This window comes from Danio aesculapii, chromosome 20 (assembly GCF_903798145.1).
Source record: "Danio aesculapii chromosome 20, fDanAes4.1, whole genome shotgun sequence".
Lineage (NCBI taxonomy): Eukaryota > Metazoa > Chordata > Actinopteri > Cypriniformes > Danionidae > Danio > Danio aesculapii.
The window spans coordinates 25269498-25341586 of record NC_079454.1 but is presented as its reverse complement, the minus strand read 5'-3'; the positions used below and the strand labels follow the sequence as shown (position 1 = coordinate 25341586).

Below are 72089 nucleotides of genomic sequence, written 5' to 3'. Positions count from 1 at the left end.
ATTCAAAGATCACAAAATTGCAAATGGTTTTATATCAGCTAAAAGAAGCCTATGATGAGATATGAGACGTCTGTGGTAAAAGCCTTTCATATTATCTCGTGTGCGTCTTTAGACGGTGTTTAAGCATATATTGTTCACTGTGTCAGGAATCAGGACTTACACATCGTCTTCTTTTGTCAGCTTCAACACATCATCATGCAGAGGAATATTGATAGCAGGTTGAGCTGTAATCTGACAGACTGAATCATTTTATTCATGATGGTTTATGAGCCTACATGATACTTATGCAGGAAATAATTTGGCCCTTCGGTATGCAACAGAAATCTTCCAGACTGTCTGAAAGAAAGGGGATAAATTGAATGTGCTGATAGCACCATTTATGTTGTGGAATTTAAAAACATTTGACACAAGTACATTTTTTTCTGTAAATACTTAAACCTGGCACTAAAATCTCTACATGTATGATTTGCTGTCAAAAGATGAACTTGCAATAATAAGATATTTTAAGTTTATTTCATTTACTAAAATAAATAAAGACTACACAAAGCTGCCAGAATGAACCAGCAATGGGTGTTTTATAGTGATGTTATATAGAAAGCTCTTCAAATGACCATTTATTTCACAGTGTAAAGAAACTTTTGTGTAATAAAAAAATTTTGGATGTTAAATGTTTAATGCAAATATAAAGAACCTTTATTTTTAAGAATGTATATTTTAAACTGGTAAATGGTTTATGAGTAAAACAGTTTATCTTACTAAAATACTGAAAAAAACTACATTTGTATGGTTTGCTGTCAAAAAGATTAATTTCTTGTCATCAGGCTATTAGAGTTTCAAGAGTTCACACTTAGCTGATGATTAATTATAAGCTACTTTGGCATGCTGTCCCGGGAGAAAGCCCTGAGCTTATAAGATCCTCGAGCCCGGGTCTTCCTCCCATTGCAAGGCGAGAGGGGAGTTTGAGCTCAGGTAGATCTCGAGAATTCCCCTGCTGTAGTAACTAATGAACAGATAGTGATTGCTCTGAAGAGATAACTACTTACTAGAAGCATGTCTATGGTGCCGATTCGGATTAGTCAATTAACTTAAGTTGCATGTTTTTGGATGGTGGGAGGAAACCAGGGAACCCAGGGGAAACCCATGTGAGCATGGGGAGAAAGTGCAAACTCCACACAGAAACGTCTGCTGGTTTGGTAAAGCCTGGAACCAGAGACGTTTTTGCTGTGAGGTAACAGTGCTAAGCACTGGGCCACCGTGTCACCCATCTAGGAGAAGGAGGAGTAGGGGTGGAAGGGGGATTCTTCAAAAAGAAGATAGCGGTGGTATGTAACCCTGGGTATTTGTAGTGGCTTAGGAGTCATCTGATTGGTGCATTGAGAATTGGATAATGCGGATCCAGCTGTTAGCAATCATAATCACGTGATCCTCTCGAAATTAGTTTATAAATAGTCTTCACCTAGAAGGCAAGGCAAGATTATTTATAAAGCACATTTCATACACAATGGTAATTCAAAGTGCTTTACAAAACAGGAATAAAAGAGACAGATATAAGAAAATAAAAACAACAAAGAATAAAAAAAGATTAAAATCATATAAAAATGTGTTAAACAGGTTTTAAAGAAATGAAAAAGAAAAGAAAGACATAATAGTGTGATCTGTCAGACGTAGCCCAGTGCTCATTCGGGAAAGGCACAGCTAAACAGATGTGTTTTGTTTGAATATGCCTAGTCGTAGAGAGTAGTAGAGAGTTGAGTAGGCTTCATTCACTAAAATTAAACTAAACCCAGTTATAGCATTTGCAATGTGCAATTAAACTGTTTTGTTGGCAGTTTGTTAATAAAATCTCTTTTAAAAAAAAATACCTCAAAAGTTTCTAGAAGTGTTTTGCTGACTAAAACAGCAACCTCTGTTGCCATTGGAAATACATGCCTCAGACAAAAATATTGTGTGAAAACATAATGAACATACAAAAAGTAAACAATACAGGGCAGTATGCAAACAACTCTTTCTCATTTTCACACTAACGATTTTTGCTTTATTTATATTATTAATGAATAAAGGACTATTTTGGTGCAGTTTTTGCACAATACCAAATACCACAAAAGACTGATCCATAATTTGTAATCACGTTTGCATCATCTATCTATCTCCATGAACAGCATTTCTGCTGCGGTCAGTTTACTTGGTAGCTCTTGGTGTGCTTTTGAATGCTCGGGTTCGAGTCTGGTGAAGCACACTTCCAGAACAGAAATAAAAGGAACATAAAATCAAGATTAAACTACTTTTCTCTTATGTTTGCTCTTAAAAAAACAATATTGGTTGAGATTAGGGAAGGGTTTAGGTGCAGCCAATTCGAATGTTATCACTTGATTGAATGGGCATTATCAGTGGTTTATCAGCTGATAGATATGGGCCAGTAGGGGCCTTCTTCACCTACTGGTAGGCTATTATCATCCATCCACATGGTTAATCAGCTATAGATCACAAACAACTGCGGCCAGAAGTTAACAAGAATTATTTATATTATTTATTAAATTTCCCATTAATTGTATTTTATTAACGTCTACCCCTATCCCAACCATAAACACAACCATCACAGTAATGTAAAAACAGATCTGGATCTGGTGTCTTCACCATTAGTCTAACTGATTAACCATGTGGATAGACGACAACAGGGCAGCATGGTGGTGCATTGGGTAGCACAATCACCTCACAACAAGAAGATCGCTGGTTCGAGTCCCAGCTGGGTCGGTCAGCTGACATTTCTGTGTGGAGTTTGCATGTTCTCGGCGTGTTGGCATGGATTTCCTCCTGGTGCTCTGGTTTCCCCCACAAGTCCAAAAACATGTATAGGTTATAGGTGAATTGGGAAGGCTAAATTGTCTGTAGTGTATATGTGTGAATGAGTATGTATGGATGTTTCCTAGTGATGGGTTGCAGCTGGAAGGTCATCCGCTGCGTAAAACATATGCTGGATAAGTTGGCAGTTCATTCCGCTGTGGTGACCCCTGATAAATAAAGGGACTAAGCCGAAAAGAAAATGAATGAATGAATGAATTACTATCTAAGGCCCTACTGGCCCATATCTATCAGCTGATAACCACTTATAACGCCCATTTAATCAAGTGATAACAATCGAAGCGGGTGTTATTTCAGTGGTTTGTTGATCTACTGTAAGTGATCTTAACGACAAACCCCTGCCTCATGGATGTGTTCACAAAGAATGTGAAACCTGTAACAAAATGTACACTAAATAACATATTTCAGAGCTGAAAAAATGTATAGAGTGCCCTCTAGTGTATTTGTTATCTGAAATGTGCAACAAAATGTACCTAGGGTGATGTATTTTAGGTTTTACAAAAAAGATTTTAGGCATTTTAGGTTTCAGGGAAAAAAGTGTGTATTGAAGTGCATATTTTGAAAGAGACTGGGTTGCAATAAAGAAGAACTTAAAGTCCTTAGATGCTGGAGGTGACTCATTTAGGTTTTATGAAGAAAAAAATGCTTTGACCCTTCAGTATTAGAAAAAAATTTGGTTTAGAAAAAGTGTAGCAATTTACCAACAATGATTTGAACTTGCTAATAGTCCTGTTTGAACCCTTTATACTGGATTGCAGTATGCTTTTTAGTGCTAATAAAACTCAACAAATGGCACAACAGTCTCAATATTGGTCTTTTGATGCTGAAGAAAAGAAGACCTTACAGTCCTTAGATGCGGAGGTCCCCAATTGTAGCCTGTTTCACAACACATCCACTTCAGTTATTGTCTTTTATGTCTGTTGACCAGATTTTGCCTTGGATGTGGCTGCTCTTTAACTCCATTTATCTCTCTGACTCTCTTCTTCTCTCATCCAGTCATTCATCCACCGCCAATATAATGAGAAGTGCTGTGAAATCTGAAGTGAAGCAAACAAAAGTGGCTGTCTTGTTGGGTTTCTTTTCTTAATATTTCCACTAGCCAACAAGACAAAGGCATGGCTAGACTTTTCTCTCTTGCTCGCTGTGCTCAAACTTTGTTGTCTACGGATAGTAAAGTCAGCGTACTTAAATTTTAGGAAACATATTATGCAGTTAAAATTTCCCAGTCGGAAGCATGAATGAAAATGTTAGCATTTTAAATAAGCAATTTATATTTCTCATTTCCTGTGCTGTAACATGCAGAGGGAAATTAATGAGTGTTTTGAAATGCAGGAAAGAGGCAATCGCTGTTTTCTAGACCTCATCTTAGCAGTCTAGCGGCTAAAGGTGCAAACCACTGCACATTCATACTTGACTTTAATGTACAGTATTGCCTTGGGATATCAGTGGCAACCCCATAGGCTATTATCACCAGTATCAAGCCCATAGGCCATTATCACCTATCACTCTACCCATTCTGTGGGAATACATGTTTTTAACACTTATATAGAACAAAAATATGGTTGGAATGTCAAAATGTGTGATTTTTTTTTCTTTGGTGGTGAGCCAAAATACATTTGGGGACTATTTATGAGGACATGCCATTTATATATAAAGTGGTCAATGACCTAATGCTATTTTTACTTAATAATATATATTATTATAATGAAATCTGAGGTTGTAAAAACACTTAATGATATTTATGAAATATCTGTGTCATGATCTGCCAACACTTTCTGCAACACTATCAAATGGCAAACATGTTTCTATGACATTCTGTCTAATACAGATCAGCACAAAGTGTGTTTAAAAAGGTTTTAACAGTAAAATATTCAAATGTACAGTTTATTATTTCTAATTACGATTCATCTACTTGCATAATTTTTAATGTGAATTTGTATTTAAAGACCACCTATTATGCCCCTTTTACGAGATGTAAATCAAGGATCAAGACTTTGGTGTCCCCAGAATGTGTCTACTCAAAATAATGATCAGATCATTCATTAAATTCTGTTGAAAATGTCCATTTTGAGGCAATATAAGCTGTTTTGTGCCTGTGCCTGTATATTAGATAGGTTTACTTTAACAAATGTAATATATTACATAATTTAAAAGTGGCCTAAATAACTGCCTCAGTAGCTCTAATGTTGAAGGTACATATTAGTTCCTACAAAAATTTAAGAGGTGCACTTTTTTATTTTGTAGGTACTAATATGTATTGTACTTTTAAGGGACCAATGTGGACCCTTTAGTGACAAATGTGTACTTTTTGAAAAGGTGCACCCCAGGAATATGATATGGAAGACTATAAGTAGACAAATATACAACCAAATTAGTAGAACACAGATACCATCAAAACCTTTTTTTTATTGCATCTACGTGTTCAAATTGTCACAATCTGGTGTCTTCGTTGTGTTGTGCGTCATGTGTTTGTTGAGTTATGTGTTGTGTTCTATGTGCTTTCTGTTATTGTCATGTGATTCCTTTATGTGATTCATAATATACAATGTTTAAAAAAAAAAAAGAAAAAAAAAAAGAATACATAAAAATTGAGTGTGTGTATGCTTTGAAAACAGTTGTACTTAACCACTTTATATATATATATATATATATATATATATATATATATATATATATATATATATATATATATATATATATATATATATAAAAACCACTAAATATATAAATAACATCTCAATAATACTATGAAAGCATCAGCAATAGACAAAATAAATCAAGCACACTGAATAAAAAACGTACATAGCATATTATAACACGGTAAATAAGGATTCTTTCAAAATAACATTCAGTTTTGTTTCCACTCTGTCCTTTTCTTTAATAATAAGCCTCTGCATGTTTTGTTGTTGTTGTTGTCGTAGAGTGCAAGTGTCAAGTCAAGTCAGTTTTTTTTCTTCCCAATTTCACAGGCTTCATCAGCTTTAGCTCTGCTATACGGTGCTATAAGCACAAACATTCTTGCCTCCTTCACTTTTGGTTTGGAGTAGGTGAGGAGGTTTTTCGCGGGCAGACTGAAGCAGATGTGAGAGGGGGCGGCAGGATGGAAGTAAAGCACAGGGAACTGTTTGGAAAAAGTTACCTGCAAGGACACGACGCATTTTCAGTGAGTGGGCGCAATCCCTTAAAACTGCAGTGAATCAGCAATGGAGTTGCCTATACCGGCTATGTCATGATCTGCCAACACTTTCAACAACACTATCAAATGGCAATCAGGTTTCTATAATGACACACTGTCTTTACAGATCGGCACAAGGGGTGTTTAAAGATTTTTAACAATAAAAAAAATTTAAAGGTACAGTTTTTAATAAACGATTCATCCACGTACATCTTTCTTATGGGAATTTCTTTTTTTAAAGACCACCTATTATGCCCCTTTTTGCAAGATATAAATCATCTATTCCAAAATACTTATTAGATCATTTATGAAACCCTGCTGAAAATTTCAATTTTGAGGTCAGAGTTAATATAAGCTGTTTTGTGCCTGTATATTATATGGGTTTACTTTAACAAATGTAAAATATTACATATTTTAAAAGCGGCCAAAAAGACTGCCTAAGTAGTTCTGTTTTGTAGGTTAGTTTTGTAGGTACTAATATGTATTGTACCTTTAAGGTACCAACATGGACCCTTTTAAGAGTTCAGGCTTAGCTGATGATTGATCCCTTACTGTTTATAGCTAATGAAAAAATAGAAATTGCTATGAAGAGATAACTGCTGACGATAGGAGCACATCTATGGTGCAAAGTGGCGGATTGAAGCTGCGGTCACACTTGACTTTTCCTCCCATAGACTTCCATTCATACGCATGCGAATGCGTCAGACCGGAAACGCAGGGTCATGCGTTACATTTCGCCGTTCGCTGCAGTGCAAAGTTCAAGCTTGGTGAACTCTGACCTGCGAAATCGCATCACTTGACTGCGTGAGGCCAAACGAGGATCAAAACAGGACCTCTCTGGACAGAAATTTAAAACATGGAGCAATCACTCGCTTTTTTAATGTCTAATCATCTTGTTTAATCCCGCCCCTTTTCGCAGCGCAGTACGACAGAATTTCGCACACACAAAGCCCAGTGTGACTGTAGCTTTAGGCATGGGCAATGTGGGCGATCGCCAACGGCAGCTTCATGCAAGGAGCAGCATGAAGACAGTGAGTTAAGAATCATCTGATTAGTGAATCATGCGTTAGCTAATGCGGGACCAGCCGTGGTCAGTTATAATCACATGATCCTCTCAAAATTAGTTTATAAATAAACTTCACTTAAATGTGTACTTTTTGAAAAGGTGCACCCCAGGAATATTATATGGAAGACTACATAAGTAGACATAAATACAACCAAATTAGTACAACACAGATACCATCAAAAGCCTCTTCTTTTTTTTGCTCCTGCGTGTTCAAAATGTCACAATCCGGTGTCTTCGTTGTGTTGTGTGTCATGTGTTTGTTGTGTCATGTGTAATGTTCCATGTGCTTTCTGTTATTGTCATGTGATTCCTTACAGTTTTCCCACCGTTCATTAGTTCATTAGTTCCACCTGTGTCTCTCCCATGTTTGTTATCAGTTCAATCATGTCTTGTATTTATATCGCTGAGTGTGTTTATTTCATTGTCCAGTATTGTGTTGTCAATGCTCCCTGTGTTTGACGTTCTAATTCCTGTTGTTAATAAATGTGTGGTTTGATACTTCCTGAGACCGGGGTGTTTGTGAGTGAGTGAGTGAGTGAGTAAACCACTGTGAACAATTAAGTATTTGAGTACAAATGCAAATAAACCTAATATTAACCTAAACGGTTAATTAATGGACCTTTTTGCAGTTAAGCTGCGGTCACACTTGACTTTTCCTCCCATAGACTTCCATTCATACGCACACGAATATGTCAGACCGGAAACGCGGGGTCATGCGTTAAGTTTCGCAGGTTGCTGTGGTGCAAAGTTCAAGCTTGGTGAACTCTGACCTGCGAAATCGCATCACTTGGCTGCATTAGACCAATCGAGATTTTCGCGCACACAAAGCCCAGTGTGACCGTCGCTTTATTCGCATTGTTTTCTATTTAATGAGATATTAAATACTGAATTTTAGTGTCATTTAAGCACAATTTTTAGCTGGATTAGCTTGTCAGATAGTCATTATAACTACTCGTTTTGATGTACCAAAAATTTTTCCAAAATATTTAGAATAAATAAATATGAATAAATGCTTATTTTTTACCATAAAAATTTGTTACATATGGAGTTTATTACATGAGGAATCTGTTAAAGTTTTAAATTAAAAACTGTAGCCTATTGTCATTTATTAGGCAAATAACAAACTGGCCAGCACATCAGTCAGAATTTGGCCATTTGAATAATAAAAAATGTAAACATAATAATAATAATAATAATAATAATAATAATAATAATAATAATAATAATAATAATAATAATAATGGTAATGTAGATCTTCATGATAGCCAAATTAGTATTAAATTTTAGAATAAAAGTTAGTGATAGAATGTTTTCTCCATTTAAAAGCAATACAGTAGGGAAAGATGGCTTCACTTTGGTCAGATTGTATGTTTTCTTGAACAGCTGGATGTTAGACTCATAAAAAATAGCCATATGTTTCTCTGGCTACATAATTCGCGATCTCCAGAAATGGATATAGAGGTACATTTTAAGGATGAGCATGTGTTGCAAATAATTATTTGCATTAGCCAAAACTGATTAGCCAAAATCTCACAGAGGTGACAACCAACAGAGGATTTGCTTGGCCTTGAAGCCTTTTTCCATGGGTTATTTTCACAATTTATGATGGCATAGCAGTCAAAATAGGACAAATGAGCTCATGTATGTGACAAATTCTGGACCTTTGTCAGTGAGGGGTGGGTCTTTCGAACCACCCCAATCCCCCCCTGGCTACAGGCCTGCATTTGTAATGCAAGCAAAAATTTAATACAATAAATACAAAAATACGAGGATTAAAGTAGACAGTGAAGATGTTATAAAAACAGTTGACAGTAGCCACTGACTTCTATAGTAGGGAAAATTGTGATAAAAATTCAATGAATGTCATCAACTGTTTGTATAAAACATTCTTCCAAATATTTTCTTTTTTTTTTCAAAAAATGAAAGAATCTCAGACAGATTTGGAGAGTAAGGAAATGTTCTACTACAAAATAGTAGTATAATATTATTTTTCTTTTCTGATGGTGGTCCCAAATACCCTTTTATTTTGAGAGCTGCTAACTATAAAGCAGGATAAGTCCTCTATACAGCTGAGATGTGATTGACTGCTGTTGCATTGCCCTGATTGTGATGTTTCACACACGTCTGAATTCACAGTGAGTGACAAGCTTCCTGGAAAGGTCCCTACAGCAGAATATATTAAGGCACTGTCCAGGAATGTGGAAAATGAAATCATCAGCAAAGATGGCAGTCAGTCAATCCGCTTGTCATCATAACTGATGAAGAAGAGGAGAAGTTAGTTTTCTCAGCTGCCCTACAAAAACACTGCATGACATTGCCAGTATCTGTCAATCAGAGATGAAAGACATAAATAATTAAATAATGTAATTGGAATAATACAGGATTCCTATTCGCTTCATAAACATATGATTCAATTGCAGTCTAGAATAAACGTTTTATTCAGCAGGATCCTATTTGGTTATTTTATCTGTAAAATTACTCACTAATGATTATGAATATTTTAATAACTGTTAGTCTTCATTCACTAATTCATTCAAGAATATTAAATACTTATTATTTAGATAAAAATAAAACAAAATTCCTATGACATTCCTACAAAGCGTGCTAAGTACAAAAACATTAACAGCATCAAACACTACCAAACATCAGCCAAGTTGAGCCAACTGTCAAATAAAATAAACTGACTTCTGTCTCTGTAGGTTGGACTTCAAGCAGATGACAAAAACTGTCTGAAATTAGAGCGAGGTTTCAAACTGTGTGGCCTGAAGATGCATTCGAGACAGAGCACTTCGCAGATCCATCTGTGCTAATTGACATTTATTTTCCGTTAGCAGCAGGGTGAGATCTAATGCTGATGAAGCGGCCATATTGCCGCAATATCGCCTGTCTGTCAGGTTTGTGTGTCAACGCCAGCACATATGGGACCCCGGGGAGGTTCATGCAGCAACTCCTCTTGTTCTAAATGAGATTCATTGGCCTAATCTAATACAAAAACAGCTTTTTGACCAAATTACTCCGTCCTTAGTCTCCAGACAATCTTGGGGATCTTCTGGAGAATCAGCAGTGAGCGAACTGCACTCTCGAAATCAATTAGTTGCCTACCAGGTTCACTGATGTGATTGAACCTGTGTGTAATGGAAAATTCAAGCTAATTAAATTGGCAAAGAAGAAATGAGGGTAAAGAGAAGAAAGGGCGAGGGAGATTTAGAGACTTTAGCATTTTAGTGAGATTGTGCCTCGCGGCGGCTTGTGCTGCGTATTGGCATTTTAAAACTGAGAATTATGCCAGCCATTTGAAACGAGTAAATTAGAGAAAGCCAATCGCAAAACAGTGCCGCCCGGCAGCGAGACCTTTGGCGCACGCGGCGAAACAATAAAACTTCAGACCTATGAAGCGTGCGACTTCAGAACAGGGTGGATCTCTGCTAAATACCTGTCAGAGGTTTTTCAGAAAGCAAATAGAGCACAGTAGCTCAATCGATTTGCTCTTTGCTCAGTTATCACAGTCGTGTTTCTCCTTGTTTGAAAGAGAGACGTAATGTATTGACTTTGTTGCAGACTCCACGTGCTGCCGATCTGACAGCTTCTTTTCAAACCGTTGATTTATGGCTTGTGCAAATAGAGGGGAAAATTCACATTACAGCCGGCATCACAGGGAATGATGCATCCGGGTGAAGAACAGAAATGAGTGGTTCGGGGACGCCCGCACATCGGCTTTCCCTTTCTTTGACCTCTGTTTGGCAGTTTTGCTGATGTGTAAGCTGGCGCTGGCAGGTATAAATGAATCTCAATTTCCTTTATTAATTTTGCATGTCACTACAAACTTGTTTCTGAGGAGACCTCTCTGGGCGTTTATGCTTGGCGGAGTGCAAAGTTCTACTTGAGTAGTTTTTTAACGTTCATGATTGTGCGTAGCAGCTATTGACTGTATTTCAAGTTTTGACCAAGGCCTTTTTTGTCTCTTAGTGAATTTATTCACTGTAACCCACAATGCTTGAATCATCAGTCTAGTAAATTCTTGTTTTGGATTATTCCAAAGTCAGCAAAATGTGATTTTAATACTTGACGTTTGCACATCTGTGTGTTCAGGAGTGACTTGAAACACACAGCATTGTTCAATGTGTTGACATAATTCCAGCTTAAACAGCAAGGGTTAGCTTCTCCTCTTTTAGCATTTTGTCAATATAAAAACTCAATTGACAACTTATGACATCCACAATGTTACGTCCCTTTTTGTTTTAATCCTGTGTTTTCTTTGTTTGGCAAGTGTTATGTAAGCTGATTGGTTTCTGCAGTCCAATTGGTGCCACACCCTTCCTGGTCAGCTGACTCTTGGCTGCCTATAAAAAGTCTTGAAGTTAACTGCATTCTGCTAGTGAGACTGAGAAGGTGTGTCCCAAATGACATACTTATGCACTATTCTACGCCATTGTGTAGTATAAATAGTGTAAGTAGTGCATTCACACTGAAAACTCTAAAAAGAATAAGTGCACTTAAAATACCCGAATGGTGCACTAATTCAACCATTCAAATGAAGTGTGGAATGTTGGACACTCCACGTACTTAACGGCCGCTCCTTTGCTCACATAGCGGAAGGGCCAGAGTTTTCGGGCTCTGATGTTGGACTACTTTATTGTGGACTGCGAAAGCAAAATTCCCCTACGAGAGTAATTATACTGCCTCCCGATGGTGAATGCAATTATATTCATGGCAGGTATTATTTGGTAGTTTGGTCATTTATTTCACTAATTTGGAACCGTCAAACGTCACCAGGGAAACTTTTCTGAAAATTCAGCTTAGTAAAAAACATTAGTGTTTCATTTGGGACGACACTACATATATATACTATACTGTTGAGTGTGTAAGTGCATAGTGTACAGTGTGCCACATTGGGACGCAGGTAGAAAGTTGACTAGTTTGTGTTAGCCATCCTAGCTAACTGTTTTGAAATACTTATTATTTTTCTCCAACTTTTATTTTCTAATATTCTGTGTTGGATTTGTTTGCGCATAATTTTAAATTGCTGTACATATGATTATTTAGCAACATAATGAGTTTGATGCCATTTCTATTTTTTCTCTCTCTCTTTTTAAAAAACTTTAAAATCTTTTATTGTTTTTGAACAGGCAGTTTGGGAAGAAATTTTATTTTTATATCATTATTTTAAGAATTAGGGAAAAATAGACTGAATTTAGCTGATATTGTTTATAATTTTGCCCTTGTTGGCTTAATCGAGTTAAAGGCGCAGTATGTAATTTTCGCCATTAGAGAGTGCTTATTTACAACAAACAAAAGTGTAGTTTGATGAGCACTGACTGAGTGTGCAATCATGGGAATTGTTGTCTTCATCACATCCTATGGGACTCCTGCAGAAATCATAATCATAGATAAATTAAAGTATTCAAGACATGTTATAGTAGTATGGAGCAGAGTAAATCTGAAATCTGTAGAAAAAATAGACCACTGAAGAAATTGCAGATGAGAGATGAGCTCGGCAGTGGGGCTTTTATTATGCCACAGTTGACCGCTTCAGGTTCTTGATCACATGGGGAAGACACGCTGCTGTTTTATCATAATAAATACATTTTAGGGTTCTATTATAATGGTGCTTGGTGCTGTCTTATAAAATTTGGTGTTGCCACACAGTCAGGAATTAAGTACAAAAGCTGTCACTGGGGCAGTACCTTCTTAAAAGGTGCACGTTTGTTCAAAAACTCCATATCAGAAAAATTAAGCTTTCAAACAAGTGGAGGATGGGTATTTTTGGGCTATCCCTTAAAAGGTTATTAGTATTAAATGAAGTGTTAGTGACCCCTGCAGGAATGATGTCTGGGTCATTCAACTTTAATTTTGAGACCATGTCCTACCAAATCTTTTCCTATGGGAGAAATGATGTGTGTATGCACTGGAAACCTAGTTTCTAAACGGCAGAGGGAATATTAAGTAAAAGTATTCTGTTTCAGGTGTTACTGGATGCTCATCAAGGCACACTATTTATTAATGCTTCTTTTAGACAAATTGGAATCCTGCTGCACACTAGTCTTGAGTTCTCTGCCTAGAGATACGTAAACCTGGACCATAAAACTTGTTGCACGGGTATTTTTTGACAATATCCAAAAATGCATTGTATTTGTCAGTATTATAGATTTTTATTTTAAGCCAAAAATCATTCAAATATTTAGTAAAAAGATGTTCTATGAAGATGTTTTTTGTAAATTTCCCATGCTAAATATATCAAAACTTAATTTATAATAAAAATATACATTTCTAAGAGCTTCATTTAGACTTTTCATTTAAACTTTAAAGGGAATTTTCTCAATATATTTTTTTTAACCAGATTTTCTAATAGTTGCATCTTAGCTGCATGTTCACCGATTCTCAGGGGCAGACTTAAGCAGGTTGCACACCAAAAGCACCGATCGGCGGCTCGCCGCGTAGCGCCATGCAGCGCCATACATTTCAGAATTCTAAACATAGGTTTCTATCAGGGTACACACACCGGCGCCACAAGTCGGCGGCTCTCCGCGGCGCCCAGCCACGACTCAGAACACTGTTCATTTCTCTGCCGTGCCACAGACCACCATCTGATTAGTTTCATGTTAAATATCATGCGAATGTCCGCGTCTGGTGTGTGATACTTTTAACTGTATGTGCGCCCCGTGTCGCGGCGCCGAGCGGCGCTTCCGGTGTGCGACCAGCTTTAGTGATTTGGGGGCCCTAAGCAATTCCAGGTATGGGGCCCTAGCATTGTTGAAAAATAAACTGCATGTTAAAAAGTATGTGTATACATACACTACTGGTCAAAAGTTTGGGGTCAGTGGGATTATTTTATATTTTTTAAAATGAGCTTACACTGCTCACCAAGGCTGCATTTATTTAATCAAAAATACAGTACAAATTGTAAAATTGTGAAATTTTATTGCACTATAAAATAACTGTTTAAAAGTAGTTTATAATTTAATTTAATAATTTATTCCAGTTATTTTAAAGATAATTTTAGCTTCATTATTCTAGTCTTCAGAGTCACATGATCCTTTAGAAATCACTCTAATATTAATTATTATTATTATTTTTATTATTATTAATATTATTATTAATGGTAATAGTAAAAAAAGCAATAATGACTGTATAATAATGTTATTTAAATGTTATATAGATAGATAGATAGATAGATAGATAGATAGATAGATAGATAGATAGATAGATAGATAGATAGATAGATAGATAGATAGATAGATCTTCTATCTATAGATAGAAGAAACCTTTATCTTCTTTGTGTAAAATTAAAAGAAATAAATTCACAAAAAAAAGTTCACAAACTATGTCATAAATCTTTTTTTTTTCCAAATATTTTCAAAATTCTCACGGTTGCGCACTCTACCTACCTCTATGTTACTCTGAACGCTGGCAGACTGGTGTCAATAAAATCTCTGTGATTGTAAACAACAGCAAGAAAATAATAAACTGTCCATTTAAATTATTACATTTATAACAGAGGAGAAGCTGATCATTTTGACTGTACCTGGGTAATACCTCATGCTTGCTGTGCTGAAACATTTGCCGTCAATATGCAGAGGAATGATCTGCTCTCAATGCTGCAGGTGTAAGAGATGGCTGTGAGGCACTGTGCGGCCTTTGAGTGTTCTGAGGCGGGGGAGAGACCAACGGCATCACCCGCAGCTTGACGCGAAGAGTAACGTTAGGAACGATACAGCACGGACACATAAGACTCTCTAAAAATCTCCAGTAACACCTAAAAACATTTACTAGTCACTTTTTTAAAAAAATTGGCAGTAGGTGTGTCTGAAAAGTCGCTAAGTTATCAACACTGGCTGGCAGTAGTGTCTTTGATTGAACTGAAGCATTCACACCTTGCGCATGTGCAGTATGGAAGGAACGTTCCATTATTCATGGGGTTAAGGTTAGGGTTAGAGTTGAAATAAGTAATAACGTTTAAATCTTAACAGTAATAGACAGATTTTTACAACATATGATAGAAAATGTATAAAAGAGCTATATGATTAAAATAGGCTTCTTGGTATTGGTCGAGGCCCCCTAATTCCCTGGGGCCCTAAGCGGCTGCTTACCTTGCTTATTGGTTAAGTCCACCCCTGCCTATTCTAACAAACCATAAATCAGCAAAAAGCTTATTTATTCAACTTTGAGCTTATCTAAATCTCCAAAAATTGGCACGTATGATGGTTTTGTGGTCCAGGGTCACATATGCAAATGATTACTGTTTAATATATTAGACTAATAAATGTAGTCTAGGGTATTAAGAGAATTCCTTAAAAAAATAGCTATTGAAACAGCGAAGTGTTTATTCGTTTATATCGCAATTAAGGTTAAACTGCAGCACCTTACATATTTTACTGCAATTATGGTTACTCTAATTATAAGCATAATCACATTACCATAATTAGAGTATACTGTTTACACAAGCTTCAACTTAATCATATAGCAATGTTTTAATAGCATCATAAGAGCCCATGTAAACGTATCCACTATCAGGTGAGCTTTCCTCATCAGATGAAGACTTCATGTAGCTATATTCCACAGATGTGCAGCGTGTCCGTACATATGGGCTGTGCACCTGCATCTCCAAGCATTCGGTGTCATGCCTCCCTCCTTGGAGAGTTTTGTTAGCATCTGGTGTCAAACACGTTATCTGACTTTCATACTCAAATCATGCGTGCATTTTAATTTAGCCGCACCTGTTTACAAACAAACAGATAAACAAGCCCTAAGATGAGCGTCCTTAGCATTAGCCTCTGGCATTTGACGAGGAAATGCAGCGGGCGAGAGAGTGAGTGAGCGAAAGAGAGAGGGGAAGAGACAGGAGGAGAATAACTTTATTTGAGATATGATGGCATGTGTCTCTCAAGCAAGCAGGCTGCTCATTACAGGCACTTTCTTTGACTGGCTGCTCAGATGTCAGCTGTCACAGTTCATCACGGTGTGCTGAGGTGAAGAAAAAACAAACAGCTGCCATCTCTCCCTTGGCAGGAACCATGCAGGTAAACACTGAATAATAGTCAATTCCCCTTCACCGCTGTGAGACTCCACAGATCCAAATATCTCCACACTGCATTGACTCCATTATTTTAAGAAATGAAATGCTTCTCGGAAAAGGTGAAAAAATCAAGCGGTAAGCGGTCCCTCAGCACAACGGTGCAGTTACTGAAAGGAAACTGAGCTTTTCTACAAAATGGTGGACGATGAGTAAATGAGGAATCACTGTTGCTGCATTTACTGTATGCTCATGCAGCCGCTTTATTTGGTTCAGTTTCTATACTGGACCCAGTTTTGCCTTCAGAGTTGCCTTAAATGTGATATAGACTCAACTAGAAATATTACTATGGGATTTTGCTGCTGTAGATGTTTCTGTAGATTTGTTAACTGCTCAATTTGCCATTCCAGCATAACAAGCTTGACCGGATTGATATCTAGTGACTGTGGAGGATATTTTAGTTTAGAGAATTCACTGTCATGTTCAAGAAACAGATTTGAGTTTGAGATTTTGTTGTGTATTGTGATATGACCAAGCAGCAACCTCCTGCTCTCCCTCTTGAAGCAAATTCGCAAGTAACTGAAACTGCAGTTCATCGAAATTCCACTAGTCTTGGCTCCATAATAGAGCAGATTTCTATTGAGCCCACTGTTAAAATGGCTGACTTTACAGCAGAAAAACAGGTGATACAAAGAATGATCTTGGTTCATATAGCTAATATTACCCTTCATGACGACGTCATAAGAACAATGCTTAGTGGCTCAATGTAGTTCAACAATTTTAAACTAAACACTTTATTGCTATAGTATACAACCAAGCACATGTGGTCAGAACACAAAAGAGTCGCGGCTAATGACGTATTAAGCTTTCTCCCAAAGAAAAGACTGTCAAAGCAAAATGCTAGCAGGCGTCTGTAGCTCCGCTCAGCCTCCGTCTCCTTGCCCTTGTTTGGTATCCACCGAACAAAATGGTGATGATTGGCCATGATTACTTGTAGCTTCTTTTGCGTTCTTCAGAAACCTATGGGTAATGCCACGGATGTTATGTCCATATCTTTTACAGTCTATGGATATGACGTGATTTCCTGTTGGTAGCTGTAATAGCCTCTGCTACTAGTGATATTTTGAGCTGCAAAATTTCTTATTATTTTCAATGTTGAACACAGTTGTGCTGCTTTTTGTGGAAATAAAATTTATTTCAAATACTTTGAATACATTTTTTTAACTATTTAAAATCTTAATTTGCTGTAACATTATTAATGTTTACCTGTCAGTCAGTTTTGATCAGTTTATCCCTGGTTGTGTCAATTTAAATGTACAGGTCATCCAAAAATAAAGTGTACTTGCTCCCAAGTGCTTCCAAGCCTTTATGTGTTTCTTATTTCTGTTGAACACAAAATGAAATATTTTGAACACCGCTGATAACCAGAAAAATAAATGCAGCATTCTTCAAAATATCTTATGTTCAACAGAAGACTGAAACTCTTGAGGGTGAGTAAAGGTAAGTAAAGCTATAAAAAAACTTTCACAGACAGATCTCTGTTTTAGTCCTTGTCTATTCATTTGAAAGATGTTATCAAATTAAAAGCTTATTTAGAAAATCCCACTGCTGTTTATATGATATTTTACACAAAAAAATATTAGTTGCCTAAGTTTAAAGTCTTGAATGCAGTCTTATCAAACTTGATGATGAAGAAAGATCCCTAATCCTAATTTTGATTATTTATTTATTTATTTATTTATAAGAAAAAATACCACTTTTTTCAAAACAAGAATTATTATGCTAAATTGCAAAAAAATAGGTCAATTAGATTGACAGACAGACAGACAGACAGACAGACAGACAGACAGACAGACAGACAGACAGACAGACAGACAGACAGACAGATAGATAGATAGATAGATAGATAGATAGATAGATAGATAGATAGATAGATAGATAGATAGATAGATAGATAGATAGATAGATAGAACTAATGAAATTGTAATAAAATAATGAGCTTTATGCATATGTGGAGTATTCGAGTTTCAATGGGGAAATTTTTGTCCATTCCTTTTCGCGCTTACCAGCTGACTGCTTACCTCCATATGGACGTCTTTCCGTCTGTTACCAGTTTGTCCTGTTAGCTCGCCATGTACGTTGGCACACTTGAAACACAGAGTGGAGTTGACCATGACAATGCCATTTAAGTTCGGCGAAGAAATGTTCCAGAAAACAGGAAAGACAAAAACAAAAGCCAAAAAATTAAATAATCAAGTATATAACAGGTTGCGAATGTGGTAAAATCAGAAAATGTGGTGAAAATCAGGCGAGGGCTTTTCTTGTCTGGATTGCTTTTTAAAACTGTCAGTTGGGTTTAGGGAAGGAGGAGGGTGGGTCAGTTGACAGATCAGTCAGTCAGTGATTCAGTCAATCGACAGCAGCTTCTAGTGAATTTACTCAAGAACAGCAGGCGCGAATGGCACTCGCAAGAGAAATTTGAGATCTGAAATAGCATACACAGCGGCCTCATGTAGATTCACGAAAACAAAAACTGCAAAAAAAAAAAAAAAAAAACGTAGCTCCTGGGACATATTTGGCTTTCTCCAGAAATGTATGTAGCAGTACGTTTTCAGAATGAGCCTAGGTTGCTTTTTTTATACTAAGGGCATCCGCTGCGTAAAACATATGCTGGATAGGTTGGCAGTTCATTCCACTGTGGTGACCCCAGATTAATAAAGGCACCAAGCTGAAAAGAAAATGAATGAATGAATTTTCTATCATTTTAAATTGGACATCAAATAAAATGCCTATAATGTATATATACATTTGTTTTATTTCAGCTAGAATAAAAAGCAGTTTTTAATTTTTTAAAAACTATTTTAAGTTCGATATTATTAGCCGCTTTAAGCTATATATTTTTTTTTCGATAGTCTACAGAATAAACTATCGATATACAATAACTTGCCTAAATACCCTAACCTGCTTGTTAACCTAATTAACCTAGTTAAGCCTTTAAATGTCACTTTAAGCTGTATAGAAGTGTCTTGAAAAATATCTAGTAAAATATTATGTACCGTCATCATGGCAAAGATAAAAGAAATGTTATTAGAAATGAGTTATTAAAACTATTATGATAAGAAATGTGTTGAAAAACTCTCTTTTAAACAGAAATTGGGGGAAAAAATTAACAGGGTGGCTAATAATTTAGGAGGGCTAATAATTCTGACTTCAACTGTATATATGATAAGTATCTTGTAAAAGACTCTCCATTAAACTGTTCTTTCCCCTAAGAAGGTCGAAAACACCTTCATTATTACACTCACGTGCTCACCTCCCGAAAACCATAGAAGTCATATACAGTATAAGACCCTTTACATCACATTTATGACTTTCAAACTCCGTCTTGACCAACAGAAAGCAGTCTGATTCCCATTGTTGACACCCAATCACCAAAGGCCTGGCTTTACCTCCAATACATTAAACTCAGTGGTCAGCTATAAGGACCGAGAGCTAACAGGGTGGCCATAATCCTGCCAAATCCCCCAGTTTCCTGCACACCTGACCCAGTGGCATTGAAGAGAAATGAGCTGTTCTCCTCGCCTGATGTCTTCAGCCATATCCAGCCGCACAGAAGCCTCCTCTAAAAACCACCTTTGAGTCGCCAGCCTTTTTTTTATCACCCCATTCCTCCACAGAAAGCAGGAGAGCAGATAGCGGGAGGAATAATCACAAATAACAAGAATGTCCTTGATCCCTGTCTGTCTGGAGCAGAGTATGAAAGAGCTCTTTCCCTCATAGCAGGGGGTTCGGCAGCAGATGCAGACATTCACCGCTTTATCCAGAGAAGCCAGACACGACTCTCCTCCACTTCTCTCCACACTGCTTTTTATTGCAGCTTCTCTCCGGCGAGTGCTCTTACCCTCATTACCAATGCGGCTCTCTTCTCATCACAGAAATGGGCCTATGCCTGAATAAAGTGCCAGTGACCACAAAATCTGAGGCCTTGGCAGAAGGACGCATTTCAGGCCACTCTGAGGCCGATGCGCAGCCTGGGTTTGACTGACAGCATAATGAGGGAGAAAGAATGTCACGGAGAAAGGCAGAAAGTGGCACATTAGTGCTCGGATTTTTGTCTTCCATTTCTTCACATCGATAACTTTCAGACTGGCACAAACCATATGGAGGCTGATCTGGGCTGAAAAACTTTTGCAAGATGTCTTGGGTGGGTTTAGTTAGTGTATGGCAAGTATTTAAAGGGATAGTTCAGAGAGTAATGAGAGCTATTTCATTGTTGACGCACCCTCATGCCATTCTATATACTACATTACAATAACGACTTCTAGTTGATCATTTGGAAAAATGGCAGAAGCTAGATTTTTACGATGAATCATCTGTTGAACTGCATCCCAATCATCACAAATACTGCAGAAGACCTATTGGAACCCGCAAGGACATATCAGTCAAGTTTGGTGAAGGAAAAATCATGGTTTGGGGTTACATTCAGTATGGAGGCATGTGAGGGCTCTGCAGAGTGGATGGCAACATCAACAGCCTGAGGTGTCAAGACATTTGTGCTGCCCATTACATTACAAACCACAGGAGAGTGCCAATTCTCCAGCAGGATAGCGCTACATCTCATACTTCAGCCCAAAGTTTCTGAATCAAAGTTCCTGAAAGCAAAGAAGGTCAAGGTGCTCCAGGATTGGCCAGCCCAGTCACCAGCAATGAACATTATTGAGCATATCTGGGATAAGATGAAGAAGGAGGCATTAAAGATGAATCCAAAGAATCTTGACGAACTCTGGGAGTCCTGCAAGAACGCTGTCTTTGCCAATGACTTTATTAATAAGTTATTTGAGTCATTGCAGAGATGTATGGATGCAGTCCTCCAATCTCATGGGAGTCATACACAATATTAATTCTTTTTACACTGCATCATTACTTTATATTCTATACTGTACATTATTTCTGTTAAGTAACAAGACTTTCGTATAAGCAAAGTCAGACCTTACTTTCCTAATTAAATAATTGAAAAGACATGATCATATTTTATATGGTAAAATAAGCGTAATTGAGGTCTTTGCCTTTCATATAAGCCACTTCTGATACCAAATGATCAACTAGTCAAGTCAAGTTATTATTTGCTGTACCTAAAACTTGGATTGGCAACAAGACTTTTGTCAAGTAGTGTACAAGCTAAGATGGTTTTGTCTGTCTTGTTTTTTTTTAACGCTCTATAAAGGAATTCATTACTGTATAAATAAATTCACAACTCAAAAGGTTTAATCCAGCTATTCTGAAACCACTGGATCTCTTTTGTATAATAAAGAGCAGAGTTATTCACTCATATTCATTCAAACTCTTGTATATGAATGCTAAATCAAAAATGGTGACCATTACATTTTTTCAAGTGACCTTGGTAACAGAAGTGTTTTCCCCATAGGATTAAAAAATAATAGTATTAAAGAATTGTTTAGGAGATAAATTCACAAGATATAAGCCAATATGTAACAAGGTAAACCATTACATTATCTTTGATTTGAAATTAAAGTCTGAAAGGAGACTGTACTTAATGGGATAAATAAGGAGAAGAACTAGAATCCACAGATTTTGTTTTCCCATAATCAATAGTAAAGTGCTATTAACTAAAAATTCCACTGCATAGATGATCCCTTTTTATTTTTGTTTTAAACATTTTTAGGATATAATTTAAGCAATACCAACTTAAACTCAAAAAATGTAATTGTTTTTTTTTTATGTTTATTTTTATATTTAAAAGAAATCAGATCTGTGACACATTCTTGCTAATAATACTGTAAGAAAAGTAAATATGAGGACAAATAATTTTATAATTATTTGTTTAAAATAATATATTATTTTTCTATGAAATACTGTATGTTAATATTTTTTATAACATAAATACAAATAAATAAATAAAAACAAAATTATAAACACTGTTTTTAAGACTTCTTCTCTACATCGGCTTTCTAAATATTTTACTAAGTGCATGCATTTATTAATTTACTTTCCTTCAGTTTACTCCCTGATTTATCAGAGGTCGCTACAGTAGAATAAACTGCCAACTATTCCGACATATGTTTTAAGCAGTGGATACCCTTTTAGACACAATCCAGTACTAGGAAACACCCATACACTCTCGCATTCACACACACACTCATACACCACGGCCAATTTAGTTCAACCAGTTCACCTATAGCACATATCTTTGGACTGTGGGGGAAACCGGAGCACACAGAGGAAACTCACACCAACACGAGGAGAACATGCAAACTCCACACAGAAATTCCAACTGGCTCAGCCAGGACTCGAACCATCAACCTTCTTTTGGTGAGACAACAGTGCTAACCATTGAGCCACCATACCGCCAAGTGAATGCATGCTAATATAATAAGAAAAGGTTGCAAATTAAAGGTATTTTTGCTGCCAGATCCAGACTGTTGCACTCAGCTTCTTATGTGCCATGTGACTTTAGCTCATAAAGCAACCATGATGTTCTTTTTTGGAGTATTTTGGCCCCCTTGGACTTTTATTGTATGGATAAAAACAGCTGAAATGTGTGTTCTGCTCCAAAAGCAAGACAGCTTAGTTAAGTGCCCAAGCCACAAATCTCTTTATTCAAAGCTACTGCAGCCCTTACGTTACAATCACAAAGAGTCATTTATTCAGAGTCAGACTGACCCTGAAAAAAAGAAAATGGCTGACCTCGGGGTCCCAAAAAAAGCGAGTGTTTACTGGGCTGAATCCCTCGGAGACTACTTTAAAGAGCTAATCTACTGCTCTGGACACCATCCACATGGCATAAATCACTTTTTAAAATGATTGATCGTCTTTGAAATAAGATGTAGGCACTGCATAACAAATGGAGTGAAACTAAGAGAAAAAAAAATAAGCAAAGTGTGTCATAAAGAACAGAGCACCGTGACTCACAGATATTCAGCAGGCCTCTTTCTGTACCACCGCTGATAATGGTAAGGCTCTGGCCCCTAGAGCTCATTACCAGACAAATACAGCTCCTTTGGTGCGCAGCGTTCTTCTTTATCCGTCCTCTCATGAGATCATTGTTATTATTTTGTTTATTTTTGCACTTTTCCATTGCATCATTATGAGATACGGTTGCAGGACTCATACCTTGCTTCTCAGATGCAAATGTCTCGCCTTTGGCTATAAATGCTGATGAAAAATTATTCATAAAAAGGGTTGATTTGGTTCGCAAGATGGTTGTTTTTTTAAGATAAACATTATTAAGATAAATGCAATTACACTTTAGCCAATTTCACATCACTTATTTCCTGAGAGAAAATATGTTGGCCCTTAATGTTTCTTTTTTAGCACGGACCTCTGTGAAATTTACATGACAACATTGCATCAGATAAGAAGTGCGACTCGCTCCATTCTTTCAGATAAAAAGGTTTCAGTTAGTCATAAACTAGGGCACTTGAGGATAATGCGCTCATCTACTTATATAAATCTTTTAAAGATTAATAACATCTGACGCCTTTGATAGAAAGGCCTGGCTCTGAAGTGGCAATGCAGAAGCCGTAACTGACAGAAAAGGTCATTCCTTGTGCTGGTTTAAACTTTGATTGACAAATTATCACAGGAGCGAGACAATAGAGCTGTTATCGCTACGATCTGCCTGCCGTGAGTGAGGTGTTGTGGTACTGCGGTAATTTTTTGGCCCCTGATGACCCCCCTTCTCGCTTGGCACTACTTATCAAGCGGAGTGTCCCCTATCTCGGGTGGAAGAATTGGGAAAGGTCAGTCTCAGCTGGTCCCCGTTCTCAGCAGTGGGTCTGTTTGGCTGCGCAGCCCGGCTCCAGCTGAGAGCAGCTGCAGTAACTCTGTCACCCAACACCCTGCAGGGACGCTGAGCCTGAATTATGCTTCGCTGAGGGAGGACAGGCCATTTATTCAAATGCTGTTATGAGCATTCAGATAACCACGTTCAATGTGAAACAGCAATATCATGAGCTGTGTGATATATCTTTGTTCGGCTCACACCGTAAAAATGCTCTTTCACAAAATAAAAGCGTACAATCTTTTATTTACTACAAGAGTAGAAGTGACTGTCTTTATATGCTGAATCATTCTTTCAACTGATTTGTTCAAAAAGACAACTAACTTAGCAATCATCATTCATGAATACATCAGGGAATGAACAAATATATTTAGACATTGAATAACTTCAGTCAAACTTTCTGTTAAAAAAAGCACTGATTTGGTCAGAAACAAATAAAATCTGATTGCATTTTTGAGTGAGAAACTAAATCTTATATTTATTTGATACATTCATAACCATTAATTCATTAGAGATCAAAAATACTGATTATTATTGACAAGCCACTGAACAGGTTCATCCAAGTTCATGTAGATAAAAACAGTTAAAACGTGTTCTGCTGCAAAAGCAAGACAGCTTAGTTGTCCCTGAGCCACACCTCTATTTATTTGAAGCTACTACAGTCCCTATTTTAAAATCACAATGAGTTTATTCAGAGTTAGAGTCACCTTGAAAATGGCTGACCTTAGAGACCTACAAAAAATGTGCATGTTTACTGGGTTGAATTCCTTTGAGACTACTTGACTAGTTTAAATGTCTTTGTATGTTTGTAAATGCGTAATTTCAAATCACTGATTTATTCAGGAACAAAAAAAAGAGTACCTTTATGAGTGTAGAATTGAATCATTCACCCAAGCAGTCTGTTTATATACAGTAATTTAGTCAGGAATTAAAAGGGTAATTCTTTATGAATGAATCTTTGAAAAATAAATCATTAAAATGTGAGTTACTGGTTGCCGGAACATTGGTAGCAGTCAAAAAAATGCAGACAAAAGAAAACTAGATGTTCCTCCAGATAATGATCAGTCTGTGTGCAAAACTCAACATTTTTAAGAAAACAATTGTGAATTCTGAAATTGTGCATTCATGAGCGTCTGAATCATAAACTTCCAGTCTCATCATTACATCTGATTCACTTAAGATTGTCACAGACATGCTCAGGACCGTATGCTGATAATGTGGGTTAAAATTAATAATGCTGTAAGTAATGATTAGTTTCTTCAATCAGTTGGCATCATGAGACCTCAATGTATTTTCTGAAGGCATGAGACATAATACTAATTTAGTTTGGTCTGAATACTTTTTTTTTTTTTTGATTCCCAAAAGTGGTGACATGGTGGCACAGTGGGTAGCATGATCGCCTCACAGCAAGAAGGTCGCTGGTTTGAGCCCCGGCTAGGTCAGTTGCCATTTCTGCGTGGAGTTTGCATGTTCTCGCCGTTTCCTCCTGGTGCTCCAGTTTCCTCTACAATCTAAAGACATGGGTAAAGGTGAATTGAATAGTGTATGAGTATAAATGACTGTGTATGGATGTTTCCCTGTACTGGGTTGCAGCATGGAAGGGCATCCGTTGCGTAAAACATATGCTGGATAGGTTGGCGGTTCATTCCGCTGTGGCGATCCTTAATGAATAAAGGGACTAAGCTGAAAAGAAAATGACTGAATGAATTATTGCCAAAAAGTGCTCTCAATATTGTCATTCTAAAGTCAAAAAAGAGTGTAGTTAAGTTTTTTTTTAAGACTTATTTTTGGCATTTTGCCTTTATTTATTTAAGTTCACCAGCATGGTCCATGCCCCACTTTGAGCTACACTTTATTGTAGGCATGTAGGGATGGTAAGGGAACGGGGGGGGGGGGGGGGGGGGGGGGGGGGTGTAAGAGGATAAACAGTGAAAAGCTAGGTAGGTTGAACGGGCATCCTACAATGATGCCCAATAACCCAGAGTAGGGGTTCCATCTCTGTAATATTTTGGTAGAGGAATTGGACCCTTGATTCAACCTAGGAGGGAAGAGAGGGTTATAAGGATTGTTAATGGGAAGCAAGAAAATAGAAGGAGGGTGGCTTCGAGAGAATGAGTTGAACAGTGCTAGATGCTGGTCTGCCTTAAATAAGTTTTAGGGAGTAGGTGATTGGTTAAGAGGGCAAAGTAAGGCATGGTCCCGCCGCCAAACCTTTGTTAACAAGTTAACTCCATTGAAGTGGGAGAGAGATGGGGGTAGGATCAGGAAAGGTCCATAAGCTGGGATTTGAATTCAGGACACCATATCAGAATCAGAAAGAGCTTTATTGCCAGGTATGTTCACACATACGAGGACAGAGCTTCTACAGTGCAACAGAATTACAGAGACAGGACAATAAACAGTTAATATTTTTTAAAAATACAAGTAAGTAGTGAATGCAAATATACAAATTGACAAGTGTATGTAAAGGTATATTACTACATACAACGTTATATGTGCAGCTGTTATGTGCAAATTGTAAAGTATGTTGTTAAATAAGTGTATATGTGTATTGAAAGTGTATAACAATATTTGTGTGTAACAATATATGAGTGATATTTGTTTTACAATTACTATTATCAAGTGTTCATGAGATGAATTGCCTGAGAGAAGAAACTCTTTCTGGTTGTTCAGGTGCACAGTGCTCTGTAGCATCGACCACTAGGTAAAAGTTCAATGAGGCAGTGTGCTGGGTGTGAGGGGTCCAGAGTGTTTTTGGCAGCCCTTCTGGTGTCCCTGAATACGTGCAGTTCTTGGGGAGTAGGGAGGGTTGTACCAATGATTCGCTCAGAAGTCCAAACTATTCGACGTACTGTGAAAAATGGCAGTGATTTCAACGGTAAAAAGCTGTAAAAATGCTACAGCAAAAATCGGTAACCTGGTTAACAGTATGTTTCCTTAACATATATGGCGAAAAAACGTAAATTGACTTACCCATAATTCCCTGCATGGCACATCACTTTTTATGCTTTTTGTTGACATTACTATGGATCTTTTTAGTTGTTTCCCCATCAGTTATGTACATTAGAGGTTTATGTTACATCTAATGTTGATAAACAATGTTTATTTCATGACTTTAATTTTATGCGTGTTACCATACTGGTGTTTAGTAGCTGTGTGAATGACACTGAGCACCTTCTATACAATGATACAGTTTTCTACTTGTGGGAAAAGTTGTTTGTGATGTGCATTGGTTCATTATGTAACTTACTCCTCATCACTACCAGCAAATGGCTGTGATAATAAGTCAAACTGTGTAACAATGTGTACATGTTGGCAGTTCAAAATACAAACATGTTACATCTATAAATAAATGAAATGCGGTAGATTACTGTAAAAATGAGAAATTACTTTTGCGATTTGTACTGTATTTTTAACAATAAAATACTGGCAAACACAGCTGCCGTTCTTTTACCGTAAATTTTACGGATTTATTTGGAGGTCAGATTTGGTAGCTGAGCTAAACCAGACAGTAACTGAAGTGTAGAGGACTGATTCAATGATGGAAGTGTAGAACTGTTTCAGCAGCTCCTTTGGAAGGTTGAACTTTCTCAGCTGACGAAGGAAGTACATATGTCGGTGCACTTATTGGGCTAAATCAGCAACATTATGAATGTTATTTAAATGTGAATTACCCTCATCTATTTTAGGAAGTTTACAAAATTCACCACACACAAAAAAAAGTGTTTGTTAAAGATGATAACATTTGTATATATAACATTTCTGGGGAAAAAAGGCTCCTCTGTGCATGATGTCAATCTCCACTACAGATACAATGTGTTTATTTTGCTCCAGGCTCATGCTGTATAAAACATAAAATGCAGCAGCGGCACTCAGTGAGTGTAGCCATTGCTCACAGGGCTCTTTTATGTACGTGCTCACTGTTACAGCAGCAGCAGTAGACTAGGACTAATCAGCTTGTTGGGTTTATTCTTCAGCTGATTTATTTTAAGCGTCACACAAATCCAGAGCAAATGAATGGAGCATTTAGATAGAGTTAAAATTCCTTAACAAAATGACTGCACACAGTCCCCTGATGCTCACACTCTCTCTCACTGTGTTTTGCTTGTCTTGCTGCAGCAGAGGGAATTGTTCTACTCGCACAAAAATGATCTGCATGAATATTTACAAAGAACGGCCTTTTCTCGCACCCCACACACATACACACTCATCCTACTCCAATTAAACATTGTTTGTCTTATTTGGGACATGGATATTCATAATGCCAAGCTTAAGAGCTTACGGCATCTAAAAAGCCATAAACGAAAGACAAATGTTTGTCAGCTGCAGGAACATTACGCAATCAATCAACTTATTAGAGGCAAAAGATTATTTCCACTTCAACAGAGTGCTGATACGGGCAGAAGAAAATTAATGAATTTATTCTAATTGTATCACAGCAATGCATATGTACCTACGATGTGTTCTGCGGCTGCTTCTGCACTTTATCATAGTGAAGGTAATGGAGCGCTTCTTCTTGGGCATGCCACCCTCAAAGAACACCAGTGCCACCATGTGGTTCCACTACAAAGTAAACAGCATCGCCTTCCATGAGACCTTCAAAGAAATCACATATAGAGTTAGTATTGTGCCTAATAAAGCTTCAATTTATTTGCTTTGTTGATGGCAAAGAGCGCAGATGAACTCTCACTATGGTTCTTGTTAGACAGAATGATGCCTTACAAAATATCAAGCAGATGAGGGCAATGTTGTGTGTCTGAGGGGCAATGCTGGATGAAGACAACCTAGCAACACAAGGTAAGCAAATATCATCTGTTCAGAGCGCAGATCCCACACCATATGCCTACCCTTGTAGTTTGTCTGAGACGAACGTGGAGGAGCATTTTAATGAGCCATTTGGCTTTATCATTAAGCCTAATTATTACACGGGGATATAAATGGTACCTGCGTGGCCACAATTCAATATATCCGTTCAGCTTAATTACTATCACTGCATCATCATAATGGCATTATGTTTAAAAGAATTGATTGCATTCATTATAACGTACCGAAAACTCTGTCTTGGATATTTATGGAGGAGTGTTGCTTTATTGATTTTTGTAAACAAGTTCTGTCTTGTTGTAGAGATTTCCATAAGCAATATTATTAGTTAGGGAGACTGGGATGACAATCCCAGTGGATCAAAATTGTTCATCAAATTTGTCCAAAAACTATTCAGCAACACCTTTTCTTGTCTTAGGACAATTTTGAAAAACTTTTTTGATCCTCTTCAAATGTTGACTACTGTACAGTGCCTATAGATAATCATTGCACCGCTTTGAAATAATTACTTTATTTGTCATACAGTCTGAAATGCTGTCAAATCACATTCCAAATAACCGTTCCAGCCTTTGAAATGATTTTAGCCTTCTCCTAACCTGTGCTTTTAACAACTTTATCCTGAAAAAGCAGGGTGTAATGCGAGTAAATGAATAGATTTTCACAAGGTACAATGATTTTCTATAGGCACTGGATATGAGTAAATATCGGAACTGTATCTTTTTCTTTTTCATTGGATGTCAGCAGAGTTTAATTCAATACTTATTTAAGTAATTTTATTTATTTATTTAATGTAAATGTGTTTATTTATCATTATTTAGTACATTACTAAAGGCAGGTAGAGACTGTGTCCTGTTTTAGTGTCTGCATCAAATAAAATATATAATACAAAAAGCATATTAACTGCTAGAGGCTGGATTTTATTATTTGAAACATTTGAGAAGATACTGTAAAATGTCAAAATATGGGTGAAATAATGTTCTATTAGTGAACTTGTGTTTGTACAGCTATTATGTTTATGTATACTGTCTTTTGTATTGTACATTGTGTTTGGAAGCATGATTAGGTATGCTCTTTTGACTGGTGCTGTACTCAGTGGTGGAAAGAGTACTGAAAATCCTACACAAGTAAAAGTAAACCATTAGAAAAAGAAGTACAAGTAGAGTAAACGTATCTGTTGTAAATATTACTCAAAGCATGAGTAAAAAGTATCTCTTTTAAAAGTATCATAAGACTATATAGTCTGTTGTTTGTGTTTTAATGACTCATGGGTTATGAGTGTTTCAATGTGAAAGATTGATGCATTTACAAGCAATTTATGTGTGTATGAAAACGTAACATTCTGTAGTGCATTTAGTTACTGTTTAAGGCCATTTAACGATTTCAGTCATCATACAGTAGACACCCTTCATAATGATCAGTGACGTGGTCTAAACAGTCTCATGGTGACTGCATGTAAAGATTTTGAACATGTTCTTGGGCACTTTCCAAACATGTCTTGAAGTTGTTCATTATGATGCAAAATTAATTGTATTTTATTGGACTGGAATCGCAGGACTGTTTTTTTTTTTTTTTCTACTTTAGCTAATCCCCATAGACAAAAAAAAATGAAGTAGTGACTGCAGGTTGAAGGAAATAGTGGAGTAAAAGTACCGATACGGCACTAAAAATGTACTCAAGGGAAAGTAAAAGAACACATTTTTAAAACTACTTGGTAAAATTCAATTCCAGAGAAAAATTACTCCATAACAGTAATTTAAGAATTTGTAATTTGTTACTGTACACCACTGACTGTACTATAATATGCATATAAAGAATGTCAGCCGATATATTATGTGAAAATGTAACATTTATACCAAGCTGTGATTTTTTATTTTTATTTTTTAATGTATCAAATATTAAACACTAAAATTACAAATTTGTTGCTGACAAATGGGTAACGTATTGGCTTGAAGGCTAGTAGCAACATATAAAAAAGGAAGATCACTGTGATACTAAAATATGTCATAAGAGGATTTTTATGTTATGATACACTGTTAAAGATTTTTGTGAATTAAACAGTATTTAATTGTAATATGAACTGTATTTAACAGTTTAGTCTTTTAGGACAGATATGCAGTATGTTACTTTATTTTTTAAGTTGCATTGTGAAAATTACTGTATTTCTTACAGTAAAGGTATACATACATACAACTGCATATACAGCAAGATAAATGGTGCTGTAAATGTAAATACAGTGTTTTTGCTCTAATTGATTTACAGTGAGTTACTGGCGAACTGCTGCCAGTAAGTTACTGTAGATTCGACAGGAAATTGTTAAAAGTGTAGTCTTTGCTCATGAACAATTTTTAAAAAGATATTCTAATGTAATTGTATTACGGTTTTAATGCTAAAAAAGCCTTTTTATCTTTGAAAAAATTCCAAAAATTTAATATTCAAAATAAACCTTTTAGTAATTACATTTTTTTTTTTTTTTTACTATTTATGAGAAGTTTTCATTTATTAATTTGGCTACGTTCTGTATCCCTCTTAAAACATCCAGAGGGAAATGCCTTAAAAGATGTGAAGGTTATTAATTAGGGGAGACAAGGATTTGTTGAGTCAACTGGGATTTTTGAGTCAAACCCCCAATATTCAGAATTGCTTAAAAGAAACAGAAAAGTCAGAAGTTTAATGCTTCAATAAAAAAAAAATTCTACATATTTAATTGTGTTGTGCTTTGTTATTGCTTATATTTAATTTTTACTAATTTATTTATTTGTATTATTTAAATTTAGCTGAAAAACCCTACAAGCAATTATAAGGAACTGTTTCATCTTTTTTTAAGCAGATAATCTAAAATCAATAAAATATTCACCGGGATATAAAGTCTGACCAGGCCTTGTCTCGCCCACTTCCTATCCAAATAAAATAAAAAGAGACAGACCTGCACCATTACTCACTGCATGGAAGTCACAGTGGAAATGATGTCAGTGGGTCCCCAGAGAGGAAAACGCACCGCTGAAAAGGTTACTTCATCTCAATAACCTTGTTTGCATATGAACAAATGTTGTTTATGTTTTTCCAGCAGTGTTTCTTTCCAATGATAAATAGGGATCATTTTCAGCTGTCATCAAATGATGGCTGAAATTCTGCACTTATATTTAGCTGGTTGAGGGCATGTGATCAGGTTGCTCAGCAAATTTGATTTGTTGATCGGTTTGATGACACAACATCGTACAAATAGACTTACATAGATGGGGATCACAAAGGATTCTCAGACCGGGGTTAGTACAAGTGATAACATTTTCCACAATTAACTAGACACCTGCATAAAAAAACATTTTAATTCCCTGAGATACAGTATGAAGCATCAATAACAATTCTTTGATTTGGTTCATTTTTACAGAAATTAAATAATTATTATTTTTAAATAAAGCTAGTCAATGAGGAACTCGTTGAAGTAAGCTGAAATTAGAAATAAAGGAATCGCCATACTGTTGATATTTAAATCCAAGCCTTATTCACAGTTTCCCACACCTTTTAATAAATAGGTCTGTATTTTGTTTTTAGAGGTTGAAGAACAACCACTGATTCACAATGTTTACTATTGTTGTCAACAAAAATATACCATGTCTTTAAAATATATAATATTTTTTATTATTAATTGGATTTTATTGTTTTAAAAACTATACCCGTTTAGTTATTTTTAGATATTTGACCTAATTGGAGCTGAAAATCAGTTTGAGAGTTCATTTGACACTGAATAAAATGTTAGACGTGTATATATTTCTAAAAATTAATTTTGTAAAATAATTCTACATTTAAAAATATTTAAAGCTTTAGATTGGTGGAGTACAGCATTTTATTTTATTTCATATTATTTTCATTCACTCATTCATTCATTTTCTTTTCAGCTTAGTCCCTTTATTTCACTACGGCAAAATGAACCGCCAACTGATCCAGCATATGTTTTACGCAACGGATGCCTTTCCAGCTGCAACCCATCTCTGTAAAACACCCATACACTCTCATTTACACACACACTACAGACAATTTGGCTTACCCAATTCACCTATAGTGCATGTCGTTGGACTTGTGGGGGAAACCGGAGAGAACATGCATGCATACTCCACACAGAAATGCCAACTGACCCAGCTGAGGCTCAAACCAGCGACCTTCTTGCTGTGAGGCGATAGTGCTACCCACTGTGCCCCCGAGCCACCTTTATATTATTTTATTTGATATTACTTTACTTTTCATTAGATTTGTTGTGAAAATATCCAAAAATCTTGGCAGACATGTTTAGAACAAGAATTGTTTGATGACATATTAAAAGACCTAAAATAAATATTGATATTTTTAATCTTTGCATTTTGCCACTATTCTTCAAAGCTTTTTACCTATTTAGTTAAGGATTTTTGTTGTCCATTTTTTATTCATTTTAAATATAAAAAGAGATCATACAATTATATATATTTTTTTTAAAGCATGTTGTTCTTTTATATATATATATATATATATATATATATATATATATATATATATATATATATATATATATATATATATATATATATATATATATATATATAAAAGAACAACATGCTTTAAAAAAAAAAAAAAATATATATATATATATATATATATATATATATATATATATATATATATATATATATATATATATATATATATATATATATAATTGTTTAATTTCTATTTGCAAAGTTATGCTAAATGGTGACAGAATATTATTTCTCCATATTTTGTCCTTTTTAACTCAAGAAACATTGCAGCAATCCATTGATTGAATATCAAATTTTAAAAAATTGGTCAATGTTGTTGTCTTTTTCTCTTTTTTAAAGGCCTTTGTGCAACATTATGGTTTTACCTGGTTTAGTAAAGAAGCTACTCAATCAGCACAATGAAATAGACCAGATCTTCTTCGAACTCTTGATACAACGTCTGGGAATGATTGTGGCAGGCCCTGCTTGACTCCAGTCTTGGAGACATTTCAGTTGGCATGGACTAGAGGGGGCACGATACAAGAGAGCGCTCACTTCCTGGAGCCTAAACAACCCCCGCAAAAAACACGAAAAATAAACGAGCCCATGGAGGCGAGAGCTGGAAACTTCTAGCCCCGCATCCCATGGCTCGGATGGTCTGTCCTGGTCACCTGGACACATAAAGCGGGGTTATCGAGCGATATTTTCGCAGCAGATAGAGGCCGATGTGCGAAGCAGCGGCGGCGGTGTGGAGTGAGCGCTGCGCGGACAGGAGATCCAGAGACCGCACCAGCGCGAGCCAGAGAGCGGCCTAGGGCTAACACTCACAACCGGCGCATTTATGTTGACGGGACACCCATAAGTGTACTTGACAGAGACCCTAGGATCTACTTCCTTCTGGACGAAAACGTTTTTCGTCGTTTGGCATGCCTGGCATACTTTAATCTGCACGGTAGCCTTTTAGCACCTTGGCTAACGGATTAGAATTGACAGGTTAGCTTGTTAGCCGCTAAACAAGTTTTAAAGTGACTTCTCGCACACCTATATCTATGTAATGAAGTCCGTGTCGACGGAAGAGGCGCTCCAGTTCTCGTTTTTATTCTGAAACCACTCGTTTGTGAATTTTTAAGACTATATAGTCTGTTGTTTGTGTTTTAATGATTAGCTGGCTAGCGAGCTAGCGATGTCTATGCCCTCCGCCGATATGCTGGAAACACCGCCTATGTACCCGTTTGAGGAGATCGAATATGTGGATATAGAAGTGGAAGAGGTGAGTGACTTTATTTGCGTTCTGTTTAATTAATAGTCGTGCTGACAGGAGTGTGGAAATCTCCTGCAAACAGTCCCTAAATGGATGCAGTATGAGATGCATGACATTGTGTCTCAGCACACCTAATCTCTATTTTTAACCTTATTTGTAATGTTTTTATGGATTTTGCATTTAAAGATTTAGAAGTTTGTTCTGCTCACTGAAGTTTTCAGTTCGTTTTATGAAACAATACTATTACACTGTTCTAGCTCTGAGTTTGATGTGTTAGGTTTGTTTTGAACTGCCCTGCACTGCTGTCAGGTTGTGAATTGTTGTGATTTTTCTCCATGTGTGATGTGTGTTTTGTAGGTGGTGGGCAGAGGGGCGTTTGGTGTTGTCTGCAAGGCCAAGTGGAAAGGCAGAGATGTGGCCATCAAGACTATAGAGAGTGAATCTGAAAAAAATGCTTTCATTGTTGAGGTATTGCCACATCCTGCTTCCCTTGTTGATTTTAGCTACTTTAGTCAGAAGCAAATCACACATTCACTGTAATTAAACGGACGGTCAGTGTAATATACATCACATTAAGCATTTAATTTCTCCTTTTCCAGCTTCGCCAGTTGTCTCGTGTAGATCATCCCAATATTGTAAAGCTTTATGGTTCCTGCAATAACCCTGTAAGTCTCTACAAGTGGATTTGCTCATGAATCTTGATGCAGTAATGTTTGCCATAAACCATCCCTTTTTTCATTCTTGTAACAAGGTAAACAATCTTTTCTGCAGGTATGTCTAGTGATGGAATATGCAGAAGGAGGTTCATTGTATAATGGTGAGTCAGTCATTTTTTTAATGATGTACTTTGCAATGCTTTATTCAAAGTACATTCAAGGTTATTTGAAAGTGTGCACAGACTGAGTTATTTAATTCTGAAGGTCGGATGAAAATTTTCTATATTTGTAAATAGATTAATACTTTTCTAGAATGTGCATAAATACACTTAACCAAAAAGTTTGGGAAAAGATTAAATAAATAAGTAGCATTGATTTAATGAATGCATTTGGTAATGATACATTCAACTAACCAAAAGTGGCAGTAAAGACTAGGGATGCTCCGATCAGGATTTTTGCAGCCGATACCAAGTACCGATTCCGTGTCATTGTGATTGATCGATACCGAGTACCTATTCTAATGCTTCTAGCTTTATAATGCATTAAGCACATTTTTCCAGTTGTTGCTAGATCGGATACGTTTGCGTCCGGAAGTTAACGAGAATTATTTATATTATTTATTAAATTTCCCATTTATTGTATTTTATTAACGTCTACCCCACCCCTAAACCCAACCGTCACAGTAATGTAAAAACAGCAGTTGTACAGAGTATTATGCTTGTTATCTATTAAATTACCAAATAAATTGTATTTTTTAACACCTACTCCCAACCCTAAACCTAACCATCACAGTACTGTTAAAATATGAATTATTGTTATACAGTATCATTAAAAAAAGCTGTTTTATTAAGTGCATATCGCACTTCCGGCCGGCCGCGTATCCGATCTAGACTTTACCCATGTTTCCTCCAAGAATGAACCTTAAGGGAAGATCTTGCTTTAACTAAGAGAATAAATTATGGATGCTGCATATAATACCTTAAACGCACCTCTTATAACCATTTAGGTGTGAACATGTCATGGCCAGAAGCAGCTTTACAGAAAAAAATTCATTCATTTTACTTCGGCTAAGGCTATATATATAATATATTAGAGTGCTTGTGCGTCTTCCTGTGCTTGTAAACTCTTAAACAAACATATGCGATAGGTCCATGAGATTGGCCAGATTTCAGTCATTCAATTCAATTCACCTTTATTTGTATAGCGCTTTTACAATGTAGATTGTGTCAAAGCAGCTTCACATAAAAGGTCATAGTAAATTGGAACAGTGTAGTTCAGTTTTTAGTGTTTAAGTTCAGTTTAGCTCATGAAATGTGATTATCAGCCTATTCCAATTGATCGGAGAGTCCCTAGTAAAGACTTTTCACAGTGCTTTAAAATCTTTCTATTTAAAAAAAAATACTTGAACTATTTACATACCAAAGAATCTTTAAATTTCATCTGTTTCTGCGAAAAAATTATATGCCACATTGAAGTATTAAAAGGCATATTTTAGTTTTGTAATTTTAGATTCTGTCCTAAAATAACAGTATGTAAGCTAAGTTAACCAGGACTAAATGTACAACAAGCAAAGAGACTCAAACTACAAATATAAACTCCTTTTTAATCACTTTAAACTTGCCTTTATAAGGGGAAAATTAAACATTTGCATAATCAATTTTTGGCTTATTAAATACTTTTCTGTTTGTGTGAAGGCCATTTCTAGCTGCCATACTTGGTTTGCTGGGATCAAAACTGATCCCTTACCACCGTAATGCATACAAAAATTTCTTGTCAGCATCCAAACACATTATGTGTTCCACCAATGAGTGAGTAGAGGATGTAGCAAGTATGTTGTATGTGTGCTTGTGTTTATAACTGTGTTCTATGTTGACAGTGCTGCACGGTGCAGAGCCTCTCCCTCACTACACTGCATCTCACGCCATGAGCTGGTGCCTGCAGTGTTCTCAGGGGGTCTCGTATCTCCATGGCATGAAACCAAAAGCTCTCATTCACAGGGACCTCAAACCTCCCAAGTATGCACAGCTCAGTCATTTCTCTCTCGTAACATTGTTTTGCCACCCCACTGAAAACCACTGATAAATCCCTTCTATTCTCACCCCTGTGTTAGTCTTTGTCATGTAGTCTTTCTTATCCATTTTTAATTTTAATTCAAATGTGAGTATTTTGAAGGATTGCTGCACTCCAAAATGCAAATGCTGTCATCATTTACTCAGCCTCATGTTGTTTCAAATATGCGAGAAATTAGTTTAGCCTTGAAACATAAATTAAGATATCCAAAATCAAACAAAAAGTGCTCTGGGGTAGCTCAGATAACATGTCGGTGCAATTTGAGCAAGGGATTCATCAGAAGAAACAGCAAAAATCAGGCCAAGGCACAAGTCAGTCCAATTCCATGTTTTTAAAGATTAGCCATGTGAATAAAGGCTTTTTAATATATTTTTTCCACATATTTCGAGTGCCTTGGACTGATTTCTGCTGTTTGTTCTGATAAATTAAGATCTACAGTACTTATCAAACTGAGAGATTTCTTTCACTCCATTGAAAGATTATTCACTCAACTGCTTTGATGCTCCAAAAAATTCCTAAAGAGAAAATAAATAAATAAAAAACCCAAATGAATCAACTGGTTTAAGTTTTCTGAAGAGATTTTAGAGATAAAGAGATGAATTTTGTATTTTTTACCACATATAAACATTGAATTAAAGTGTTTAAAGCATTAAGCTTAAGCATGCTTGCTTAGTAAGATTGTTCTAACAATCGTTCTGAATATAAAACAACAGCAGAGTTCAGATCACACCTAAAATGATAAATATGTAGAAAAACAATATTGTTAGGATCAGTATCCCCAGCTAATAAATGATGAATCTGGCAGCCAGTCAGTATCTATTGAAATATACCAGTAAAAGTGTTTATTTAAAGCTAGTGATATTGTGGCGAAACTTTTCCTAATGTCAAGCCCTCTTTTTAAAGATTATTTAACAATAATGACATTATTGGAACGGTTGGTTATACCCTGTTATCAATAAAAGCAAATTGAAGCATAAGAATAAAAGTATCTCATTCCTTTGGGAATGCTGGGGAAAATAATTTGTGCATGTTTTATTCCATGACCACACTGACTACGATCACAAAATTCACTTTTGATTGGATTACACAAGCTGGATTCACTGGTCAGATGCGCTAGTAGCTCACAGAGAACACCTGCTGGTTACCAAGGTGTAATGCTAAAATGAAATTATAAACTAAAATAAAAATATGTTTTAGCATTATTTTTATACGTATCATACTTGGTGTGAGCAGTCCTTTAAGCAGCATTTTTTTTTTTTTAGCTTCTGCAGTAACCAATGAGGTTTGTTCTCGCACATCATGTTGGCATAGTTGAGCTTTTAACTTTTTGATCAATGTTTATTTTAGAATAAAAGCCAAATGTAGTTAATAATAAGTAGTTTTGTCTGTTCAGAATATTTATATATTAAATTGGTTGAGTCATAAAGATTTATATCTTGAGGTCTCTATGAATGCTTTAAAGCAGATAAATAGAGTTTGAACGAAAGGGCTGAAATCAGATTTAAAATACGTATTTTGTGTTCCAAAGATGAATGAAAGTCTTAAGAGTTTGGAATGGCATGAGAGTAAGTAAATGGTGACAGAATTTTTATTTCGGGGTGAACCTGTTTGACCACTTGTGATCGAATCACCTGAGATTAGCACCAGGTGTCAACAAGCCATTTATTTTCACTCCACATGTGCTGAGTGTTTTCTGACCGTGTTGATGGAAACTTTACTGGATCATTTAAGACCGCCATCGATCATAAATGGCGTCGGGTCCAGGTGTCAGAGGATGTATGTTCTAGAGTCTCACGCTGCATCATTTACATCATGGCAGAATATGGTGTTGTCCAGGCCAGGGCTGGTTATTTATGAGGCTCTGTTTGTAAAAAGCCCTGGCAACACACCATGGAAATGGTCAGCTGGCTTCTCTCCCAGACACCTAGAATGAAGTTCTCTGGAAGAACTGGGTTATTACTAACATTTGATATATTACAGTTCACAAATGCTGGCAGCAAACCCTCATGAACAGTTCATGAGTGCTTAAACTGTGTTTAATAGGACTAAAACACAGTTGGTGGCTTGTTAACTGCCATCTGTAGACCTCCATGTCTGCTCAAAATATTGCCACAGTTTCCAACTGAAGTGTATTTTTTTTGTTGGTTAGTGTTATTCAATTTACATTTGTTCATTGTTTTTCCTTTATTTGATTTATTATTTTGTGGGAGAGATTAAGAATTAGGACGCACCTCACTCACTTTTTAGTCTTAAAGAGCCCATATTATGGGTTTTTGAAAATGCCCTTCCATGTAGTGTGTACCACAGCTCTAAGTGAAGTGAAATATCCAGCTAAGGCTTAAATCTGTAAGTGTACAGTGTTTAAAACTATTGATTCATCTATAAAAGAGTCGACTCATAGTGCTTCAAACGAGTCGCCTTGATAACGAGTCATTAGGTGTTTCGCGATGACGCAGCCACGAAACACAAGCCTCACCAGTAGTTACGCGCGCAAACCAGGGAGATTTGAAACCTGCGGCCCCGCCCACTAACACAGAAAAAACACTAGACACACACACACAGACGCCGCCGGTCCAATGAAGTCACGCTGTGCTCAGATGGATAATATTGACAGTCTCTACCCAAAGATGAGTTGTTAACCTGGTACAGTACACGCGGTTACTCTTTATATTCTCTTATCACATGTAAGCCACGTTAAAAACGCGACGCGTGCCGCTTTGTTTACGGATTTAACGTTAAAGGCTTTTGTGAGCTCGCGTTCCACTGCCGTTTGTCGTTGCTATCGCGATCGATCATAAGCTAGGAGACAGGACACTCGTGTCACTTTCCCTAGTTCTTCTGAGGAGCGTTGTGTGTATGTGTGTGTGTGTGTGAGAGAGAGAGAGAGAGAGAGAGAGAGAGAGAGAGAGAGAGAGAGACTCGCGTCGCTTTCCCTAGTTCTTCTGAGGAGCGTTGTGTGTGTGTGAGAGAGAGAGAGAGACTCGCGTCGCTTTCCCTAGTTTTTCTGAGGAGCGTTGTGTGTGTGTGTGTGTGTGTGAGAGAGAGAGAGAGAGAGAGAGAGAGAGAGAGAGAGAGAGAGAGACTCGCGTCGCTTTCCCTAGTTCTTCTGAGGAGCGTTGTGTGTGTGTGTGAGAGAGAGAGAGGGAGAGGGAGAGAGAGAGACTCGCGTTGATCTCCCCAGTTCTTCTGAGGAGGGTTGTGTGTGTGTGTGTGTGTGTGAAAAAAGCCTTACACTATGAAGCGCGTGTGCACTGTGACTACTTTTATATAGTTGATTACCAGCTGGGCATTTTACTCTGTCTCGTGCTGAAGGCTGTCACTGTCGACCAATCGCAGCAGGCTGTCATCGGTCCAATCAGCGCAGATTAGCTTCGCGCTGAGGAGGGGGTTGGGAACAAATGAATCGCTGAACGATTCATATGGGAGTCATTGGGATAATTAGGTAAAAATAAATGCAGGTTATAAGACCATCAAAGTGTTTTATGACCTTGCATGCATATTAGACTGTTGTTGGAGACCCTTACAACCTAAATATGACCCTATTTCATGTATAATATGGGCTCTTTAAAACAGTTAGTTCACTCACAAAATTATGTTGTTAGTTACTCACCCTCATGTCATTCCATACTCCATGAGACCTTCTTTCATATACAGAACACAAATTAAAATTTATTTTTTTTAGTCCTAGAGCTCTCTGATCTTCCATATAAAGCAAGGACTGATTTCAAGAAGTCCATAAAAAAAAAAAAACATCCTCAAAACAGACCATATTTTTCAGTGGTTTAATCTGAATATTAGGAAGCTGTAAGAATACTTATGTGTGCACATAAAAGAAAAATAATGAATTTCTTCAGCAGATTTTCCTCCTCAGTGTCAGTATAGGGTGCATGGTCAAATGTCACACTCATTCGCACTGCTGACATACACCTCAGATGCATCTGTGCGGTGCGATCAGTATTTTGTTGTTGATTTACAAAGAAATTAACAGTCATTCAAGAAGGATAAAAGTCAAAGTATTTTAATGTTAGGAAATATTTTAATTAACCTGCCTTTTTACACTTTCTATTCAAACATGAGCGGTATTGGTGTGATCAATAAGTAATAGTTATTGGTAATTATTGGTTGTACTTTAAGACAATACAGGCAGTTTCACTGTATTAATATTTTTATTTTATTTCAGTAATGTATTTTCAGTTATGTAAATTCATCCTTGGTAAGCTTTAAAAGAATGTTCAGACCCCCAAATTTTTTATGTGTATTACTTTTAAATGTAGTGTATATATTGTGTTTAAATTAAAAATCATTGACCTTATGCCTGCACTGTTGTATACGTACCATTCTTGTGGACAGAAACATTCAATCTGCTATGATTGCATAATCTAAAACCATTTTTGCCAAAGTACTGCCAAAATTCTATGTAAAGTGAGTTCCATGTGTGTTTTTTTTCCATCTGGGACATCGGTTTATGTATTTGTTTATTTCTGTATTTCCTTCTACTAGTCTGCTACTGGTTGCTGGAGGTACTGTCCTGAAGATCTGTGACTTCGGGACAGCATGTGACATCCAGACTCACATGACTAACAACAAGGGAAGTGCTGCCTGGATGGCCCCAGAAGTGTTCGAAGGCAAGTTTTGGATACTTCCCTTTCCAAAAGCATTTTTCATGCTTGTACTGTCATTGGCTTTGAGACGTGTTGTTTTTGTTTTTGTTTGTCCCAGATGATTTTGAGGTCATAACTGATTTCCTGTTACTCTTTTCACCCCCTTCTCCCTGTATTTCTCATTAATTGACTTCACACGGGCCTCTTTAGTCTTCGCTATCACTCATACAAATATTTCCCTAAAACCAGAATTAGTGGACGTTCCTGGTCTAGATGATGGATGAAAGCATTATAATTTAATGCATGCGTCCGCAATCAACCGGTAATGGGTTTCAATTTTAGCAAACACGTTCAGGGGCACTCTACTGTCAGGGGGGTCGGAGGAAACATCAATTAGGAGCAGGTTGTTATCTTGTTTGTTTGGGGAGGAGCAGAAATCCCATGTTATTACTCCACTAGCGCTGACAGCAGAGGAGACGAAGCTCTCCTCATTTGCTGCACTGACAACAGTATTATCAGAAGACCAGAGAAGGCAGCGTAAAGACATACCAGCGCGAGTCGCTGTAATTTAAGAATAATAAGAGCAGCAATTAAGGCTCTCCAGGGCAGCATGAGAGGAAATTAGCTCATCTGTTCAAAAAGGGCAGACAAGATAAAGGCTTCCCCACCCTGGATGGCAGAAAACGAGCTTATGGGAAATAGCTTTGCTGCTTTATGTTGTGTGATACCCTTTGATTGCATGTTATTATTTTGGGCAGCTCGACCTCAACCATAATACACAATTAATTATAGATTAAAAGGACAAAATATCTTTAAAATGATTCTTTGTCCGTATTAAACATTGGCAATTATTTTAATAGCATATGTCCTATAAAGGGGATTGGATTGTTTGTCCTCCACACTAGTTATGCACCTACATTAAAGGTGCTGTATGTAATGTTTTTGACTCTTCTAAAGCATAAAACCATCATTTGTTTGAAGATATTAAGGAAACATGCTAAGTGAACATTCTTGTTTATTTGAAAAACAATGCTAAAGTCATATATTCTGCTTTGAGAATGCAAGGTATGTGCCAGAATGCTTTCTGTTTTGATTCTTTTAACCCGCCCACTGCTAGTTTAGCCAATTATATTTCAGCACCCTGGGTTGCTTTGTTGGAAACCAGCGTATTTCATTCATTCATTCAAAAAGGCTCTCATGGCATGTGCCCGTGACCGAATTTTGACTTCTGGTGGACAGTAGCAGACTCCGAAATGAGACGCAGATTCAGAGTTCCACATGAGGTTATTAATTAGCAAATAATATAAATATTATAAACGTAAACATTAGGTGAGCAGGTTACATTGTAACCCCGCGTCCTAACAACACGCTACCTGACGAGATACGCAGTGATGAACAATTTGGCTGTTAGCACCAGAAGGAACAAGACAAAGAAATTTAAATACAGCCATTCAGAAGCACAAAATATGCAATCACTTACGGAATGGTAAGGTTTATTATCTAATTAATACCTTTAACATTATTAAATGTAGATGCTGAAGTCACAGTTTTATAGTTCAATTTCAAATGGTTTATTTTATTTTCTAGACCTGAGGTGAACTATCTGCTGCTGCTTTCAGTAGTATGGCAATAAATGTAATGTAAAATGACAGTAAATTGATCATTTATTGATCACTGATTATTGTCTTAGTTTTCTGTTGTTCAGCTGCTAGAAATAGAAGAAATAGTTTCTAATATATCAATTTGAGGTGTTGGTTAGAACAAAAACTTTTTTAATATGGAAACTCCTTTTAATATGGAAAATATTCCTTCTATTGCATGCCATTGCTTTTATATAGAACACAATTTAAATCAGCCTTTAGGCTTGATCGTCAGACTCGCTCCTGAATCTGGCAACCTGTGTTTGCGTTTGTTTTGATCCAGGAATGCAATACCTAGTTCAACCACTGGCTGTCAAACTTACATACTGCACCTTTAATCCGCTTGTTAAGTGTGACGTTATGCGAAGCGCCTTCTGGGTCTAAGCGTCACAACTTAAAAAGCGTACAGATAAAAACTTCTAATTTCTGTTAATGCTGTGCGTCTTGTGTGGGGTTTGATGATAATGTTTAAAATGTTTTTTTTTATTATTATTATTTTTGAAATTACAGTTACATTTAAATTCATATTCATAAAAACTGGATTTAGAAGGTCCAGATTTAAGATGCATAAGTTTAGAATGTCATGCTATCACTATCATTTAATATTTGGGGTCAGTAAGTATTTCTGCTTTTATTTGATCAGAATATTGTAAAGAAGATACTTTAAAAGCTTTGCTGTTGTAGGATTAGTTTATTTAGTTTGAGTTTGGTTTAAAGGTGAAATTCTTTCTGAAAATTTGAGAAGCACACCATTCTTTTACCAGTCCAGATTAAAACACCAAACAACAGCTTTTGGCACTTGTGCTACTATCAGAGCATTAGCCAAAGCTGCTGCTCTTCATATAATTTTCTATTGTTGTCTTTCTCAGTTGTTTGTTTATCTCCAGTACTAGATTGAAAGATAAAAAAACAGCATATATACACCTGGCAACACTCTCATCTTAAAGTCAGGAAGGTTTTCTAAAGTTGACAAAAGAGACCAATTAAAACAGCATGCATTCTCCTTGTCAGCTTGGGATCTTATCGATCAAAATGCCTACCAGGTGTAAACAAGGCCTGTTTGTCTGTGACAGGGAGCAACTACAGTGAAAAGTGTGACGTGTTCAGTTGGGGTATTATTCTCTGGGAGGTGATCACACGCCGAAAGCCTTTCGATGAAATTGGTGGTCCTGCTTTCCGCATCATGTGGGCTGTGCACCGTGGTGAGTTATACGTATGATTGCTTGTACCTATTATACAGCTCTTTTTATCTTTTGAATCTGCAGCATTAATATACAGGTTCAAGTTTGGAAGCTTTAATCATTTTTCTTTCTCCAGGAACACGTCCACCTCTCATTAAGAATCTACCGAAGGCCATAGAGAGTCTGATGACTCGTTGTTGGTCCAAAGACCCATCGCAGCGGCCTTCCATGGAGGAGATAGTGAAGATTATGAGCCACCTTATGGGGGTAAATGCCACAACGCCAGCATGTCTGGTGAATCGTCACAGTTTTTCTGGTTGACTATATTTTGCATCTTGTTGTGCCTCTTCAGCCTGATACCTCTCTTCCCCTTCTAGTATTTCCCAGGATCAGAAGAGCCTCTTAAGTACCCTTATCAGTATTCAGATGAAGGCCAGAGTAACTCTGCCACCAGCACAGGTATAGGCTTGAATAACAAATACATGTTCATGGCTATTTTATTGAATTGAATGTGAATGATGGAATGGGTGAGAAAACAAATGGTTTAGATGCTTTGACTAAAATAGTATCACAGTTATAATATTTGGGGTAAAAGAAATTGTATGCATTGTTTGTTTTTTTTTAAGAGGACCTATTATACAAAATAATTTTTACATGGTGTTTGAACACAAATTTGAGTCCACAGTGTGTGTAAACAACAAAAAATCCAGCTACTTCTCTTCGATGTTAGCCAATAAGGCATTGTATGATGCCTAATGAGAAGCATCTTGATGGATGATGACATCAGGGCTTCTGACATGGTGATTTTTTTTTTTGGTCTTAACCTAATTAACATTAATAAAAATTATTTAAATAAAATATATCAAATTAAAAAATATTAATATTTAACAAATATTTTAGGAATGGGGTTTTCAAAATTTTTTGGACATCGGTTGCCCTAAGTTTGTCTAATTTTACTCGTGCATTTTATCCAGCTTACCTAATTTCAGTAAACTTTCAATTTAAATGACAGTAAGGTCTACATGTTAACATTGATAGTGTGCCTTTTTCTGAGAACTCAACATGCCCATCCATGTTGGGTTCCCAAAACAGCTAGCTGCGAATCATCTTCCATTGTCAATAATAACTCCTTCTCATGTTTCTGCGTCCCCCTTAAACAGGTTTCAATGATTAAAATGAAACCTAAGCTAGTAATTCTTATGAGATCACACACACACACGGGTACCTGGGCAGTAATTCCCTGGGCAGTAATGCTTGCTGGTGCCTGTGTGAAAGAGCCTTAAAGGGATAGCTCTCCCAAATATGAAAAGTCTCTCATCATTTAGTCCCCCAATTCACAAAATCTGGAACAGCTTCTTTCTTCTGTTGAACAAACAAGAAGATATTTTGAAGCAAGCTGCAAACCTGTAATCATTGACTTCCGTAGTATTTGTTTTTTCTACAATTTATGTCAATAGTTACAGGTTTCTAGCTTTTATCAAAATACGTGATTTAATAGCAGGAAGAAACTTATAAAGGTTAATATAACCACTTGAGGGTGAGTAATTAGTGAGTACTTTTTTGGGGGGATTTATTCTTTTAAAGTGTTTTAACTTGTTGCTTCTATGCTGTAGATAAATAACAGGTTATTTGCTTTTGTTTATTAGATATAGGCCTATATAGATATAGTGTTTCCCGCTAATAATTTATGCTGCCCTTATCCCCAGATTTGATTGAGTATCCTAACGCTTACACCCGCTTTCATCTATCAAATATTGCGATTTGGTTGCATTGGGTCATGGGTCTCCAGATGTGTGACTCTCTACTTCAACAGATAATCCCACTCTGTTTATGAATGAGCTTTGTAGGCAAAGAGCAGTTAGTCTCTACCAGCTGTTTGAATGCATTCAATCACATGTGCTCCTGCAGTGTTTTTTGGGGGCAGATTGTTACTGATGCTGCGGGTGTAGAGAGGATGTGGGGATGTCATTAAACCATCGGTGATGGACGATGGATTTGTTTATCAGCACAACCCCACCCACCTGTCTTTTTTATTTAATTGCCTAAAAAAGAAAAGTGATGTCCAAATATACACTGTTCTAGATTTCCCCCTGTTGTGATGTCACAGAAGCAAGCCCCACTCACGACTGGTGAATTTTTCTATTGGCATAGATCAGTCAGAATCAGGCCTTATCCTGTTGAGAGTAGAGAGTGGTTTTCTGTTTTGTTGTTTGATTCATATTAACAGCATAGGCGGCAGTAGGTACTGTATATCACTGTTGTCAATTTAATACATTTTATAAAAACTTGTGATTTTCTTTCCTAGATATTATATTCTTGGACAGATAATTTGAGCTTCAGCATTTTTTTGTATAATTTGGTGTGCTGAAGAACTTTTGCATCTTGTGTGCATTTAAAGAGAAACAATTGCTTTTGATTCAATTCAGGTTTATTAGTATAGCACTTTTCACAATAATTATTGTCTCAGAGCAAATTTACAAAAGGTTCACATTACTGCATTACGATCAAAAATGGGCATTGACAACATGATGAAATATTTCACAATTTTATCTTATTAACATGCACTTGATTAGGTAAATACAACGTTAATGAGCATAAGAGACTTTTTACAAATACGTAAGGTATTTTAACAACCTCAAACATCAGAACAACAATGATATAAATAAATTTTGGATTGTTTAAAAAATGTATTGAAGTCACTGGGAAAGTTGTCAAGTTTAATGTAATATCTGTCTATTGCAGGCTCCCATTTAGACTACACATGTACCAGCAACAAGAACGACATCAACATGGAGCACACAAACTCCCCTGGCAGTAACGATACTATCAAGTTCCCCTACAAACCAAAGGTAATTCATTAACCGTCCGCATAACCGCACAAAGACTGAGATACAAAAAAGCTCATGTGTGGAACTTGTGTTTTTGTGCATTTCAGGGCATTTCTGGTCAGTCTCTCTCCAGAGGCAGCAGCGTAGAGAGTCTTCCTGGCAGGTCACATTTTCAGCCTTCCTCCGACAGCAAACGAATGAGTGTCGAACTCTCCGAATTGGAGCCCAGATTACCCTTTGCTTCTGCAGGTAACTTATGCTGCTTCCATGCTTGTCATAAAGTTTCATACCCACCCAGAACCTCACAGACAATGACGTTTCACAAATCATACACTTAAGTTAAATTGTTCTGTAGGGCCCTGTGAACTGTTTCATTCATTTTCAGATTCCATTTTGATGGTTTAGGTTTAATTCATCCAAAAAGTAGTTTATTAAAATAATGAAACTTACAATTTAACAATTTTGCAAATATACCACTTTGCAATTTATAGAATTACATTGTTAGAGATTATAAAGATTTATCTGATTCCTGTTTAAATTAAAACATGGAAAATAACGGTGTGATTATTCATAAAAAAAGCCTTAAACTGCTATGATTGAAAATTATGTATTGAATATATATTATTAATAGTGGCAGCAATGTAGCCTATAGGGTTGGGCGATGTCGACCAATTTGGCATCATACGATGTCTAATGTGCAAGATCGTGATGTACGATGGCATTGTTGCCATAGGCGGCAGTGAATTAAATATTTATGAATAATTAATTAATTCATAATAAATTATTTGCAGCCTAATGTTTCAACTACCTGAACCGCATGGTCTTTGTTTTAACGTTAACCATAACCAAATCGTAAATAAATAAAGATAAATTACACACAAATTAACACCTGTCAATCACTTTTTCCGTGGGACTCTGGCATGAAAAGACAGAGTGATCTGTTGTTATAATGGTTGATAAAAAAGGTGCACAACCAAGTATCTGAGGGTTTCGCTAAAATTACTAAGTACAAGCGTGAAAGCAGAAGATTGAAGCGGTGTACTGACGCTGTGATGCGTTACCTGATAGATTAAAAAGACAGAGGAGTCGTTAGACAGAGACAAGATAAATTAAATATCACGTTTAACAACTATAGTGAGACGCGATCCAGCGGTATCTCTTGATGAACTGTCCGACGTGCACTGCTCTCTGGGCTTTTGTGGTCAAAGCAACCATGACTGCTGGAGCTCAGATGTGCACGTACGCTGCAGCACATGACAGACTGTGTGTGTGTGTGTGTGTGTGTGTGTGTGTGTGTGTGTGTGTGTGTGTGGTCACGTGATGTGCGTTTTCAGCGATTATATTGTGGAGGGAGATCTTTTCAGAAATGCTAGGTAAAATGCCAGAGTGGATATGGATCATTTTCATTCTAAATTTTAAAACTAAGACGTATGAGTGTAAACAGTGTGTATTTTATGTATTTTCCGCGAGCAGGTTGCTTCTGCGACAGGGGCGGGGCAGAGGATTGTGATACTGGCTCAGCATCGTGATATCTATCGGCCATGGACGATGGCATCGTCTATCGACCCAACCCTAGTAGCCTATGCTGCTGATATAGCATTATAAAATAAATAAATCAATGTATTTTTAAAGATTTTTTATTATTTTTAGTAGGATTAGCAGTAGTAGTAGTGTAAAAAGTGCATTCTGCTGTAATAGTAATAAGTAATAGAGGTAATCTTGTCTTTTAGATGTATTTTACATGTTCTTTTTAAAGTTCAGTTTCGATGTATACATCATCTAATTATCTTCTTTTTTTTCCCAAGTTTAAAATGGTTAAATGCTCATGAAGTCATTTTCAGAGCAAGTTCACTTTATATCCTCATTTAGAGAGTTGACAAGCTGAAAATACAGTGAACATGATTCTCTGTTTCCCACATGGTAAAAATCATAGGGCCCTACATTTATGTAGTAATTTTTTCCTCTCTTTTTCAGTTGACAATAATATTGTTACTTTTTTAAACTCCACACCTGTCAATTCCTGTCATCAATTTTGTTCTCAGGTTGACATGTTTACAAAAAAAGTCACACCACTAACAGTGTCCCTTTTATAGACATTGACCTCACTTTTCTGTACTTGGCTGAATGGAGTGTACACTAGTGTACTGCTGAGTTCAGCCAGTGCGCCCAACACACATCAAGACACAGAAGAGCTGCATGGCCTCCTTCTCTGCAGTCAGTAGTTCAGCAGGCTTCTTGCCTCTGCACGGATGTATGCGCTTTGTTTACATGCTTGTACATATATGTTGCATGTATGTCCTAATGGAAGCTGAAGAATGGCGCGACGTCCCTCACCCAGTCTGTCTTTATCTCTGCACCCTCTCTCTCTCTCTCTTTCTTACTCATTACACACATTGTCTGCACCCTTCTTTCTGTCTCATTACACACATTGTCTGCATGCCTGTGTTCGTCGCTACATGCGCGTGTCTGTATGTGTGTTTTTGCAGCACGTCCACAATATAAGCGAGGTCACCGTAAAACGGCATCACATGGCACCATTCTGGACATTCCCAAGATCATCGTCACAGGTACCGGGAGTGCAGATGCTCCCAGCAAAACAGCTCCTAATCAGAGGGCGTCACTGTGACGCGTGAGCACGTTCTTGGTTGTTTCTCCAGATTGTCATATGTCCCCCGTCAACCTCACTTGCAGTATTACTCATACATTAGCACACATTTGTGCTGTGGGCATATATTAACTTCCTAACTTACTCTGACCAAAGTAAATTCATTGGATTTACAAAAAAAAAAAAAAAAAATTTAAGGTTAGTTGTTGCAAACATTTTATATTGCCTGAAATTAAACAATTTAAATAGTTTGAATTCAGTCCAAGTAAATTGTTTGCAATTGTTTGCTGCTTACCTTAAAAAATATATCTAAAATCCAATGAATAATTTTTTTTTTCAGTGTATGATCAGGGTTATAATAATCATATGGTTGGAATCTTATGGTTTACTAAGGCCAAAACAAAGACAGACATTAGCTATGTTTCCATGCTAAGATGTGAATTAAATTTAAGCACAAACTGGGAATATTTCATAAATTGCATAATGCGAATAAAGCTGGGTTTCCATCCAACGAGTCAAAGAGAACATAATCGTCACTTCCTGATTAAGTGGCGCAAAATATTAAAAGTAAAAATGGATTCCGGAGGTCATTAATAATATAATAGCACTAATACTGAAATGGTTACAGCATTTTAGAATGACCAAAACAACATTTTCGATGTTTTACAGTGTACTCAGCCTGTTGGTTTGTCCATTCACACACATTTTTATCATTACATGATCTCTTATAACAAAATCACATGGCTTTTAATGTGCACATCCAAAATGCGCATAAAAATAGATGGATGGAGGCATAGCTATTGTGGCATGTAAAGTACATTTTCAAAGGAGAATAAGGTTCATGTTCAGTTTTGGGGTTAAATTACGTTTTAGAGTTGTGAAAGTTTTTTCATTTTCAGAATTGTGAGTTTGTATCTTACAATTTTGAATTATCTCACAATTTAAAGTCCAACAATTTTTCCCCCTGAAAATTCAGATTTTTTGGATCAGGCTGGGGCCAAGTAGGAGCACTCACTCCAAATTGAACCAAGCAATTCAAGGAAATTCCAAACTGAACCAAAACAAACGATCACTATTAAGATTGGCAAGGAAAAAATCTGATTTTTTTGCATCGCATTTGCAAATTTCAATTGTCATTTTAAACCCAGTTCTGACTTTTTTAGTTTAAGATTTCGAATTATCTCAAATATGCTCCAAATTTAGAGAAACACCAAATTTACAAGCCTGTAATTTAAAATTGCAATAATAATAATAATAATAAATTCTAGGGGGGAAATGAGGTATTGCAAAATACAAACAGTAGGAGTTTTATAATAAAAATATCAGCTTTTTGCCTTTGAATTGTGAGACTTAATATTAAAACTAATTGTGAGTTTATAATTTAAAATGACATGATACTTATTTACAAGTTTTAAAAGGAAACGTTTCTATTACTATACTATAACTACTATTACTGTGGATGAAACAAGCTTACATATATATTTTTTTGAGTGCAATTTCTGTACAATTAATTTACAAAACCCAACTGCAGTCATCACAAAGGACATGAAAGATCATAGAAATGCAGTAGTCATTGTGGAATTAGCAATACGAAAATAATTAGCTCGATTTGTTCATGCTGTTATACTTGATGGACTATTTCAAAGGCTAAACAAAACAGTTTCTGTCTCCTGCACCTATTATTATTATTATTATTATTATTATTATTATTATTATTATTATTATTATCAGATTCCCTATGCCCTTATTTTTTTAATTCACTTAATAATTTCATTTACGAAACATTTTCATCAAATGCGTTTGTGTCAGGTTTGACGGTGGACAGTGAATCTGGAGTAACAGCCATTCCAATCACTACTCTCTCTCCCCTGCTCATCTTTCTTTCTCTCATTCCTCTTTTTGATTGTAGTGAACATCAGGCAATGATTTGCACACCCCGTCCTCATGGCTGCCTTTTGAAATGCTATAAAAATACGATAAGCAGAGATTTAAAGCATGCGTGGTAAATGGAGATGGGGATGTGGATTGATATGCCTGCTTCTGTCTTCCTGTTTGGCTTTGTAGCAGGTGAAAGTGAATCGGCTAGTGTGTGTTTATGATGTCTTTATCTCTCAGTGGGCTTATAGTCTCGCCTGCAGAAAGGATGTCTCCAAACGCTCTGCTTTTTGCTCTCCTTTTTCCACACACACGCACACACAAACGTTCATTAACTCCTTCATTAATTCAGTGGACGTGGTTTTGATGAATCTCCTTCACATTGAGGGTCATTGCTATTATTATCATCATCTCTAATAAAACAGAAGAAAATGGGGACACTGAAGGATCGCGGGGTGGGGGGAAAAATCAAAGCAGGAGTTGCATGATGAAGAGGTTATTAATGTGGTGTAACAATGAGAACATCTGATTGGCATCTGAATTGCATCCCTCCTGCATGCACGCTCTTATCCTGTCAATCATTTTTGTTATTCTTGTAATCATTCTTGGCATTGGTCATTAGAATTGACCTCATCAGTGACAGTCATTATTAACAAAAAGAGTTAGCGTCATATTCATGGTAGATTTTTTTGTTGTCATGTGTTAATTGCTTATATTTGGATTACTTGTACATTAATGAATAATATGGAGTAAATGCAAATTAGGAACTTGATAACAACATTATCTGTGGCATACAGCTGATTACTTTAGATTTCCCACCCCCTCCCCCTCCATATATTGCAATACATTTTACCTTGATAAACTTAGAAATAGAACAGAGGCTTTTTTCAATTAATAAAAAGTAAGACTGTGAGTTTATTTACCTTTCCTGGAAACAGCTTAAAGTGAATGAAGGGTATATAAATCGCAGTGCTGTTCAGTATGAAGATGACCACATAGAGGTACTCTATCTTAGGGTCATTTATGATAGGAACCAGCATCAGGAACACTGCAGCCAGCAAACCCACAATGGGAAGGATTATGGGTGCCTTGCAAAGGTAAACAGAAAGACATTTGTTGTATGTCAACTTGTTTCCATGTTGTGGTTTAACAGGTACCACAAAAAAAGAAACTATCCAAACGGTTGGTTTTTACAAAATAATTGTCTTAACCTCTTTTCAACCATTTCACAACTTTCTTGATTAATGTATTGATGTAATGTAATTGAAGTCTTCCTAGTCTCTCAGAAATCAAACAGCCCCCGCAAAACGAGTTTAATGTAAAAATTATTTAATTCAATATTATATCATGATTCAGTGGCAATGTTATTACTATTAACGTGACAACTATACTTGATGGGATGTTTATAAGTCAATAACCATGACATAAGGTGTCATAAATATGAATGAGATTTTATATGTTCTTATGACAACTGTCAGATGACATTGTTTGAGATGCCTTTGTCATGAAAACTTAATATTGCCAAGACAACATAACTTGTCATAAATCTGTCATAATTATTAATTATCATGAGGCCATTGTAATTTATAATCATTTTATCATGAATATTTTTCTGATCAATTTTTTTCAGTGGAACAAACAAAATTTTTATTATTATTTAATTTTTTTTATTTTTATTAAAGTTCTTTGTTATGATTACACATCATTACGAGCTGAAAAGTTAAACATTGTGAGGTTAGGCTGGTTTTCTAAGTGGTAATGTGTTAGCAACATAATTATTTGCAAAGAAAATTCCACTCAAAGCGGTTATGCCATATTTCCTCTCTGTGTTCTTGGAGGAGTATAAAGTGAAATTAATCAGGAATAGCTGAGCATGATGTAAATACTTAAAAGACTGGTTGCAACTTTGAATAGGTGACGTTAGTAAGTGATTCTGTCATGGCTGTTTCATGATGCCATATAGATTTCTCTCAGATGTTAAATTCTGTTTAGAAACTTGCAACACCATCTTGTTAACAGAAATGTAGTTTCAAGTTCTGCAAGTAAGTTGTCAGCGATATTAATATAAATCCAATTCACTTGTTAGTTATATTAGCAGAGTTATGCATGAAATGTGAAGCAACATACCACTCTCAACAACCCTATTTACTCACAATGAGGTATATGCACGCAGACTTTTAATTTCAGTCAGCTAGCCTCAGAGCTTCCTGTTAATTGCCATCCCATACAAAATCGCTGCGTTTAAGATCTGATTTCTTTAAAAGAACGGCGGTCTTCAGTAGCGGGCTGAGATACAATATAAAGTGGGTCTCAGAAGCACTGCATTAAATAATATTTTTCTCCGTCATGTCTTTAAAATATGGAAAGTAATTTTACCACAGTATTTTCGATGGAATTTCAGCACTAGCCTGCTGCTAATGATGGCGCCTGTGTTTAAGCAGTCTTTTGTCTTTTTTAACGCTTTAAAGGGCCATAAAGCCCCCCTCTTTCGGTTCAAGTCAACCTCTGAATTAAAAAAAAAAAAGATGGGCATGGAGCTCATTGGCATGGCTGGCAGAGCAGGGGAATAAGAGGGGAGCGAACAACTGTTGTCAGTTGGCTCACAAAATGAGACACAAATCGTGAGGAGATCCATGAATTTATATTTTACAAAGTTAAAATGCAAAGAAATAAACAGTAAGTAATTTAACGCCGTGCTCCATTTGTTATTCGTATTTCATACATAACCACAATTTGTTATATCATCATAAAGATAATCGTGTTTATATAAACACTATAAATGAGGAGGACTTCTCTCCTCCTGAATCCCCGTCCTTAATGCAGACACTGTGGATAGCTCTGCAGCAGGTCTCTTGCTTTGTCTATTCCAACCATTAACCCTGCTGGTAATCTGTATGATTTTAAACATAGGTAAACACAGCAGCACAGATAAGTGATGTGTCTGAATGGTAACGAACTCAACTGATAAAAAAACCATTCTACCATTCTCCAAATCTCGTACAGCTCTCTAGACAAAAATGCTTGCTGCAAACCACCAGCTTTGCGGTATCGGCCCTGACAGAATCACGGAGAAAAACATGCAGCAAACTCCGTGGATCATGGTAACAAACACATACAACCCGTGCCGCATGCGGACGCGGTCTCACCTAGTCATTGGGAATCACAGCTTGGCAGGTCTGTCTTCGGAAAGCATGTGCTCTTATGAATAATTAAGCAGGGTCTTCTAATAGGATAAGAAAACTTCGCTATGAATAATAATGAGAAAACGATGGGTCATCACTCCATTTGCAGATTCGCACTATAGCACTGCTTTTGATCCCACCCCAAAAAATATTTTAAACCCGAAAGATGAAATTAGCTGACAAAAGCTTAAAATTATCCTGAAAATAGTCATATAAAGCTTATACCGGAAGTTCATCATTGGCTGAAAACACTAGCTGTGCATATAGCCCATTATTGTTTTTCTCTTGGAACACAATTATTTCTATTTATTATATATATTTCGAATTATTACACCTATTTACATTTACATGTATCTACTTAATTACAAATATATCAAATGTTTGCCACAGATGATGTATGTAGAATGACATTGTGCCTAACCTGAAATATATACTCATCATTTGCATCATGTCATTTTTGGCACCTAAAGAACATCTTCTTTAGCAAGTCACAGTATATCAGTCATTCACCTCTGCTTGTACTATTCTAGATCCTTTAACTGAATTGTCATTTGTGTGAATGTTTGTATATAGACTTCTTTAGTAAACTTGTGTTCTTCTAATAGTCGTGATTGAGTTTACAGCTCCTATCATTGCTGTTTTTTGTATTTTCCTTAGATACACACTTGTTGTCGTTTTCCGAAAGCAATAACGCATTCATTACCCCATGATAGGAGCTGTCCAATCAGTGAAGACCAAGTTGCCTGTGTGATTCTGTAGGTGTGGTTTGCTGTTTTTGGTGTAAGCTGTGTGTGTGTGTGTGTGTGTGTGTGTTGCTGGGACAGCCTTGTGAGGGGTTTATTCATGTAAAGGCCGCGTTGGAAGAGATGCTGTCACGCTAGAGAGTTGGACATTTAATCAGTGCAGCTGTCTGAGTGTCACGTCCCTGTGGTGAGAGCTTATACACCAACCACTAAGACTCATCAGTTTCCTCTTTTCTTTCTGTCCTCTCTCTCTCTATTGCAGCAACCTGTGAGCCTCATAGACGCAGATCAGTGCAGGATCTTCCTGCCATTGGTACAGATGCCAGTCAGGTAGGATGCTTCAATTTCACACTTGCATTGGTGCGATGTGTTATGAATCGGGGAAGTTAAGCTGTGACAAACACTATAGGAGGTAATGTTTTATACAGCCAGGTAACGAGAAGCTGTGCTTTATCTCCAGTAAAGTAAGAGCTCTCAGACACAGTTTATCAAATAAATAAAAAAGAAAGATGTACAATCTGTAGTCTTAAAGGGAGTTGAGACACTGTTGTCTAGATTGTCCCTACAGGGCTTTTTGAACTAACAACATTTTCTCTCACACTTGTTCTCTGCGCTCTTGGGAAAATAGTTCACTTAAAGTTTGGGCAGCACCTAAGGCAGTGTTGGTGGTTACACATAGATGCCCAAGTAACAGCTGCTACTATGGACTGCACTGCTGTATGTAAGCCGCCTGCCATTATTGAATGATCAAAGCTGGTCTGTGAAAACTTTGCAAAATGATTCTGCGTTAGTTTTAACTTTCACTGAAAAAAAGAACTGCCCAGACTCCCTGTGATTCACTTGTCACCGTGATAAAGGGTTGAACTGAACTGAACTGATTGTTTGAGCATCGATATCTCAATGTGTGTTTTTGCAATAGTCACATCGCATGATTCGATTTTTGTGTTAGAATCCCCAGAAAACCATAAAGCACTGTTTATTTATTTATTTTTGCTTATTATTAATTTATTATATTTCATGCAGATGCACCGCGTAGAAAGACTTGATCATCCCAATCTATCTAAATGAATTAAATCTTTCCAAATAGAGCTATTCAAGTCATCTGAAATTATATTCATATCGCAATATACATCACGGCAAAACAAAATATCACAATGCCCACACCTGCTAACATTCGTCTTCGAAATTCCGGGAGACCGGGCGGGCTGAGATGCTGGTGTTTGTTTGTCTGAATACCACAGTTGAGAACCGGGTTAGTAACTGTACTTGGTGTGAGTAACTATGAAACGGGTTTCGGGCGGCCACTGCAATCGGATTCTATACCAAAGTTGGCTACCCGGGGGTTTTACAGACTACCAAAAAGCTGGGGCGGTGTGAAATTACGTAAGTTTTCCGGGAAACATAACAAAACGGGAGGGTGGCAGGAGATGGGTCTGAAATATGGGAGACTCCCAGGAAACAAAGCGAGTGTTGGCAGGTATGACAATGTCAGATTTTTCCAACACCGTGCAACCCTAATAAATATTATTGTAAACGTGACAATAATACCCCTACAATAACAGACCAGCAAGTAAAACATTTCTTATGATTATTCAATAAATAGAAAGTGCATTCATTTGAAATGTATTATCTCTAATAGTACATCCCTTTTGATTTATATGTAGTGCACAGTTATTGAATAAGCCCTAAACTCCTTTACAGTTGTGTAACTACAAACAGATTGTTGTGCAAATAAAATCCAAAAGTAGGGAGGAAGTGTATCTGTTTCTGTCTTGAATTCAGATTCATATAATTTAGTGTATTATAAAATAATAATACATTTTTAGTGTACAATGTAATTTCTATTGAGGTGTGTGGGAACAATAAAATGCAAGTTACGACCTTTCAAAATGAATCATACAAATGTTGTACTTAGGATTAAGTGTAAATGGCAAGATTTCTTCCTTTTGGTGACCATCATGTGTCATAAGGGCCCCTTCAGAGATGACAATCTCAGTTGTATTGAATGGTGCTAAACCAGCCTTTGAAATTGAACATATTTCATAGTCAATATTCATGTGTATTTATTTATTGTTTTTGAAGTGTGTAATTGACATAAATATTTTTTTCATTCAATCACAGGATAGCAGAAACAACAGCAGATCGTCCAGTCCAAGCGTGAGGATGATTACACCAGACAAGACAGGTAGAGTCTACCAGGGTGTCTGTTTGGTGTTAAAATGTCTTTCAAAAAGAACATTTTAGGCCCTAAATTTGCTGAAATATTGTGTTGTAGGTCTTAAATCATTTTAAACAGGTCTTAATTTTGCTTTGTCTATGTAAAGCTACTCAGTTCGGCTGAAATCTGTCCAATGACCAGCAATACATCTCAATAAAACCTTTTATATTTAAGTCTTTTATTGCAAAGAGATCCTATTCAACAGCTGTTAGACATTTTTACAGCAAATTCCCCAAATTAAATTACCTGATTGGGGCGGGGGGGATTCCCCATGAATGCCGGGCCATTAGAAAAACATTGTAGTCTTTAACCTGAATAAGTCTAAAATTTAATTATTAAAGGTCTTAAAAGGGTCTTAAGTCTTAAATTTGTCTACTTGAAACCTGCAGAAACCCTGGTCTATAGTTTCCTTTTAGCCATCATAGATATATATGTTCACACAGACAGAGATCATGTGAGAATCCATGTTGTCACTCATGCCTACATGTAAAAATCATTGTGTAAGTGTATGAACTCTTAAATGGGTATATTGGTTGATGGATTATTATGTGAGCTTTATGCAAGTTTGAAATTCTATAATTGTGCTGTTTTGTGTTCCAAACACACTGTTGATATTCACTTGTGACCTCAAAAGTTCACATCCTCCATGTGAGTGTGTGTGTTTGTAAATCCGTATCAGTGACAGTAAATGGCTCAGGCAGAGCAGCAGACATTACGTAAGCAGCATCAAGGATTTAGGATGGTTTCTGTCTGACAGTCACAGACTTGGCAGACTTGACTGCTATTATTACTGAACTCTTGCTTTCTTTCAGTGGATTACCACAGTTTACTATCAGCATTACTCAACAAACTAGAAATCACTTTGTGCACTGAGTTGACATGCTAGTTTGCTCTACATATCCACATAATAAAAGAAACCATGCTGCAGGTCAATACAGACAGACTAGTTCTCAGTTTATGATTTATTAAAAATGTTTTTTATTTTTGTAGACACTAATGGCTCAGATAACTCTATCCCTATGGCCTACCTGACCCTGGACCATCAGTTACAGGTATGAAATTGAAGAAATAAATATCAATATGACTGCTATTTTATACTAACATTTCAATTTCAGCCCAGTGTGTCCAGAATTTTTGATTTCAGACAAGATTTATGACTGCACATGCATGGAAACTGTGGTGGGGATAATTTAATTTCCGAGTATTGTGATCTCACTCTTCCCTAAAAAGATTCCCAAGGTGTAAAAACAGCCCTCTAATTGAATCAAGCCTGGGTTAGAGTTTTATATGCTATTTATATGGTGTAATTGGGTTATAAATGCATGGCTGCAAATTGAGAGCGAGACATTTTGATAATTTTGGCGTTCAGTCCACGAATGGTATAAATATCACTTTTGCATTTCTGATTAATTAGCCAAAATCGGTGACATTTGATGAATGAGTCTGTGTTTGTTTGCAGCCTCTAGCTCCATGCCCAAACTCCAAAGAGTCGATGGCAGTGTTTGAGCAACACTGTAAAATGGCACAGGAATACCTGAAGGTGCAGACAGAGATCGCGCTTCTCAAACAGAGAAAGTAAGTCAGAGGAATAGGAATTCATTCAAATCATCATCATGTATAATACGATTTGGAGTTTTCATCGGTAACTTTTGCTGAATTTAAACTGCAGATCTTAATGGTCCATTCTGAATCTGAATTTTTATTTTATTTTATTTTTTTTTTTTTGATGACCCACTTACATTAATTTTTAAAGGTGACTAGTACACGATTGTCTGCATTTACACAGCACATGGCAAAGGCGCAATGAGCAGAAAAAAAAGAGCGGGCGCTGACTGACAGCTGATAATAAACATGGACTATTTTCTCCATTAATATATTTATTCTGTTCGCCCGGTTTCATTTATTTTTTTTTTCTATTTGACAAGTTGTTTTGCTATAGTTTAAGGCTGAAAGTTATCATTTGTCCATATTCTTTTAATTGAGGCTTTTTTTAAACCAGTAGGGATTTTAATGTCATGGCCATAACGTGATTTATAGATGTTTTGTATGCAATAGTTCTATTAGTTTATATTGTTTACGTGGCGGATGTTGTGCTTGCGCTCTCTCGTTAATATCTTTAATACTTGTGCTATATGACAGTATAATAGCTTCTTTTGTCCTTGTATATGAGATTTAAGGTTTGAGACTTTGCTGACGTCATTCGCTTAGGTTATAAATGATGTATGACTCACATCGACAGGTAAAAATCCAATCTACCTGCTTACACTGCAGACACAAGGGCACGGATGCGATTTATATCGGATAAATTTCCACATATGAACAAGGCCTGAATCTGATTTGAGTAAATCGGAATCCATGTGATTTATTTTTATTTTTTTCCTGCTTGCACGTACATGAGCCATATCCGATCTGTATCACATGGGAGAAAAGAATTGGGTTACTTGAACCATGCAGTGTAAATGCAGCCTTTTAAACACTTTGCATATTCATTCATATAAATTTGAAATAAAGTATGCAAAACAACCTAAATTATTAATTTTTTTTATTGATCTTTTTTAAGATTTACCTTTTATAACCAAGTGAAATGGGTTTGAAGTATTTATGTATTGAACTGGAAAAACAGATGAACTAAAACAGAAACAAAAATAGCTATTCCTAAATGAGAATTAAAGTAATAATAGTAAGGCAAAATCATGTCAGAATTACTAACGACAAGTAACAAAATGAACAATTGTATAATATAATAAAAATAATAGATAGTGCTAAATATTCACATAAAATATAATAGTATATAATATATAATATTAAAATAACATTGGTGTTACCACATAACCAAACTTTATATCATTGATAATTCTAATATAATGACAAGATGTGATAAATGTTATTTATTTAAATACCTAAATATGAAATTTACTAAATTTTCATACATGGATAATTTTTTTCCATTATACGATTATTTACATTTTTGCTTTTACATTAAATATGGATGAACTGTGCTGTAAAGCATGCTGCTTTTAATGTAAAATTTTATTATTATAATTCTACCATGAAAACAAGTTTTAATACAATTTGATTAATATATATTTTTTTAATAAATTGGATTAAAATTCTGTTATTAAAACTGTTAATAAAAGAACGGCATTTCCCAGTGTTGATTATGAAATACATTTAAATAAAAGGCAGTTTCTAAATATAGAAGTTTTGGTTTTCAGTTTGTCCTGATTTTTTGTTTTGTTTTACCAGGACTTTTAATTTCAGTGCATCACAACTAGACACCAAAGTATTTGTATTTTTGGCCATTGTTATGGCCAGACAGAATCTGCAGACATTTTTTGCTATTTCTGTGGTGAATTTTGTAAAAAAATAAATAAATAAAAATCTGCGGATTTATGCGGAATGATTTTAGGAGTACGGTAAATAAAATCTTAATATATGAAATAAAAAATAATACATTTTAACTTTTATTTAATGTTTACAATGCAAACCCAATTAGATCCACTTATTTGGTAAACAAAGCAAGTCTCTCATATAATATATCTACTAAAACACAGAAAATATTACTTTACAAAGTGTATTGTAAACAAATCATATGAACATTTACATATTATATCACAATAATATTAGTGAAAATAATTAATATAAATAAATATAAAATAGCATTTTTTACACAAGAAATTCATAGACTTGATGGGCTAAAGAGCTGCAGAAATCTGCGTGCGGAGATTCTGTGTGGGCCTAGCCATAGGATATGCATTGTTTTGTTTTTTTCGCCATTCATCCCCTAATGTCTTTTGTCCATCTCTGCAGGGAGGAGCTGATAGCAGAACTAGACCAAGATGAAAAGGATCAACAGAACGCATGTCGCCTCGCTCAGGAGCAAAAGAAGCTCATAGAGGAGAACAAGAGTCTGTCTACCTACTACCAGCAATGCAAGAAACAACTGGAGCTGATCCGAGCGCAGCAGCAGAAGAGACAGGGCACCTCATGAACCCTCTCATCATTAAACAGACTGACTCTATCCTAACCACAGCCCCGGTATCTCCACCTCCCCAATCCAAACATTGGGGGTTAGCTATAGTTTGACCCAGAAACTCCATTATTCCGCCTCTTAAAACAACCCTTATGCACCCATGAAGTCTCTGAAGATGGAAACTGTAGGACTTGTGCTCCACAGAGCAGGAGAACATGGGTCATTTCCACCAATGCAAACAGTAGTAAGACCCTGCGCTCAACTGCACAAGCATGTTGCGTTTGGCAGGCCAAAAAATACATTTAAAAAATACAGTTGGACAACTGATAAACGTGCAGATCTTCAGATATCCAAACAAGCCAGCAAACCGAGTGCAAGGACACCTGCATTATACATCAGGACTCCAAATGGAGGATGTTAAAGGATTCAATTAGATTTTTTCTGAATGTCATATTTTCCCCCTTCCACATCCCAAAATTCCCTGAGGGGTTTGCCTTATTCCCCTTGAAAAGGTGTTGGCCCTCAAGAATGTGAAAGTGAAGTGGCTTTAAGATTCATACAAAAGCTCATTTTATCATTTTTTAGATCTTTATTTTATTTAGTTACATTCACTTTTGTGTGTGTTTCATTTTAGCCCATTTTATGCAAAAAAAAAGACGTTCCCTATTTTTTGATTTGTTTCTCTGCCCTAAAAAGTGTTAAAATGTATTAATCGAAATCGGGGGATGTATATCTTACATATGCCTTGCATGTCGACCTTGCGTTTATGGAGAAACAAGGGACGATTTGTGTGTATGTGCGGCCTCGCAAGAAAACGCCACTTTTGCAATACGCTTCTTTTATTTTCCCGCTCCAAAAAAACAAAACAAAAAACAATCATCAGTCTAAAAGAGAACGAAACAAATTACTTGAGTGTATGTGATTGTGAGTACAAGCATTTTAATCATGATTTCAGTATTCTTGTGTTTCTTTTGCTCGGTTGTGTATCTTTATCTAACCATGTATGGTAGTTTATCCAGGGTTTTCAGATCCGCTTCATAGCTTTTATTGCAATTGTGGGAAAGATGCTCTTTCTCTGAGCTTGATTTATTCAGTTTTAGTTCACATGCTGCCTTAGAGTTGAACTGCTTGCATTTTACTTGACTTGTTTTGTTGCTTTGCGGCAACGAGACCGCTCACACATGCTGTGCTTTAATGCGGTTAGGAGTTTTTAAAATTGGTAGGGAATGCAACACAAGTGAAATTAAGAGTGGCCAGATTTTGTCTGACCTGAATGATCTTGTCAATATGCTGCAGAAATCGTGAAATTATGATAAGGGCAGTCCACCCATTCTGGTTCTGTTTAGTTTTTCCGTTTTCCATTCTTACCACTAGTTTTTCATTCCTCTAGTATTTGAGAGAAAAATCAAAGCTGTATTGTTACATTTAGGTATGAATTTCACCCTTTGTTTACTTTGTTCTACCCAGCACCGACTCAACCACACAGTTTTGCACAATCCCGCCAATACTGGTTAAGAATGCTCACGATGAAGTGAAATCTTGAACAGGGTAAATACACATTTGGATGTTCAAGATCTTCAAGTGACTTGTTTCAATTCTTTTTGTTTAACAGTGAAGTGTTTTATTTTTTCTTCAGTTCAACGTTCTTGATGAGTTCCTGTACTATGTGCTGTAAATAAGATTTCTTAAGCTATTGGGAATGGGAATACACAGGTGAAGGTCGCATCTTGAAATAAATCGAACAGGTTAAAAAAAGTCTTGCGAGTGTCCGTGTTCTATCTGGTCTTCACTTCAGCTTCTTTTTTTTTTTTTTTTTTTGTAAAGACAAAACATTCTCTGGATAGTTTAATAAATTACACTGGATATGTTTGCTCCGTACTTGGTTAAGCTGAGCTTTATTATTTCAAACTTGTATATTTACTGCAGCTGCTAAAGTGGATGGTGAAATGAAACGGCATTTCTCTCAAACAATGGCGCTACATTTAAAGGACCCTGAACTGAGCTGATTATACCGGTCTGCAAATTAGATGTTTTATACTTGTTGGCCTAATATTCATTTTTTTTTGGATCTCTCTTTCTAACTCCTTTATACTAATGATACACTGGACAACTTTTAGAGCAATGTTGCCAGGCAACTTTTGGAAATGATGCCATCAACAGGCAACCAAGACACGGCAAATAATTATTCAGGCAATCGGATCCACCGTTTTGTTGCCCCACACCCCCATAGCCCAATAGGAAAGTAAAACCAATGTCAATCTGCAATATTGTCTGTTAACATTGCTCAAAAGGTTGCACTGGGAGTGTAACGTGTGTGCATTCTTTTTATAATAATTCAAATGCTCATCGTCTTTTCCTTCGACGTTCAGGTAAAATGTCGTGTATGACCTAATTTTGACCACGTGTTACCCCAACAATGCGTATTTACAATTTTATAGATATTTTTACGTTGACATGTTTAAAAGCTAGCATTTGTGCTATAAATCTACACAAAAAGTTTATTTAGCTCCTATACCGTTTACTTGGAACCATATCGTAATAAAAATCCATTTTATTCTGAAATTATTCTTTGTGTTGAGAGCTTTTAGGGTTTCCGCCTTTTAACTGTTGGCGCCTCTTTTGGAAGCATCAACTACACAGACCTCGACGCTCTTAACAGGTAAACTATTTCTTTCTTATAATTTCTACAAATTGTAATTTTAGAACTGATTAAAATAGCGTCTTTTTGTTTTTTAGTTAACAGAACTTCGTGTGACTACGTTCAGTTGAGGTGTTAACTGTTCTCCACTGGGTAAGAACATCCTACTTGTAAATAATTAGTATTAATTCTATATAGTAATTTTACAATGTAGATTGTCAAAGCAGAAAACATCGACGTTCAAGTAAATTGAAACTGTCAGTCCAATTTTCATTATGCATTAAAGTATTTAGACACCAAAATATAAAAGCTAATATTTCAAGAATGTGTAGCTATAATTTTAACACTTAAGGGTTCACGCAGCCTGTAGCCTACTGTCGGTTTTTGCAAACATTACTTTTGTCCTTCCTTCATAACAGTGCACTTTACTGGTTTATTCGTGTGTGTTGTCATTTTTAAACGTTAATTTGCACGATTATACAAAAAACTAAAATATATACTAAAATGTTTAATTAAGCTTAAGTTGCATATTGATTCGTATGACTTTAAAAGCATTTTCAAGAAACTTACGAAACAAGTACAAAAGGGTATACACGTGGGTAACATTGTTTATGTCGCGTGTTTTTCCTCTGGAAACGAGTAATTTATCATTGTATTGTTGTAACCAACAATTTTGGCTTTTCTAAAAAGAATACTTTTGTTATTATTACCTATTTAAATATGCCACAGACAGGCTTTAACTATACACGAAATGTTCCTTGAACGTTTTTATCTTGTAATGCCACTTTGAACCAGAAGAGGGCGATAGAGGCTAGGCTATTAATTTCTTTTCATCTGCGCAAACTGCAACATCTTCATCTCTCAAACAAAGAAATCTGGTGTGATGCTGAGATGGGTGATGGATGCTATATATAAAGTGCACAGTGAGTACAGTACAACCCTTTTAGAAATTAGTATTTTATCAAATTTTCAGTTAACGCGGACAATACATTTTGGTACATTTAAACTAAAGAGTTTTAGCTAACAGTTAGATTAATAAGAATACAAGTCTGGTTATAATACATTTAAACATTCGAAACATTTCGAATTAGGTAGTGAACAAAGATTACAAAAAAAAAAAACTTTGTTTCTCTTTATTTTTCCTCATCATAGATTAAAAAATATATATATTTTCCCTTACATATTAATTGGGGTGTACTATTACTTTGGACCATGAACTAAAGGTATCTTATTAAATTAGCTTTTGTGTTGGCTTTGGTACTGACTATTCTAATGTATTTACACATATTGTAAAGCATCCTATAGAAAATATTAATATTAATTACACATTGTGCAAAAATATCACCCACATGACTCAGATAAACAACATCTTGCATCAACTGTTCCTTCAGAATTGACCAAACCATTGTTTCTTAACTAAAGGATGTATTAAATTGAAATAATTACACTTACCAAAAAAAAAAAAAAAAAAACCTACATCAAGCATCTTCAAGTGAAAATAGAAAAGCAGGTGTGTATTACGTCCTAGAATAACAAGTATTGTGCAAATGAGGTTTAAATGTTACCTGCGCGTCACAGTTGCTGTCACGCCATGTGCTGGAGGATGGAGTGACTTGAATCAAACTCATTCAATCTACATGACGTCATCATGTGAAGTATTGTGCGTTGTGGTTCTCCGGCCAGTGTTAAGTGTTCGGGACGCTGAGAAAGGGACTGAGGGGATTGTTTAGGGCCTGTCGGATGAGATGCTGTCATCGAGCCTTTTGTTTTTTGTTATTCTGAGCGATGGCGAGAAATGAGAAACAGGCTACGGAGGGTTTAGGGTGACCGGAGGGACCCAGGGCTTCGATGAGGTCATCAGGAACGGTTACACATTACGGAAGCTGTAGGGTAGCCGTGACATTTCTGTGTCGCAATTAAAATGTGAGTTAGAAGCTGATGCAATAAATTCAGATGAGTTGTTAATATCGATGCGTAGTGCGGCTCTTTGTTTTTTTGCGAGCTCTGTCAGCAGCGTTCCTTGGAAAAACACATCATCGTTCTCTTCTTTCTTCGTTGGTGACAAAGTTTCTCTGAAATGTGCATTAGATCTCTCTCTTTTCTTCCTCTCCCCCCACTCTTTCTCTCCTTGTAACCATGGTAACTGCCTGGAAATAGGCTAGGAATGGTAGAGGTGGTTGCAGTTTTTAGTAATGGCCAGAATTTGGGTCATAATATCTGTATATCAGTCTATAAATTCCACAGTGTTCCAGATAACTTATTTCATTAATCAGAATGATTCCCTGGCCAGCCCTTTTCAAATGTGGCTATGGGCGATTCTTCACATGCATGCGAGCACGGCTCCTTCGAGACCCTTCAGAGGAGACAAAGAGATCACTGCTGCTGCTTTGGTCTGAGGGGTTTCATTGAGGGTTTTATTCAGTTTCCTCCTCCTGCATCTATGATCTTTTTTAAAAAGGCTTTTTAATTGGCATGTTTAGGTGATAATCCAAAAATATTCATTTTTCCTCAATCTCAAGTGCTTCCAAATTTTGAGTTTCTTCTGTTGAACACAAAAGGAGATATTTTGAAGGATGTTGAAACTGATACCCAATGCCATCCATAATGAAAAAAAATACTATACCGGCTACCGGATTTGAACATTCTTTAAACTATCTGCATTTGTGTTCAACAGAACAAACTCACCAGGTTTGGAATCATTTGAGGGTTAGGTGAGTAAATCTGGGTGAACGATGCCTAGTTCGTCAAATCGTCACCTTGGAATTATAAGGTTCTATCTGTGTTTTAACCAAAACAAACAACGTCATCACAACACTAGAGTCCTTAAAGGGAAAAAGAACTCTTCGGCTAAACACTGAGCAACAAAAAAGCATTATGATTACAAAGACCACACTTAGTCAGGAAATATTGACAGCAAATGCTTCCTGAAAGAACAGAATTAAATGAAAAATAAAAGCTATGGTAAATTTTGTACTAAAAGGAATTGTGTGTATAACTGTATCAGCACACTATCTGCGTTCTAAATGATTTTAAGATATTGAGCTTCAAAGTTTTTGCATTCCATATAACAAACAATATGTGTGTAACAGTTCTCTTTTATACATTAACATGACCGAGACTCTAAATGTAAATGATCAAAATTCTCTTAAATTTGCAAATTGGGGTAAAACAAACAGCAAATGCAGACAGAACCTTCTAATTCTAAAAAGTCATTTTTCTGCTTGGATTAAGGTTCTATCTAGCAGATCATTAATTGAAGCATTACTTATCAAGAAAAACAATCAGTCTGCTTAATATTTGATAATAATAAAAAAAGGTGTTGTAACAATATGTTGATGTTCGAGAAAGTTAAATTTTTGCTTTGCATTTATTTAATGTTTTAGGATGAATATTGTTTCTTGTTCAAATTAAGCATTGAATACTGTGCTAAAATTTTTGTCCAGTGCAGATGTTAATCATTGTAATTAATATGGTAATAATTTGTAATTAATATGTTAATATTAATTGTTGTAATTAAGACCCATTAGCTATGTTAAGTATTTGCCCTTCAAGGCTTAATATCAATTTAAAGACTTTAAAAGAAAACAGACATTGAGTAAAGGAGTTCTTTAACAAAATTTAATAAGCACTGAAAAATGTTTCACTGACTATATATAAATAAATCTAAATATTTCACATTTAATATATTACATTTTTGTGTTCTAAATGCTGCTTAGCTCACAGAAATAACCTTATAGAGCCAAGCTAGAGTTCGTCTTTGTAGATAAAACCTTTTTTGTTTTTTAAATAAAAAGTCTTAATGTAAACAACTTATTAAAAAAATCACATAATGTAAATAAGATGTCATTTATTAAGAATAAATGTCAGACAAAAATGTCAGATTAAAAACTTAAAATTCTAAGGTGACGAGATGCTATTCACTGTAATAAAGGAGATTATTAGAAAATTTAAAATTGGCACTTTGAAGAACTTTTTACTTAACGGTAGGGTTGTCGCAGTTTCATTCATTAATCTTACGATACTATACCAGCTGAAATATCATGATACCCGGTAGTATTGCGATTACAGTAATTCATAACTCAAATTTGAAAGAAAATGGTCAGAAATGCTATCTTTAAATGTTATATTACTTGAATTCAATTCATAATTCCCTTGAAGCCAAAACGCATTATTTGTACCTCACTTCACCTAAAATGTATTCATTCTTTTTGTTTATTTTGTAGATAACTGACCAACAGAAATATTAAAATAAAGATACAAATTATACAGAAGAAAATTTGTTACAAAAAGAGCATTTTTTCCAACAAAATTAGCCTATATAAAGTGGTCAAAAATTGTTTCAATGTTTTCTGTTGCTGAATGGATAATGAAAATTGGACTGACAGTTTTATCCATTTTTTTTTTCAGTCTTATCAGGTAACAATCCAAAGTAATTCAATATTTAACTTAATGAGTCGTTCTTCTTTAAGAGATTATCACAGTTGTTGTAGCTACTAAATCATATTAACAGGAACAGAAATGAGCCGATTCAGATGTGCGTTCGAAACTGAAACATCAGAAATTGTGCAATAGGTTTCCATAAAAGGCACCAATACTACAGTTTTGCAACCTTAAAGGGCTCCACAGACTATTAATATAAAACGATCTATTGTTGCACAAATGTGTGAGCATTTTAGTGACTTTTCCACATGCAACATTATCTATTGTAGACAGGCTGTTAATGACGATACTACCATTTACAAACTACAGTGGCACCGCCAGTATTTTGGAGACATAGTATTGGTAAACCATAGTACAGGCAAACCTACTGAAAGGTTCTTTGGGAAACCACAAAATATTTTTCTATGGCAATGATCTCAAACTCAATTCCTGGAGGGCTGAAGCTCTACATAGTTTAGCTCCAACCACCTCCAACTCACACCTGCTTAATAGTCCATAGTAGTTTTGAACACCTTGATTGGTTGGATCAGCTGCATTTGATTAGTGTTGGAGCAAAACTGTGCAGAGCTGCGGCCCTCCAGGAATGTTCTATGGCATTTCTGTGAAAAAAAATAATAATAATTTGTTCTTCCTGGCACCTTTATTTTTCTGATTGTAATGGATTGAGAACATTAAAAACAGTCTTCTGCATCTTGGTTTGTCTCTAATAGTACAGTAAGTGGTTTATGTATGCTGGTAAGGTGCTGAAGATCTTTTTAACAAGATGCATGCTTTCTCTCACTCAAATCAGCACGTGTAAGATGTGAGATGTCGGCCCTATTTTAACAGTGTTATTTTCACACACTGCGATTGTTGAATCTGAGTCCCTGTCGCTGGTTTGAAGGAGGCTGTGGATTACTGACTATTCTGAGTAGCTTTTCACTTCACACTTCACATATTCCCAGCTTTTTAAGGTGTGAACTCAAAAATATATATCCATTTGAGTATCAGTTTTCAGATTCTCTTTATATCACGGGCTTTGCTCAATATAATATAGTATATACAGAGGTGTACATTTATGACATTTTCCGCATCTTCTTCACCATGATTCTACTACAAATTAAACATTAACTAATGTTTAATTTAATATATAATGGGGTATATGCACACAGACTTAATTTTCAGCCAGCCAGCCTGACGGCATCTGGTCTTTCCATTACAAAATCGCCATGTTTAAGATCTGGGTTTTTTTTAAATCCGTGATCTTCACTGCCTAATAGATATTTGATATAAAAGGTATCACACCGGACAAGAAGCACTGAATTAAATTCCATTTTCCTGCCATCTCTTTAAAATATGAACATTTATTTTACCTTAATATTTTAGCTGGAGTTTCTGCGCTAACCTGCTGGTACTGACGTTGCTAGCAGTTACACGGTCTATCATCTCATTTTATGCTTTAACAACTAAATGAATGCTTAAGTTTACTTAAATGATTGTACTTTAATTACATTACAACATCGATGCTGTAAAAGGAACCTTATGAACTTGAAAATAGTCACAGAAACCATTCACCAGAAGTTTACCTTTGGCTGAAACTCACTAGCTGTGCATATAGCCCATTTACCTAGAAAATATAATATTCTACACTAAGAAAAAAAGGTACAAGTAATGTTCCTTAAAGAACAGTTTTGTAAAAGTTGTACCTCATATAGTACAGAAAAGACCTCTAATGGGACTGTTCTTGAAATTGAAATGAAAGTACACAATTGTTCTCATAAAAAGGTACATACGTGTTGGACAACTCCTTCTTTATTACAATATCGATGAAAATAAATATTACTGGAAAGGCAAAGTGATTTTATGAATAACGTCCATCATAAAACATGAATCATTATTTAAAAGCATATGTTTAAAGAAACTCATAAACATTAATTATTAAGTTCTATAATACAAAACAACTGGCAAAACAAAACTATAGGTATTATAAACTAAACATTTAAGGCATTTTTAATAAACATTTGGTAAGCATTTTGTGATAATTGATATCCACACCTGTTGGCATTTGCTTTCCACTATGCATGTGAGCTGGCAAAAGTCCAGCATATGCAAAGTGTTCATGCAGACATTTTAGCATTGTAAAACTAATCCAACATTGTGCATATCTCGTTACAATACTTTTGCATAATTCTATTTCTATTTTAAAATAGAGTAAATTAAATGAACTTTTAGATTATTACAAAGGTATTTTGGGAAAATTAGAGAAGAAACTGTTTATTATTGCACATGGGAGAATGTATAAAATTTTTGTGAAAAGTGTTGTGAAATGTTTAGCAAAAAATAAATCTTTTGATTTATTTTTAAGTATTTTATATTCGTTGTTGTAAATGGAAAAGATGCATTTACACAAAAAGAAACTTTAAAAAAAAAACATTGTTTAAAAATGTATTTGTTTAATATTCACTGAAAATAAATGAACTCATTTTGGATATAGCAAAATGCCTTTAAATTGCTCTTGAAGGAACACATTTGACACTGTTAATGTACAAAGTGTCTTGTCACTGTAGTGGTACCTTCGTGAATCAGATTTGTACCTTTGATGAAGGTACAATATTGTATCTGCAGGTTTTTAAAACCAAAGGTACATTTAGGTTTCCCATGGTATAAATCATGTCCTTAAAGTTACAAACTGCAATGGTACGAATTCGTTTTTTGTCTTAAGGTACAATTCTGTTCCATAAAAGCTACTGTCCCCAGTGACAAGGGTTTGTACCTTATTTGGTACAACATTGTACCATTGGTAACAAATCAATTTGGGTTTGCTACACCAGTCTTAGTTTAACTATATGGTATTTGTAGTAAAACTGTAGTAAATGCGATCGTACATAATTGTAATTCTGTGATTATGGTGTGTGCATGTCTATACTGCGCTTCCATAATGCCATTAAAACATAAATACACCATGTCTTCATTTGATTTGTGT

At 36.1% G+C, this 72089-nt stretch overlaps 1 protein-coding gene across 4 annotated transcripts; it reads left to right on the top strand.

Annotated features, from left to right (window-relative positions):
- The first annotated feature begins 33727 nt into the window (after positions 1 to 33727).
- Positions 33728 to 63804, top strand: map3k7 (mitogen-activated protein kinase kinase kinase 7). 4 transcript variants are annotated; one of them, XM_056480896.1, is made up of 18 exons: positions 33728 to 34209; positions 34382 to 34486; positions 34835 to 34945; positions 35077 to 35142; positions 35249 to 35294; positions 37010 to 37148; positions 41704 to 41828; positions 44518 to 44646; positions 44762 to 44892; positions 45003 to 45084; positions 47368 to 47474; positions 47561 to 47702; positions 49940 to 50020; positions 56121 to 56188; positions 57980 to 58043; positions 59067 to 59128; positions 59536 to 59651; positions 61887 to 63804. In XM_056480896.1, the coding sequence occupies exons 2-18, from the start codon at positions 34400 to 34402 to the stop codon at positions 62065 to 62067; spliced, it is 1737 nt and encodes a 578-aa protein (XP_056336871.1). In that variant the 5' UTR covers positions 33728 to 34209; positions 34382 to 34399; the 3' UTR covers positions 62068 to 63804. The 4 variants fall into 4 exon arrangements, with proteins under 4 accessions (XP_056336871.1, XP_056336870.1, XP_056336873.1 ...); XM_056480895.1 differs by having other exon boundaries at positions 33728 to 34486; XM_056480898.1 differs by having other exon boundaries at positions 33728 to 34486; positions 59536 to 59655; positions 61891 to 61974.
- The last annotated feature ends 8285 nt before the right edge of the window (positions 63805 to 72089 follow it).

Bases quoted from the DNA above. Each gene is read 5' to 3' on its own strand.
- map3k7 (XM_056480896.1), top strand. From the start codon at position 34,400: ATGTCTATGCCCTCCGCCGATATGCTGGAAACACCGCCTATGTACCCG. The intron at 34,946-35,076 runs GTATTGCCACAT...CTCCTTTTCCAG, and splicing joins AAAATGCTTTCATTGTTGAG to CTTCGCCAGTTGTCTCGTGT. The intron at 41,829-44,517 runs GCAAGTTTTGGA...TGTCTGTGACAG, and splicing joins GGCCCCAGAAGTGTTCGAAG to GGAGCAACTACAGTGAAAAG.